This window comes from Trachypithecus francoisi, unplaced genomic scaffold, assembly GCF_009764315.1.
Source record: "Trachypithecus francoisi isolate TF-2019V2 unplaced genomic scaffold, Tfra_2.0 Lachesis_group12, whole genome shotgun sequence".
Lineage (NCBI taxonomy): Eukaryota > Metazoa > Chordata > Mammalia > Primates > Cercopithecidae > Trachypithecus > Trachypithecus francoisi.
The window spans coordinates 108,126,693-108,187,769 of record NW_022681457.1 but is presented as its reverse complement, the minus strand read 5'-3'; the positions used below and the strand labels follow the sequence as shown (position 1 = coordinate 108,187,769).

Genomic DNA, 61,077 nt, shown 5'->3' with positions numbered 1-61,077 from the left:
TGGGCCTGGCACTCTCCTTGGCCTACCTGGCCACTCTGGCTGGAAGGACCCGAGCCAAGCCTGGCAGCAGTGGCCTGTAAGCCAGGCTTGCTCTGGGTTGCCTGTGCCCTGGTAAGCAGTTGGTGGCCACCCCTACTGGTCCCTTCCCCAACTTCCCAACCTCTCCCCAACCTGGGCAGAAGGGGAGCAGGGTCATAGCTGTGGGGCGAGGGGAGGCCAGGCCGTAAAGATGAGCAGGTGAGAAGCCTCCAAACAAGATGGGATGAGGGCATGGGGCACATGGTGCCGAGGTCTCTCCAGCCCGAGTGTACTGCCCACTCCTCAACTTGGGGCAAAGCAGCCAGCCTGGCTCTGGTTGTAGTTGCATTCAGCAAGAGGGACGGGCTGACTTTCCCAGGAAGGCTGGTCCCTGGGTGGTACAGCCTTTCTGTGGCATCAGTTCTAGCTGCCAGCTCCCCACCCACCCCACAGGGACCTATAGGCAGCATTAGAAAATAATCCAATTTATTCTCTCTAGGGAAGAGGCCACCCTTCCCCGTTCCAGGGTGCCATCCATCCTTAAATAAACAGTCAGGAGAAGGGCCGCCAGCTCACTCGGCAGGCGGCGGACATTCAGGAGCTGTAGGGGAGGTCTCTGCCAGTGCGGGCTGGCCTTCAGCCCCATCCCTAGGGCGGAAGACCAGCTCCCCAGCCTGCAGCACCTGCCCGGCAGGCCACGTGCCACCTGGCCCATACTGCTGGTAGAAGTCCGCGTCTGTCTGGAACATGACCAGTGCTTGGGCTGTGTGGATTCGCACGTGCTGAGCCAGGCTGTTGGCATCCAGAAACTTGTCCCCACAGGAGTCACAGGCATAGAGGATGTGAGTGTTGGGGTCTGTGGAGGTGGGACAGCAGTCAGAGTGGGAAGAACCCCGGGCTCTGCCCACATCCACACCCAGGTGCCCCTCACCTTCCTCCTGCACTTGCTTCACAGCTTTGCTGATCTCGGCCTTCAGGACTTCCGTCTCATCGGCTGTTACTGCAGCTCCCACCGGCACCACTGCGGGCAGAGTCGCAGGGCCTAAGGTGAAGGCACGGGCACTGCCCCATCATCGCCACCCTGGCAGCAAGCTGCCTGTGACTTCCCTCTGCTGCCCACAGCCCGCACCTGTGAGCTGAGTGACGGCTGTCGCTGCCAGTGCCTCGGTGGCCAGCGTGACCATGTCATCCACAGTGACCACGCTGACCTCACTGCCCTCCTCGGGCTCCAGGATCTTGATGCCTGCCTTGCCCTGGTGCACCGTCTTCACGTGGGAGCGCAGGTTGTCTACCCGGTTGAAGCCACGCCCGCACTTATCACACAAGTAAGGCTTCTCTCCTGGGGGAGCAAGGTTCTCTCTTGCGTTTGGGGAAGGGGCCACAGGGGTGGGGTGGGAGGCCCTCAATAACTCATTTGCTCAGCAAGCCTGTCTTTTACAGCAGGAGGTGCTCTGGGGCAGCCACCAGAGCTGCACAGGTACCTCTAGTGACACTGGCACCTCTGGAAGCTCTAGGAAAATGGGGTCCTCGTTTGAACGGAATTGCCTTCAAGGCCACCTGCAGCAAGAGCTAGCACCCGAGGCTGGGGTCTGGGGGTCCCTTCCTTCCCCCTGCTCCCCACCTGGCAGCAGGGGCTGGGAAGGAACAGGCATGGCAGAGGCCACAGCTCACCAGTGTGGATGATGATGTGCTTGGACAGGTCCCCCACATTCACGAAGGCCTTGCTGCACACGCTGCACTTGTGTGGACGGATGTTGTCGTGGTGGCGAATATGATTGGCCAGCTGGCTGGACTGGACAAATCTGTGGGGCCACAGGGAGGGACTCGCATGGAACTGCCCCAACCTGGGCCTCCCGCCTCACCCTCTAGACTGAAAAGGACCCCTGGGACCAGAGCCTGGGGCGTGGGCAACAGTTAGCCCAAGTCCCCAGCCAAGCCCCCAGTTTGTCTTCTGAGCCCCCTCACTGTGGGGTGCCTGGGCAATGGGTGTGGGGGAGAGGGGGCAGGACCTCTTGCCGCAGCGCTCGCAGACGTAGGGCTTCTCCCCGGTGTGCTGGCGTACGTGGGCGATGAGGGAGCTGGCCTGGGTGAAGGCCTTACCGCACATCACACACTGGCACGGCTTCTCACCTGGGGACCGGGCAGAAGGTGTTGGTGCCTGCTCCTCCCCGTGACCTCCCAGCCCTGGGCATGGCTGCTCACCACCCACCTGTGTGAATGCGGACATGCCGCTGCAGAGCGCCGGGGTCTGCAAACTGTCGCTGGCAGTGGATACACACATAGGGCTTCTCCCCGCTGTGGATCCGAAGGTGCCGCTTCAGGTTCCCTGTGGCGAGACGGAGGGCGAACCTGGCGTGGGGCACCACCGGTGGCCGAGGAGCAGGGGTGTGAGGGCAGCCAGGGCAGCCCTGGCCCTACCTGAGGTGGTGAACTGCTTCCCACACTCTCGGCACTTGAGGGGCCCGTCAGCGATGTGGATCTTCAGGTGGGCCTTCAGGTTCCCTACCTGTGCCCAGGGAGGGGTCAGGGGGCCACCCCACAGAGCTCGGCCCCGGGCCCCCTCACCTGCCCCTCCCACAAAGGAGCAATCGACTCTCAGTCTTGCCAGGGTCCGTGGAGGGATCCATCTCTCCTGGGTTAGGAGAGGTCCCAGGTCCCAGTGGTGAGAGGTAAGCCGCCCCACCCCATTTTTTCAGAACGAAACCCCGCCCTGACTCGACCTGCCCTCTGCAGAGCAGCCGGGAGCTCCCCCGCGGGAGTGGCTCTCCCTGGGCCTGTTTCCTGGGTGAACAGGCTGATGAGCTCCTGGAGGCGGGACTGTGCTCCCCACCACCGCCCCACCACGTGGCATGCATGCGGCTGCGACCACCGGGGCTCCCAGGCACTGGTTCCGGGAGGGGTCCACACACCTGGTTGAACTTCTTGTCGCAGTGTGGGCACTTGTGCTCCTTGTCCGTGTCGTGGGTCTCCAGGTGGCGCATCTTGGAAGTGGGGTCGGAGAAGGAGCGGCCGCAGTAGTCGCACTGGTAGGGCTTCTCGCCGCTGTGCACCAGCTGGTGGCGCTTGAGGTTGCCCGAGGTGGTGAAGAGCTTGCCGCAGTCCTCGCAGCGGTAGCGCGCCTCGCCCGAGTGCCGCTTCTTGTGCAGGTTGAGCAGGCTGATGAGGCGGTAGCTCTTCCCGCACTCCTCGCAGCCGTAGGGCTTCAGAGGGCTGCAGGGCCAGAAGGCGACAGAAGGCAGGGCTCGCTGGGGCGTGAAAGGCCGGGCCTGGCAGGGGCCTGGTCAGGAGGCCAGCCTGGGGCAGTACCTGTGCGTCTTCTCATGGGCCTTGCAGGCCGCCGGGTCGGAAAAGGCCTTGCTGCACTCACGGCACGAGAAGGGCTTCTCCCCCGTGTGGATGCGGATGTGCCGCTTGAAGTTCCCCGTGTGCGTGAACTCCTTCCCACAGTCCTGCGGGTGCAGCAGGGAAGCGGGGTGTGAGGGGGCAGCCGGTGGGAGGCCGGAGGGGAGGGAGGCTGGCAGGGAGGGCTGGCCACACTCTCCCGCACCTCGCACTTGTGGATGACGGAGCCGTAGGCCTTGGACTCCGTGCGATCACCGTAGGTGCCTGAGCGCAGGCCCCGGGCCTCGGCGCCGAGCTCCTGCCCCGAGTCTGTGCCCGCTGACTCCTCGTTCTCGTTCTCCTCGGGGGCCTCTCCGTTCTCCAGCTGGGGACCCTCCTCCTTGACCTCAGCTGGCCCTGCGCCCTCCTCCTCTTGCTCCTCTTGCTCCTCTTCCCCTTTCCGGGCGGGCTCCACCTCCATTTCTGCGGAGAGAAGGGCAAGCACGGAGGCGCCTCAGAGGGCGCGGGGACCTCGCAGCCAGGCCTGGGTCTGGACCCCACACACAGCCCTCTCTGCCTGAGCGCCTGTCACGGGCACCGGCAACATGTGGAAGGGACAGTAAATGGCCCCAGCACTGGCCAAGGAAAGCCCCCGGGGGGCGTGTGAACTGGGTATTTGCTGCCTGGCGGATGCTGGTAGGGGGCTCAGGCAGCTGGGGTGGGTGCTGTCGGCCAGCAGGCACTGGAGGGTTGCTGTGCGTGGGAAGGCACCCCTGCACGGTGCTCAAAGCTGGGAAGCAGCAGAAGCTCCAGGCCTTTGAAGGACGTGCCTGTGCTCACAGACACACGGCTAGCATGGTCAGCCAAGGAACGACCTCGAGATTCAAGAACATGCGAAGACCAAGGTGTCCCAAAGCTGAAGTGCATGGTGACTCCAAGTGGGACTGGCTGGAGGCAGGAGGAGAGAGGGAGGCCCCAGTGCGCAGTGGAGGCAGGGCCCTGGGAGGATGCACCAGGGAGGGCCTGGTCCTGGCTGGGCGGGGCTACCTTGCTCCGAGCTCTCGGACAAAGCAGCCTCAGCTTCTGCGGCAGCCATGCCACTAGTGGGGTCTGGCTTGAGCTCCACAGGCGGCGGTTCCCGGGGCGCATCGGCTTTCTCTGTCTGCTCTGCACCTGGGTGGGGGAAGCACCGGAGACTGGATTGCTACCCTCTCCCCAGGGGTCGGATACCTTTCCTGGACCAGCCAGCTGGCGGTGGCTGCGTATGGCCCAGGAGGGGAGGCCCCAGCACACCCTTAGCTGAGGCTGTTGTGTCTGCTCTGAAACAGACCCCCTGGGACACACAATAGGTCATTCTGGGTAACACAAGCCCAAGAGGGGCAGGTGGCATGGGCAGCCCTCACTACCCTGTGCCCAGGCCGCTGGGAGGTGACAGGGCAGCCAGCTGGGTCCTTGGCATCTGACTCACCGCTGGCTGTGCTCTGGGCCTGACCGCCACGCTCCTCCTTGAGGTCCCTGCTGGGGCCTGTGGGTGCGCTGCGTCCTGCCTGCTCCAGCCTGCTCAGCATGCTGGTGGCCGCCTTCTCCTCTTTAGCTCTCTTGTCCCCTCCTGGAGATGGTACAGGGCAGACCTGCCGTTTCCCATCAAGTGCCCGCCATTTGGAGGTATGAGGTAGCCCAGAACTTGCTAGGTCTTCCTCGTCCTCCCTAGGGTACCTCTAAGTAGTGGTTTGCTGATTTGTTCATTCACTAAATTATTCACAGGGCACCCACTCCATGCCAGCTGATGGCTGGGCAGTGGGAATACAACAGTGATGGTTCCTGCTTGTGTGGGATATGCAGACCTCATGTGTGCACTAATGGAGCTCATCAGAGGTCAGTACTAGGAAAGCGAGGAATGCGGCCTCTGGAAGTCTACAGCAAGGCACCTGGCCCATAGTGGGCATCTGAGGTCTTTATCTTAGCAGCTAAGGGGAGTGGAAGGAGGGGCTCAGGAGAATAGACCCACAGGAGGGTTTAGGAGCAAACCCTGCCCATGTGCAAAGGCACTGAACCAGGCACGGCTCCCAGGTGCTCTGCAGGGGAACCCATATGCAAAGGCACTGAACCAGGCACGGCTCCCGGGTGCTCTGCAGGGGAAAGGCAGGCAGAGAGGCCACCCTCAGACCTGAGGCAAACTCTCGCCAGCACCCACAACCGAGTCAGGGCCAGATGAGGAAACTGAGACCCAGAAAGTCAGAGGCAGAGCCCACGTCAAGAGCCAAGGTCTCTGGCCATCTGCTTGGGAGCAGCTGCCAATAACCCACCTTCTGTGGCCAAGGCCTCTGCATTTCCCCCAGGGCTGGTAGCTGGCTCGGCAAGTGACTTGAGGGCATGGCAGGCCGTGATGATGTCCTGCATTTGGAGGAAGGTGGCCACGGCCAGCACATCATCCACGTTCTCAGGGCTCAGGCTCAGCTTGGCCGTGTACATAAACTCCAGCACCTGCCCCAGGCCTGCCGAGGACAGGACAGCTGTCAGAGACCCACCTCAAGATCCGGCACCGGCAGCCTGCCCCACCACTCCACCCAGCAGCAGGACGCAGGGACTTAGGAACAGCTGAGTGGCAAGCCTGCATCGCCCCATCTCCTGTGTGGGGAGGAGGCAGGTAACCTGGAGGATCTCAGCACTGCCAATAGCCCTTGAAAAGAAGTGCTCACTGAGGGTCTCAATGCCTGCCCTGCACAGAGGACAGGTGTGAACACTTGCCCTGCACAGAGGACAGGAGGTGTGAATGCCCACACTGCACAGGGAACAGAAGGTGCGACTGTCCACCCTGCATGGAGGAGGATGGGCTGTGAATGCCACCCACGCATGGAGAAAAGGAGGTGTGAATATGCACCCTGCACAGAGGACGGGGGTATAAACGCCCACTCTGCAAGGAGGACAGTGTGAATACCTGCCCTGGACGAGGACAGAGGTGTGAATGCCCACCCCGCATCGGGGAGAGATGGTGCGAACACCTGCCCTCCACACCCTCTACTTGGCCGCTACACTTTACCAGCAGAGGACACTCCAACCTGACTTTCATCAGGGCTCTGCTACCAACTCTGTATCTGACTGACCTCCAGGCCAGTCACTGACCTCTTTGGATCTCAGTTTCCACATCTATAAAATGAGAGAATACCTTCTCATGGCATGTCATGCCAGTCTGGACTGGGAGTCCGAATCCAGGATCAGTTCCTTCCACAACCCCAAGGTCTTCCTGACACTGCTCCCAGCCCCTAGGCCCTCCCCATCACCTCTCCCCACACTTCTAGTTAGCACTGGGGTAGATGCTTCAGGACTGACTCTCCCATGGAAAGGGGCCAGAGGGCATAGAGTCTGCCTGCTCTCTGCCCTTCCCAATGAGGCTTTTCCTGTGTTCACTGCGGCCTAGAGCTCATCATGAGCCTTTCCTGCCAGTTCTCCCCTTACCACTCCACTCCCAATCAAGACATGTCCCCGAAAGGTGGGAGGAACTTAGTACTGACATGCTCATGGCCTGAAGCCTGTGCGGGAGGCCTGTTGCATCCCACAGCCTGCAGGTGCTGCCCCTGGAGGGCCTAGCATGGCACAGGGCCAGCCATAGCTTCTGGCCCTCAGCAAGCTCAGCCCCAGCCCTGAAGGGGTACCTGCCGCGTTACTGATGTCCAGGTGCACCACGTCCTTCTGGTCCACAAAGAGCATTTTGAAGTACTCGCTGCAGGCCGCCAGCACTGCTTTATGAGCCTTAAAGTGAACGCCGTCCACCACAAAGGTGCAGTCACAGAGAAGCCCCAGCTGCCGCTGCTGGTTCAGCTGTTCCAAGACGTGCTGGCTGTGCTGGGGAAAGTCCATGGCTGCAGAAAGCCAAAGGGCGTTGGGGTTAGCATGGAGAAAGGACCTCAGACACACTCAGTCATTCCCAAACTCCCAGGCAAGCGTCATGGAGAAGACAGAATTAAAACAAGTGAGGGCATTTCTGCCACAAAAGGGCAATTCACTCCAGATACCCCCTGCAAACCCAACTCAACCAACTGGTGGTTCCTGGATTCCTGGGTTTACTGGCCAGGAAAAGTGGCCCAAACCAAAAAGCACTGGGGCACCAAGACGAGGCAGCCGCCTCTGTATCCAGCCTGGTAATCACATGAAAAAGTCAAAAAAGGGAACAAACACAGAACACTGAAATGTGTCATCATTTCAAAAATGAAAAGACATGGTCACTTTAACATTTGTTACAAAAAGAAGGCATGACAATCTCAGAATAAAGGACAGATGTTTCAACTGTTTTCTTTAAGAAAACTTTCCTGTCTTGTTATTTTTCTCATTCTCTCATGGACAGGTGAAGACAAGACGGTGTTTCATCAGCCAGCGTTGCAGAACTTGGCCCCTCTCAGGCTCTGCGCATACCTCATCCCCCGCCAAAGCCTAGCTCTCTCCCTCTCTTTCCGACTCATGGGAACTACCTAGAGTTGCAGTCTTCTGACTCTAGAAACCTGTGTCCTGGTGGCCATCCCAGGAGAAATAACTTTGATCCTGACACCAAGAGCTGCTGACCTGGCCACAACTTCTCTGTCAAGGGCCTCACTTAATGCCTGGAAATCCCACAAGTGAAAATGCTCAGGAAAATTCCAAGGCCCGGTGCCGAGCAGTCTTGAACCACACAAGCTGTGACTAAGTAACTATCTAAAACAGCGCTCCCTCCCGTCCCACCACCACCCAGAGTCGGCGTCAACATCAGCAATTGTCTAGGGAAAATAAGCAGGCCCTCTTTTCTAGAAAGAACCCATTTCAGAATGTTTGAAGAGAAAAGTCACCACCCACTGTCTGGGGCCACATTAGACATATTCAACTGAGCACGGCTGTCACGCCCTGGCCCAGGATCTGCTAAGGGGTAGTGAGTTCTCTGCCTACTCCTCTTCTCTGAGGCCTGAGTCGGCACAGGGCTGGATCCCTGCTTCTGGGCAGCTGAGAGGGACACTTCGAGGCTCTCTGCCCCCAGTTTCGGCAGCTCTGCCCCAGCTTGGGCGCTCCCCTGTGACATCAGCATCTTGGGGGTGAATCACCGCGGCAGCTCATGGCTGTTGGGCTGTGATGAGTCGCAGAGGAAGCCACACCTCTCACACCAGCACAGGTCAGCCTTGAAGGGCGCCAAGGCCCCTACCATGTGATGTCTGGAAACTTTTCACAAGTGGGGGTATCTGCTGAGGTGGGGGAAGTGACGCAACAAATAATGGGGTGCATGGCAGTGGCAACAGGCATGAGCCACAGCGCACCAGCCTCCGAGCCACAAGTTTAGCACTGCGGCTGCTGCCGGATACTCAGAAACGGCCGTTCCCTCCCGCTACACATCTCCGCCCCAGCTTCGGCTCTCCCAGTGACATTCCTAAATGGCTGTGGCTAGAGCCCTAAGTGTAAGCACTGGAGAGCCAGGGCCAGCTCCGAAATCAGGAGGTAAGGCCCTGGGGCAGCTGGCCCCGCACCAAAGCCAAGTTGCTGGCAGCAGCCCACGGCCACCTGGAGCACAGCATAGAGGCCTTTCTTTCCTGTCCTCAGTCCCTGGAAGCAGCAGGTTCCCATCTGTGACCTGAAGGAACACAAGGGAGAATTGTGGCTGTGCTGCTCCTATGCACTGGACGTGGGGAGGCACCAATGTCCAGCTTGTGGATCAAGACTTCAAGGGCACAAAGGGCAATGTGGGTGCAGAAGGAACCAAAGGTGGGGGCGAGGTGGGCCAGGCCACGTCAACCCTAGAGCTGTCTTCTCCTGGCTGTGGAAAAGGTCACGCGAGCACACAGGTGTGTGGGTGGCAAGCCCTGGGTCTCAATTGCTAGTCACCCCCTACATACCCAGGAGCCCCAAGTGCAGAAGAGGGGAATACCAGGGCCCACACAGGGCAAAATCCTCAACCGGCTTCAGAAGCAGCCCATCTGGAACTTGCAAGTGAGGCCCAACCCTTCTCTCCTGGCTGTGTGCCCGGCTTCCTCACCTTCCCCAGGAGCCAACCTGAAATTTAAGCCACCCAGGTGCTAAAACAACCTGGGGAGCATCAGCTGAACCCCCAGAGGTACAGACAACCCTCTAGCAGGAAAACCATCTGACCTGCCAGGAAGAGACAAGTGAGAAGACTCCTAGCTAAGGGGAGGGACAGGATCAATCCACCTGTCTGGGCCCAAGTCTGGGATGAGCCTCCCTGTGGCCATGTGCCCTGGGGCTTCCTGGCAAGCACAGCCCCGCCCAGCCATACAGCTGTCCTGGGACTGGATGGATGGATGGATGGATGGATGGATAAGCTCAATAGATTAGATAAGACACATTTGCTAGATAATAAAATAGTAAAGGCCCTGAGGACATACCACCACCGGCCAAGAGAGTAGCTGTGTGCCCATGAGCAACATTCACTTTTCCAATGCGAGATGCCCACCCAGAAGTGGGCTCCTCCCATACATGAGTGTTAGGAGGAGAAACAGAGGCGTCTGTAATCCTCTGAGGCCTCTCCAACAGAGACATGCACCAAAAGGGAAGAGAACAGGAGAAACGATAAGAGGTAGGGAGGAAGAAGTGAAGATGGGCAAAGTAAGGGAAGGAAAGGAGAGGGGAAGGAAGTAAGGGAGAGAGGGAGGGGCCCTGTACCCACAGAGAGATCAGCGGCGGGAGGGAGGGAGGGGCCCTGTACCCACAGAGAGATCAGCGGCAGCTGAAATGCACTTACTACTACGATCTGGGACTGGCCTCCCAGGGGTGCAAGAGCAGCTCGAGGGGGCCAGGAGGGGGGGGACCAAGTGCTAAATGGTGTCACCCGCAGAACTGTGTCACCGTGGACTTTACAACCCGAGCCCCACCCTCATGGGGCAAGTGGAGCTCAGGGTCCCCCAGGCTGTTCCCCAGCCGGGAAGCTCGAACAGCCCCTCTCTCAAGGCCCGTGGTGAGATGGGAGGTATGGCCAGCTGGGTCCTTCCCTCAGAGGGGCTGAGCTAGAACTAGGCAGTCCTCCACCTCCAACCCACGCGAACTGCTCTGGAGGGATCACCAGCCTGTGTCCTAGTTCCTCTCTTATCTGTTCCTCAGCGACAGGAACCCAGCAGGATGGCTAAGCTTGGATGGACACAGGAAGAGGGTCTGGGAGCGAAGGGGCGTGCAGGTCCTAGGAGCATATCGCCTCCCAAGTACACGCTACTAGGACGTGCTGTCTGAGGAGACGTTAACCACAGTAATCAGATTAACAGCCAGCTGCTCCCCATCACCTGTGCGGGCACAGACGGTGAAGAAATACTGTTCCCACCAGGCAGCCTGCCCCCCACCCCACCCTTGGAATACGGTGACCATCACTCAAGCACAAGTGTCAAGGTCTGTGGTCTTTACTTCATCTTGCGTGATGGGCGATAAATACGGGCACTAGTTAAAGCGACTTCTAAGGAAGATCCAAAAACCTTAGACCCACGGAAAACGCCAACAGAACAAGACCACAGCCCAGCAGCCCAGAGTCCTCATTTTAGATGCAGACTGACCTGACCACCCCCTCACAAAGTCTTGGCTGCAATCGGGCACCTTTTCCGAACACCTCCAGTCACTCAGTTTTCCTCCCTGACCTTGGGTGTCAGAGCTGGGAGGCTGTCCTGATGACCAAAAGCTTACCTGGACACAGAGCCCTGGGCTCCCTCACAAGGAATTCACTGAGGAACAAAAAAGTGAGGCACTGAGGACACCTGCAGTGTGAGTCCGGACAAGCACACTGACACAGCGGAACGGACGCAGCGGAACGGACACGGCGGAACAGACGTGGACGATGTAGGGCCCCTCTCAGGATGGCCAGCAATTCTTCCCCTGCCAGGGCCACCACGCCTCCCATGGAGAGACGCTGTCTCTTTCCCTTCCATTGGAATCTGGATGGCCCAGTGATGACTCTGACCATCAGGATGCAGGGACTGTGCCAATTCCAGACCTAAACCTAAAGAAGCCTGGAAGATCCTGCTCTGGCTCCTGCTCCTGGGAACCCAGTCACCAAGCTGGAGGAAAGTCCAGGCTCCCGTGTGAGTGGGAAACACATGGAGGGGCTCTGGGGAGAGGGCACGCGGAGAACAGCAGAGAGGCCTCTGACAGCACCAGCGCTCTGTGGCGAGGGACACACTTCCCTGGACCTCCCAGCCCAGCTGCTCGCTGTTGCACGCAAGGCCTCAGCCAACACCTCGGAGCAAGCGACTGCCCGTTCATCCATAAAACGGTAAGAAATACTGACTCACTGATGACTTATGCCACTGGGTTTTGGGGTGGTGTGCTGTGCAGCAAGAGATAAGAGACAGACGGTAAAACTATAAAGAAAAGGAAGTGATTAAGCCAAAGGTTCAGGATGATGGTTCTCCCTGGACGGGGGAGGGTAAGCAGGGGACTTCTGAGATCCTGGAAGAGTTCTCTTTCTTTACTTGGAGGCCCCTGGATTTATTACTTAAACTAAACGTGTATATTTCATGTACATTTACATAAAAACTATTTCAATTTTTTTAAAAGATTATTATTTTTTTGTAAAGGCAGGGTTTCACTATGTTGCCCAGGCTGGTCTCAAACTCCTGAGCTCAAGCAATCTGCCTACCTTGGCCTTCTAAAGTGCTGGGATTACAGGTGTGAGCCACGGCACCCAGTCATTTTTCAAAAATTTTAGTAAGAAAAAGTGAGATTCAGTTGCCACATTTGATCCAGTCATGGCACGGAGTGTGTAGGCCAAGGCTGGGTTGCTCCCAACCACACTCCTGGCCATGCTCACCAGGGCTGCCTTGAGGCCCAGCATGGCAGCGAGGGTCAGAGGAGCTAAGAGAGCCACCAAGGCTCCTGTGGGTGGGATTCAGAAGGGCTGGCCCCAGAAAGCACAACCCATTGCATCTGTCTTGCAGTTCCAAAGCACCATAGGCTGCTGAGTAAGAAAGGTTTCTGTTTGGGCCATGAAATCCACTCTGGTGCCAAGTTCCACATTGCTGCCTCCACGACACAGGGATTCCAGTGGCAGCTGAGCCCCGTGGAAGCAGCAGAGCCTCCCGGGACAGGCCAAGCAGGATCTGGATCCGGGTTCCACCAGCCACTCGCAGGTGATCTCCAGTAAAGCTTCTCCAATGGCCAATGCGGCTAAGGGTATGACTTCCTTTGTGACAGGATTAAATTAAGTAACATATGTCAAGGCCCGGTACAGTGCCCGGCACATCGTGAGCATGCAGCAAACTACTGTGACCAGGAAGCACAGGTGCACATGATAGTTCTGTTTTTTTAGGCCGAAGACTTTATCAGATGGTTTCTATATACCCCTTTATGCTGGGCACACTGGGTGTGTTTGAAAACTATGTGGTGACTTGACCTTGTTAAGAGGTTGTAATCATAACCCATTACTCCTAAATGCAATCTGGAAAAATCCCAGAGCACAATTAGCATGAAGAGAGGGAGGAAGTGACGGGAGGGGCACTGAGTGGAGAGACATCTAGAGCTATTGTCTCTGCCAGGAGGCACTTTATATTGAACAACTGTTCTGTTAAACTCCAAGGGTGCTCCAAGGCGAAGGCTGGAGTGCAGGCCCAGAGCGCTAAGTGGCCCCAGAGAGCACAGCTCCATCTCAGAGTCAAATGGACACCTGTCAAACATGAAATGTTACCCAGGTTATTAGTGTGCACTAAACTACCTGCAGGGTTTCCACACTGCCTCAAAGGGAAGCCATTAAGCCAGGAAGCAACTGGCCTACCATAGGGAGACACTGATCTTCACAAACAACAGTCCCTGGCTCCCAGAATAAGCTGCACCCAGCTATGAGCCTTGTCATGAGCCATCTCGTGTCCAGGTGCTTGAGGAACCTAAGGGCACGTGAGAAGGATCACCATTTGGCTTCTAGTTGCTCAGCATTCTTGATTTTCTAGAAATACAGGTGGATCAACATAAACTTCCAAAGGAGCCAGGTACAATGGCTCACGCCTGTAATCCCAGCACTTTAGGAGGCCAAGGCAGGAGGACTCTGGGAGGTTTGAAAGCAGCCTAGGCAACATGGTACAACCCTGTCTCTACAAAAGAAATTTAAAAACTACCTGAGTGTGGTGGCACACACCTGTGGTACCAGCTACTCAGGAGGCTGAGAGAGGAAGATAGATTAAGCCTAGGAGGTCGAGGCTGCAGTGAGCTGTGATTGTGCCACTGCACTCCAGCCTGGGCGATGGGGCAAGACCCTGTCTCAAAAAAAAAACAAATAAAAAACTTCTGGCCAGGCGCGGTGGCTCACACCTATAATCCCAGCACTTTGGGAGGCCAAGGCTGGCGGATCACTTGAGGTCAGGAGTTTGAGGCCAGCCTGGCCAACGTGGCAAAACCCCATTTCTACTAAAAATACAAAAATTAGCCAGGTGTGGTGGTGTGCGTCTATAGTCCCAGCTACTCAAAAGGCTGAGGCAGGAGAATCACTTGAACCCGGGAGGCGGAGGTAACAGTGAGCCAAGATCACACCACTGCACTCCAGCCTGGGTGACAGAGTGAGACTCTGTCTCCAAAAACAAACAAACAAACAAATGAAAACTTCCAAGAAAATGGAAGTTCACACCAGGCCAGGCTTGTGAGCATGAAACCTACCTGCCCAACCCCACCAACCACCCCAGTTTGACAACACATCCCTTTGAGTGCAAGGGATGGCAGAAAAGCAAAGATGAACAAAACCAACCCTGCTGGCACTTTCCTCCTCACCCAGCAAACACTCTTCTTGTATTAAGATTGGATTTCTCAAACTTCTAAAATCACTTTCTCCTTTAGATAAACATACAAATCTTGGCCCCTCCTGACAACCCAATTCTGGTATTTCCACTGGAGAGTGCCCATTCCGAGCTTAAGAATCACTGCTATCTCTACACACTCCCAACAGCCAAGGTTCAGTAGCATTTTCAGAAGTTTGTATGTATGATAAAAAAAAAAAAAACAGATTTTTAAAAATCTTAAACATGTGTAAATACAAAATGAAATTACAATGCTGACTTTGCTTTTCAAACTATACAACTACCGCTATCTTTCAGATTTAGGCCAGATGCAATGGCTCACACCTGTAATTCTAGTACTTGGGGAGGTCGAGGCTGGAGGATCACTTGAGGCCAGAAACTTGAGACCAGCCTGGGCAACATAGTGAGACCCCATCTCTACAAAATAAAAATTAAAATATTAGCTGGGCGTGAGCTATGACTGCACCACTGCACTCCAGCCTAGGTGACAGAGGGAGACCCTATCAACATCAACAACAAAAGTTTAGCCACACTTTTGAGGGGGCAGACACCCCCCTGCCTGATCCCTGATGGACCCCACTGCTCTAGGACTATGCACAAAAGGGAAGGCTGGCAGGCCCTGAAAAAGAGCTGTCCAGGATTCCAGCAGCCCAGGCCAGCTTATAATCCATTACGCTGGTATGCGCTCCAGGGACTTGTAAAGTTCAACACGGTAAATTAAGGGGCCTTCCTGCCAAAAAGACAGAATCACGACATGTGGGACCTGGGCAGTACCTGATCATTCCCCAAGGCACATACACCCATTAGCCACAAATACTTCCCGAATGTCAAGCAACAGCACTGACACTGCCTTAAATGATACAATGTGTCACCCCCTCTCTCCTACCAGTTTAATAAACTCACTGCAAGGTGGGGCTACTTATTTCTTCCTTACAGCTGTTTATAGCACGTTACCCAGAACCCTGCTCTCAAGTGGTTACAGATCAAGTAGGGAATAGGCCGGTTGAGAGCAGAGATCCCTGGCCTTTTTGAGAATGACTAACTCAATGTCAAAGTATTTCCTAGACCCTTATGAAATGACAGCTGTACTTCTGGTACAACTTGTTAACTGAGAAAATAGACAAAAGCCACTATGAAAAAGTGAATGCCCATTCTATCAATCACAAAGGCATTTCAGCAACAATTCTATGTACATGGATAAGAAATTTCCCCAATATAGAGAAAATCAGTGGGTGATACAGCTGCTCATCGGCTCATAATTATTGATTGCCCTTTAGGGGTGCTCAGCCTATAACTTAGGAAACAGATACATATAGAGAGAAGACTAATGAATTTCACAAACGTCTAATGAGTCTACCTTGTGTTTGTCCTAGGTACTATGTTAGAGCTTCGAATCGAGTGGGGAAGACAGGTAATAAATGGGTATAATAAACAATGGCAGCTACCAAGTACTGTGGAGAAACTAAAGCAAGCTGAGCAGATCGAGAGGCAGGGGCTGTTTACTATTTAAGAAAGGAGGCGGCCGGGTGCAGTGGCTCACGCCTGTAATCCCAGCACTTTGGGAGGCTGAGGCGGGTGGATCAAGAGGTCAGGAGTTCAAGACCAGCCTGGCCGACATAGTGAAACCCCATCTCTACTAAAAATACAAAAAATTAGCTGGGCATGGTGGTGGGTACCTGTGATCCCAGCTACTCAAGAGGCTGAGGCAGGAGAATTGCTTGAACCTGGGAGGCTGAGGTTGCAGTGAGCTGAGATCGCACCACTGCATTCCAGCCTGGGTGACAGTGAGAGACTCCTTCTCAAAAAAGAAAAAAAAAAAAGAAAGAAAGAAAGAAAAAGAAAGGAGGCAAGGGAGACCTCAGAGGAGGTGGCATTTAAGCAAAAACCTGAATGAGGTGTAAGAGTGAGCCAGGCCACGTATGCCCAGGGACCATTACAGACACGAGGAAGAGCAGATGCAAAATCCCTGAGGCGGGCATGACCTTGGCACAGGGGCCGGTGTGTCTGGAGAGGAGGTGGTGTGTGGCACAGCGGCCGGTGTGTCTGGAGAGGAGGAGGTGTGTGGCACAGCGGCCGGTGTGTCTGGAGAGGAGGAGGTGTGTGGCACAGCGGCCGGTGTGTCTGGAGAGGAGGAGGTGTGTGGCACAGCGGCCGGTGTGTCTGGAGAGGAGGAGGTGTGTGGCACAGGGGCCGGTGTGTCTGGAGAGGAGGAGGTGTGTGGCACAGCGGCCGGTGTGTCTGGAGAGGAGGTGGTGTGTAGCACACGGGCCGGTGTGTCTGGAGAGGAGGTGGTGTGTGGCACAGCGGCGTGTCTGGAGAGGAGGAGGTGTGTGGCACAGGGGCCGGTGTGTCTGGCCGGTGTGTGTGCGCAAGAATGAGAGCAGTGGGGGCTGAGCTCGCCCAGGCTTGCAGGGACACAGCGGACTCTGGATTTCTTCTAAGTGCACTGGGATGCCTTGGGAGTGACGAAGAGTGACAGAAAAGAGCAGAAGAGTGAGGTTCCTAAAAGGCCCCTCTGACTGCAGTGCACAGACAGACGGCAAGAAGGCTTAGTGGGGGCCCCAGTTAGGCTACTACAGTAGTGAAGAGATAGCAGTGGCCTCACCAAGGAGGTAGGAAACAGGTGAGAAGCGGTCAGATTAGGAATATGTTTTGGCAGAGCTGATCAACCAGATGTGTGTTGTGACAGAAGGAAAGGAGTCGAGGATGATACTAAGATCTGTGCCCAGAGACACTGGCCCAGTGGCGGTGCCACTTCCAGACAGGAGGAGGAGTGGCAGGAGGAAATTCCGTGGGGGGAATCGGAGTTCTGTTCTGGCCAATTATAGCTGAGATGTCTTGTAGAGATGGTAATTAAAGCCACAAGGTGGAACAAGATATCCATGGAAGCAGGTATTGGATAAACAAGAGAAGAAACCAATGGACTCAGAATCCCAGCTCCAAACTTAACACAGTGACCTCAGGCAAGCAATCTCTGAGTTTTAAACTGCTCACCTGTAAAACAGGAAAACCACCATAAATACGAGTGTTCAATGAGACAACAAGCAGATAGGAAGTGTTGCCCAAATACTGGCAAAAGTGGAATTAGATATGACTTCTCTAACACAGCTCTGTGACTGATACACAGTTAAAACAAAAGGAAAATGATGAACTAATAAAACAAAAACAAACCCAAGTGGCCTCTCCGTACCAGGGCAGCACAGGGCTCCTGCCAAAGAGGACAGCAGCTGGCCAAAGCCTTGGGAGGGCGGCTGACGGAAGCCAACGGAGCCGCAGCCTGGTCCAGTACGACAAACAAAAGTGCACAGGTGTTGCTTCTCTCTGGCTGCAGGCTTCCACCGTCAGGCCTTTGCTATGGTGCAGCTTAGGGCAGAAGGCCTGGGAACCCAAGTTCAATAGAGAAGGATTCGGGGGTCCAATCTCCATAATTGGTGGGCTGAGGGGATGGTGGAGTGGATGTTTACTTCAAAGTCCACTGCAAAGTGCCCGGGGCCCTGGGGTAAGGCTGGCTGTGAGCCCCAGCCCCTCAACCTTCACTGGGGAAGAAGGACAGTGTGATGAGTGCTGAATGGGTGCTGCCGAGTGCCAGCCTGGGAGGATGTGACCACACCTAAAGACAGACAAAGGCAAGAAAGACATTTGGGCAGGGGACAGCATAAGCAATGACAGCTGAGGGGCCAGGGGGAGAAGGGGGATCATGCCCCAGCACACAAGAGGAAGGAGGGGACAAAGTGATCGGAAACACAGCTGGAGAGCCAGGCTGGGACTAGGCACTTGGGCTGGGACCACACCAGGACTCAGTGACAACCTTGGCAGTCAGGAGCCACACTGCACCTTGAAAGGGGGAGATGAAGTCCCACTGGGCTGGATCCTTGGGATGGGAAAAATGGGATGATATCACCCCCAGGTGGCCCTAGAAGGGTTTAGCTGGTGCCAAGAATCCAACACACACATGATTCTTTCTGGCAGACTGCACAAATGACCCTCCCACTAAATACTGTTAAATCCTCTAAAAGTTTTAAGCACCTGTTCTTGGAGTAGCTCAAAGTCTCTTAAAATTTAGTATCTGACCCTTCCCAGTGGAAGGTGGGCCATGCCATCTGTCCAAAACTATAAGCCCAGGCTAAGAATGTATACATCTTACTTATTTTTAAAAGACAACGTCCACATTTCTGTAGGGTATACATGAAACTGGTAATGAGAAGCCCCTCAGGGGAGCAGGGGAAGTGGGGAAGGAGCTGAACTTTTCACTATATATCCTTTCTGTATTGTTCACCACTTGTAAACACTATCTATTAAAAAATTAAAACCGAGAAAGCTGAAGAAGAATGGAGAGAAAAAGAGGAGGGGAGGAAGGAAAGAATGAAGAGGGAAGGGAAGGAGGGAGGAGAGGGAGAGAGGAGATGGAGGGAAGGAGAGAGGAGATGGAGGGAAGGAGAGAGGAGATGGAGGGAAGGAGGGAAGAGAGGGAGGAGAGGGAGGGAAGGGAGGAAGGGAGGTCCCAGCTATCTGGGAGGCTGAGGTGGGCGGATCGCCTAAGCCCAGGAGTTTTGAGGCTGCCCCGAGCTATGATCATACCACTGCACTCCAGCATAGGCAACAGAGCAAAACTCTGTCAAAAAGTAAAAATAAAAAAGACGGCCGGGCGCGGTGGCTCAAGCCTGTAATCCCAGCACTTTGGGAAGCCGAGACGGGTGGATCACGAGGTCAGGAGATCGAGACCATCCTGGCTAACATGGTGAAACCCCGTCTCTACTAAAAAATACAAAAAAATAGCCGGGCGAGGTGGCGGGCGCCTGTAGTCCCAGCTACTTGGGAGGCTGAGGCAGGAGAATGGCACAAACCCGGGAGGCGGAGCTTGCGGTGAGCTGAGATCCGGCCACTGCACTCCAGCCCGGGCGACAGAGCGAGACTCCGTCTCAAAAAATAAATAAATAAATAAATAAAAAATAAAAAAGACAGGAAAGAAAGAAAATAAAAGGCTGCAAAGTCAGAGACCTAAGTCCTTTACTTCTACCTACCATAAAATCTTTAAGACATTTTCTACAAGATCTGGTGACTGAAAACTTCTCAAAGGAAAAAATTTCTCATGAGGGAAATGGAAAATTGTGGTAATGTGCACAGAGAATCAATGTATTACTCAGGAAAACAATATGAGCAAAAATTCCTTAAGGGGACGCCCCTAGCACAGCAGCTGGGGCTCTCGTGTTCAAATCCAGAGGAAGCCCCCTGACACCGCGATGAAACTGAAGTCCTTCTCCCTGGGACACACCCACACACAATTCAGCATGCAACTGTGCGGGGCTTGCTACTCCCAGGACCCAGTTAAAACACTCCTACCCTGGAATCCAGCCAAAGCTAGTTAAGTGCCTCAGGCAGGAGTACTTGAATCTCTGTACCTCAATTCCTCTTCTGTAAAATAGAGATGATGGCAAAAGTTTCTTCTTCATAAAGCTACTGCTGGCCACCATCATTTTATCATTACACATAAACCCATGCCAGGAAGGCTGATAAATTATAGAAAACATTTGGCTTGAAATTGTTTTTAATTTTTTAAAAAAGAAAAAAATATATATAGAAAAAACACAGCCCAATGCTGTCATCCTTGTCCTATCTTCCAAAAATGGATGTAAAAATCTCATCAGTAATCCAGGCACCCATGAAGTTTCAACCTGAAAAAAGGAAAAGGCCCCACACACTGCAATGCTTACTCCACTTGATAGGAATCAGAATGAAAGGCATAAATGCTTAATACTTGATGGTAACCGCCACCTTCTTTCTACAAAGGACACAAGGACTGCAGAAGCAAAGAGGCTTTCATTGAGGAAGAAGAACATGACAATCACAAGGGAAGGGCTAGATGCCCCATGATACTCTTTAAGATCAAGAATTCAAGCCAAAAGAAAAAAGCAGGTTAAGTATGAACTGGAAATGGATATAGCTGGACTTCCATGTAGTACAGGCTCTTCAAGTGTGACTGACTTTTTCTGGGTTTGTATCCTCGTTAGGATTAGGTAATTGCCAAGGTCCCTTGTAGTGATAAGATGTAATACATGCTTCAGCCTGGGCAACATAGCGAGACCCCATCTCCACAAAAAAATACAAAAACTAGCCAGGTGTGCTGGTGCGTGCCTGTGGTCCCAGCTACTTGGGAGGCTGAGGCGGGAGGATCACCTAAGCCCACAAGGTCGAGGCTGCAGTGAGCAGTGATTGCACCACTGCACTCCAGCCTGGGCAACAGAGTGAGACCCCCCCATCTCGAAAAAAGAAAAAAGATTTAAGAAATACTGCATAAATGAATGAATGATATCATTAATGAGACTGCCATGCATTCGAAGTATAACAGATGCAGTGTGACAATTAAAATGAGGCATTTACCTAGCAGTTAGCAGATTTTTTCCACTTAAAACTTTCCCTACAGTATTATCTTTAAGATTTCCAACTATGAACATGAACTGTACAGGACATGAACACCAACTATGAAATACATATGGTAGAAGCCAACATCAGATTTTATATTTCTTATTCCAAATAGGATTAAGCTAAGATTCTATAAAACTTCACTGGGAAACAACTCAATGAGTAAGAGAATATTTTAGAGGAATATTTTGGGGATCCCAAAGCCTTAAGTTGGGGCTCAATAATCAGTGGTCAAGACTCAATGTCTCAGTTTCCAGTGATGTTGAAAAACTGCTGGGCTTCTCAATCTGGATGCAGAAGTGCTGTCCTACAGCAGAGTTTTTAGAAGCAGCCCAGTAAGGATTAGGAGAGGCTCAGGGGCACAGGGCTCCCCTTCAACAAACAGTGGGGCTGACCTCCAGCCCCTGAAATCCCTACCGTCTGCGGCTGCGATGAATCAGCAAAGCTGCTCCCAGGCCAAGCCTTGAAACGGAAGGCTTGCAACCCTGGCTGGTTTCCCACCAGCCGCTTTGAAGTGCAAACTTCTGAGAGAAACTTGGAGACCACCCCCAAGTGTGGCCTGGCTCCTGGTCCTAATAAGACCAAGGAAGTGAGGGGAATGGGATGGAGAGGGAGGCACAGCTAGTGATGACAGGGGGTGGGGTCCCAGTGGAGAAGTATATTTTACTATGTTAATATATATGCTTTATCAGTAAACCGGGAGAGGTGGCTCATGCCTCTAATCTCAGCACTTTGGGAGACGGAGGCAGGAGGATTGCCTGAGCTCAGGAGTTGAAGACCAGCCTGGGCAACATGGTGAGATCCCATCTCTACAAAAAATCCAAAATAATTTAGCCGGGCATGGTGGCATGTGTCTATGGTCCCAGCTACTTGGGAGGCTGAGGTGGAAGGATCACTTGAGCCTGGGAGGTTGAGGCTGCAGTAAGCTGAGATTGTGGCACTGCCGCTCCAGCTTGGGTGACAGTGCGAGACCTTACCTTGAATAAAATAAAAAATAAAATAAAATGAAATAAAAATTGTGAGTCCTGGTAAGAGACTGCGGGTGGAACTGTGCCGTGTGCAGAGAGGAAACTCAGCCTTGCTAATAACAGCTCCATCTGCCGAGACTCCAGGGGATGTTACTGGCAAGAGAAACTCACGGGGCTGGTTGTTTCCCGTGCAAACAGACCCTAACCCACAGCAGCCATGAAGGGAGTAAGGGCCAGAGCTGCTGTGGTGCCCCACCCACAGTGTTTCACACTTCCATGCGCCTCACCAGTACTCACAGTGATCCTGGGAGGAGGAACTAACACAGCTACCCGCATTGAGCAGATGAGCAAATCACAGTTTAAGAGCTTGTTGCTGACCTAGGTTGCACTGCCCTGCCCACATTCAAGGCCAAGTCCATCATACTCTGAAAACTGTGCCCTTTCCACTACAGAAAAGGACAAAACTTCTGTGGACAAACACAGAATAGCAGGTTCATCAGATTCTGAGCCTGTACCAAACGGATACATTCTCTGTCATCACAGGCACATAACAATCTCTCTTCCTTATACTAATGAGTGCTATAAAACATCGTATAAAACCCAGAAGTAGCTGGCTATGGTGGCACATGCCTGTAGTCCCAGCCACTCGAAAGGCTGAAGCAGGAGGATCACTTGCAGCTGGGAGTTCAAGGCTGTAGTGAGCTTTGACTGCACCGATGAACAACCACTGCACTCCAGTCTGAGCAACACAGTGAGACCCTGTTTCTAAAAAAAATTTAAAAAATAAAAAAAAATCCAAGGCTGGGCACAGTGGCTCACACTTGTGATCCCAACACTTTGGGAGGCCAAGGCAGACAGATTGCTTGAGCCCCGGAATTGGAGACTACCCTGGACAAGATAGTGAGAACCCATTTCTATAAAATATATAAATTAATTTTAAAAAGCTCACACAGGCCGGGCGCAGTGGCTCAAGCCTGTAATCCCAGCACTTTGGGAGGCCGAGACGGGTGGATCACGAGGTCAGGAGATCGAGACCATCCTGGCTAATACGGTGAAACCCTGTCTCTACTTAAAACTACAAAAAACTAGCCGGGCGACAAGGCGGGCGCCTGTAGTCCCAGCTACTCGGGAGGCTGAGGCAGGAGAATGGCGTGAACCCGGGAGGCGGAGCTTGCAGTGAGCTGAGATCCGGCCACTGCACTCCAGCCTGGGTGGCAGAGCAAGACTCCGTCTCAAAAAAAATAAAAAAAATAAAAAAATAAAAAGCTCACACAATCCAGAAGTGAACATTACTAAGCAGTAATATATTCAGAGTTTGCTGCTGCCAGATGAAATGCAAAATTAAAACTAGGAAACAACTCCATTTCTGGCAAAGGTACCCTGGCCAATTCTCCTACTGCCAGCAGTCACAAATGCTGAATAAAAAGTATAAGACATCTTTTAAAATGCATCCAAGATTGGGAATGATAGTAAGAGGAATTAAAAATAAATTAAAATATATCAAAGAACTGACAGGTCAGTAAGTAATACGGAGAGGTCAAAACAGAGAGCAAGTGGGACTTTGAGACCGGGTTTCAAGGAAAGACATTGGCAGAACTGGGCAAGATCGAGCCCCACCCTCCACCCCATTCCCAGGGGGAGGTCCCACGGGACCTCGGTGGAAAGAAGACAATATGGAAACAGCCTATATCAAATCGTGGTGCCCAGCGGGGGAGAGAAACATCTTCCCTGAGAATGTATAATGATTCGCAGTCCCCCAAAAGGACTACAGCCCAAATTTACGCCTTATAAAACCCATATTTCAGACAGATGCAAGTGATCCCAGAAAGAAAGTATTAAACACAAGAAGGAAGGAAGAACAATGCAAATAGTAGATATAAGTGAGCAAACCTAAACAAATGCTGAATAATGATGCTCATAAAAGTTGTAAAAGGACTGGCACAGTGGCTCACACCTCTAATCCTAGCACTTTGGGAGGCCAAGGCAGGAGGTTTGCTTGAGTCCAGGAGTTCAAGACCAGCATGTCTTTACCAAAAGAGACCCTGTATTTACCAAAAAAAAAAAAAAAAAGTGAAAATTAGCAGGGTGTGGTGGCGAGTGCCTGTGGTCCCAGTTACTCGAGAAGCTGAGGCAGGAGGATTGCATAAGCCTAGAAGGTCAAGGCTGCAGTCAGCTGTGATTGTGCCACTGCACTCCAGCCTGGACAACAGAGTGAGACCCTGTCTCTAGAGAGAGAGAGAGAAAAAAAAATGCTTAAAAAGAACTAAAATACACACCTACCGAATAAAAGTGGAAGAGGAAGTGACAGGAATTAAAGTGTTCTCAGATCCTCACTGTTTGAGAGTAAGGTATAAAGACACTGACTACATTTAGACTTTGATAAGTTATATAAATTGAAAGCTATACCACATTTATGGATCAGATGACTCAACATCACAAAAATGTCAACTCTACCCAATTTTATATACTATAAACTCAATGCAATTCTAATAAAACATACCAACAATTGTTACGGCATTTGACACGCATAATCTAACATGACAATGAGGCCAGGCAAGATGGCTCATGCCTGTAATCCCAACATTTTGGGAGGCTGAGGCGGGAGGACTGCTTGAGCCCAGGAATTCAAGACTAGCTTGGGCAACATGGTGAAACTCTGTCTCTACAAAAAAGACAAAAACAGCTGAGCATGCTGGCATATGCCTCTAGTCTCAGCTACTTGGGAGGCTGAGGTGGAAGGATAGCTTAAGCCTGGGAGGTCAAGGCTGTAGTGAGCCAAGATTGTACCACTGCACTACAGCCTGGGTGATAGAGCGAGACCCTGTCTCAGAAAAAAATAAAATGAATATGGAAGAGCAATGGGCCAAGGATTTACTAGACACCAGGTCACCAGTTTTCTAAAATGATGTATTTTACAAGTCAGTGTGGTATTTAAAGAGACAGAACAGGCCGGGCATGGTGGTTCACGCCTGTAATCCCAGCACTTTGGGAGGTTGAGATGGGTGGATCATGAGGTCAGGAGTTCAAGACCAGCCTGGCCAAGATGCTGAAACCCCATCTACTAAAAATAAAAAAAAAATTAGCTAGGTGTGGTGGCACGCATCTGTAATCCCAGCTACTCAGGAAGCTGAGGCAGGAGAATCGCTTGAACCTGAGAGGTAGAACTTGCAGTGAGCCGAGATCGTGCCACTCCAGCCTGGGCAACAGAGCGAGACTCTGTTTCAAAAAAAAAAAAAAAAATTCTGTTCATCAAAAACAGAAAATAAAATCCTACAGTGAAAAGACAAGCCACAAACTGGAAGTGGGTAGTTATAACACATATAACTGACAAAGAATTAGTATCCAAAATAAGAAATAAAAAAAACAAAAAACTAACAAAATGTCTACAAACCAACCAATAGAAAAATGAGCAAGACAATGTTTCCGAGAAGGTGAAATCTGAACGATCAGTAAGCAATGAAAAGATGCCCAACTCAGAACCAGGAAAATGCAAATCAAAACCACATGAGATGTCATTGTACGCCCACCAGATAAGTAAAAATGTTGAAGTCTGAAAATACCATTGTTGAGAGGATATGAGGCAAACGGAATTGTTGAAGGGTAAACTGGGGAAACCGTTTTGGAAACAACTTGGCATTATCTGGTTAAGTTGAAGACGCACATACCCCGTGACTCAACTCCACTCCCAGCTGCAGCCCCTGGAGAGGCTGTGCATGCATGTCCCGGGAATGTGAACAGCGGCGCTGTTTGTCTCAGCAAAATACTGGACACAACCCAAATGTCCCCCAACAATAGAAAGGATAAATAAATTCTCATACAATGGAACATTATTCATCTGTGAAAATGAAATACCACTCTATGCAATGTGGATTAATGTCAAGGCACTGAAGAAAACAGTATGATTATATTAAGTTCAAAAACCTGCAAAATTAAACGGTACATTGTTTAGCAATACAAACACGTGGTAAGACTATAAAGAAAAGTAAAAGAGTGATGAAAGCAAAACTCAGGGATGACTTGGGCCGGGTGAGATCAGGGAGGGGACACAGGGAACTCCAAAGGTAACAGTAAGTTCTTTTTGAAAACTGGGTAATGGATACATGGAAGATGTTTCTTGTATCCTTATTCTTTACACTGAACACGTTCTTTTGTACGGAGTTAACATTTAACAAAAACGATTTACAAAGTTAAACAACTTCTTTCTTACTTTAAACAATGTTGCCAAGCATTAGTTTGGGCTGCTGACTGAGTCACAGTAACTGGGGAAAATCCCTGAGGGGCCCACATGGCCCTGAGACTACAGAAATGAGAAGTGCTTTGCTCTCTGAGCTCTGGTGATACAGCTTCCCATGGGGCAGGTTGGTGAAATTCAAGTGGAGCCTGCCATTCAGGACAGGAAAGTGACTGCTTAGGTTAATAAGTTCCAGTATAGGAAGTGGTGCGGCTGGGGTGGGGAGAACAGATTTTACTGCCAGACCTTTCAAGACCAGAAGCTGAGTAGATTTTTGATGTTACAATGAACCCACCAAGCCTGCTTTCTGGCCTGTTCTCCACTCGCAGCGGGAATTCCCACCTCTGAGCCTCTGTCCACACTGCTGTTTAGACATGAGTGAACAACTCTCAATTCTAACCATGCCCTTTGCTTCCTTCCTTTGAAACCCAGCCCTAAGAACCATCTCTCTTCAATTCATAACAAGCATGTTTGAATCCAAGAGCCTAAGCCCCAGTTTTCTACACGTATTTGTGCTGACTGCGTTACTGAGGTCAACCTTAATCACCCAGGGACTGTCAAGCTATTGATGTCCATAAGGAGTCCCTGTGCTGGCATTCCACACACACGTTTGCAGCAAAGCTCAATCACTCTGAGCCACAGTACTTACTCTCTGACCTCTCTTATTTCAACCATTTAAAAATTGTGGCCACGGGAGGCTGAGGTGGGAGGATCACTTGAGCCCTGGAGGTCGAGGCTGCAGTGAGCTACAATCCCAGCACTGCACTCCAACCTGGGCGACAGAGCGAGACCCTGTCCCAAAAATTAAAAAAATTTAAAAAAACCGCAGCCAGCAAAAGAAGTAGATTATGATCTCCAGGACAATATGTGTTGTACACAAAATGTATTTGGAGTTTTTTGTTTTCATTAAAGCTGAGGTCCCTCCCTACTGTGATGTCAAATGTCAAACCCAACAATGGGTCACCCCACAGGACACCACCCCTGCTCGCACCTCTAATCCCAGTCCTTTGGGATGGCGTGGGTAGGTGGATCACTTGAGCCCAGGAGTTCAAGACCAGCCTGGGCAACATGGCAAAACCCTATCTCTACAAAAAACAGAAAAATTAGCTAGGTGTGGTGGTGTGTGCTAGTAGTCCCAGCTACTTGGGGGCTGAGTCAGGAAGATCGCTTGAGCCAGGGAGGTCGAGGCTGCAGTGCACTATGACAGCTCCACTGCTCTCTAGCCTTGGCCACAGAGCAAGGTCCTAACTTAAAAAAAAAAAAGTTATATGAGGCTGGGTTTGGTGGTTCAAGTCTATAATACCAGCACTTTGGAAGGCTGAGGCAGGAGGATTGCTTGCGCCCAGGAGTTTGGGACCAGCCTGGGTAACACAGTGAGATTCTGTCTCTACCAAAAAAAAAAAAAAGTTTCCTGGGAGGAGAGGGTGGTAACTTACTTTCCACAGGTACACCCTTGAGAACCTTCCCTTGTGCATGCATTCCCATACCAAATGTTGTTTTCTTCCTAAACTCTGCATATTTTCTTCTTTGACCCTCAAGAGTCTTCTTCTATCAAATAACAGTAATTACGGAGCCAGGGACTCCACTAAGCACTTTACATGCATGACCTTACTAATAATTCCACCCAATAAAGTTATATTCAAGGTAACTATCATCCTCATTTTACAACTGAGGAAACTGAGGGTTAGAAAGGTCAAGTACTTGGCCCAAGGGCATACAGCTAGTAATTATAAGAAGCAAACATGAGCCCAGATATGCCTGGCTTAGGATTTTATGTTCCTAACTGCTACCCTATACTGCAGGGGTTTCTTAACTGGGGGTGATTTTGTGCCAGGAGATATTTGGCAATATCAGGAGACATTCTGGAGTGTCACCACTGGAGAAGAGTTACTACTGGCATCTATAGGTGGAGGCCAGAGATGCTACAGGAACCCACCCCCCACAACAAAGACTTATCTGGCCCCAAATGTCAGAAGTGTCAAGGTTGGGAAACCCTGCTATACTGGAACAAGACAAAAAGACAGAGAAACCGTCTTCTGACCAAAACTCTCACAGTTAAGGTCAGAGTTCACCATGTCTAGTTCCCATATGACAGTCAAATGCCCAATAAACAAGCAGCATGCCCAGCCCTCAATCACATGGAGTTTTCTCCAGCCCCAAATGCCATTTCCTCCTCAGCCAATCAAGACTGATCATCCACTCATCCAACATTTGCTGAGCACCAGCTGTGTGCCAGGAAACAAGCTACACAGAGGCAGTACCAGGATAAATAAGACCCTGTCCCTGCATCCAAGATGCTGGCAGTCTCATGGAAAGACAGGCAAGGAAACCTAGGATCATAATTAAGGTGAAAATGTGTCAATAGAGATCAAAAACAGGATGCTAAGAAATCGCAGGGGAGGGGCTCCAAACTCACTCGGGTTGGGGGAAGTGGAAATGGCTCAGAAAAGGCTTCCCAGAAGCATCTGGACTTGAAGGAATTAAACAGGTAGAGAGAATCCTCAAAACACTCCTTACCAGATCTCAGGATGTGGTCTCTGAGTATCCAAGGTTTGATTACTTTAATTAGAAAGCTTGGGGGAACTCTCCCGGAAAACAGGGGGGAGCACAGAGCAGTCCTTGACCCTCCATGCAAAACCTGGATAGCCCCTGCCACAGAGCAGGATGGCAACCTGGCTTCCCCACAGGTTTGGGCCTTCCTCAACTTCAATCCTGACTGGTCTCCAGCTTCCAACTAGCCTGTACCTTGCAGCAGGAGGAAAGTAACATTTCATAAATGTCCACGATACCAGGGGTCCCCAACCCATGGGCCATAGACCACTACTGATCTGTGGCCTGTTAGGAAGTGGGCTGCATGGCAGGTGAGCGGTGGGCGAGTGAGCAGGCAAGTGAGCGAAGCTTCATCTGTATTTACAGCCGCTCCCCATTGCTCGCCATTATCGCCTGAGCTCCGCTTCCTGTCAGACTGGCAGCAGCATTAGATAGTCACAGGAGCTCAGTCCCTATTGTGAACTGCACATGTGAAGGGATCTAGGTTGTGTGCTTCTCATGAGAATCTAATGCCTGATGATCTGTCACTGTCTTCCATCAACCCCAGATGGGATCGTCTAGCTGCAGGAAAAGCAGCTCAGGGCTCCCACTGATTCTACATGATGGTGAATTGTACAATTATTTCATTATAATGTAATAATAATAGAAATAAAGTGTATAGTAAATGTAATGTATTTAAGTCAACCCAAAACCACCTCCCACCCCTACCCCTCAGCCTCCTGTCCATGGAAAAACTGTCTCCTACAAAACTGGTCCCTGGTGCCAAAAAGGTTGGGGGTTATGGGCCGTGCCATGGCTGGTGGTCCCGGGTGCATGGGGGTCAAGGGGCACGAGGCAGCAGTGTGGGGACTCCGGGTCCCAGAGGATGCCCATGGGGTGGGAGGTGTGAGGCCACTGCCTGCCAGGGGCTCGGAGAGCAGGTGGAGCAGGGCGGGGAGATGATAAATTGACCATTATCTCAGGATGTCTCTTTCTGGCTGCCAATATCTTCGCCATCACCAGCATCACTAACCCAGACTGGCTCGACACCAGGGAGTCTGTGGGAGCACTCACTGTGGGCCTCGTGGGACAGCGTCAAACCATCCATGGACGAGAGGGGGTGTGCATCCCTCCCCGGCTTCCCTTGGAGTGGGTCACCACACTGTTTTTTATCATGGGAATCATTTGACTGTCACACGTGGTTTGCTGGTGGCTTCCCCCTGGGGAAGAGAAGCTACAATATATGTTCAACGAATAGCATTCACTGGAATGATGCTTTTCTGTATGGCTGCCCTCATATTTCCAATAGGATTTTACATCAGTGAAGTTGGAGGTCAATCTTATACATTACCCACAACACAGTAGCTGGGTTATCCTATGTACTTATTGTCTTATCAATTTTTTTTTTTTTTTTTTGAGATGGAGTCTCGCTCTGTCGCCCGGACTGGAGTGCAGTGGCCAGATCTCAGCTCACTGCAAGCTCTGCCTCCTGGGTTTACGCCATTCTCCTGCCTCAGCCTCCCGAGTAGCTGGGACTACAGGCGCCAGCCACCTCGCCCGGCTAGTTTTTGTATTTTTAGTAGAGACGGGGTTTCAGCGTATTAGCCAGGATGGTCTCGATCTCCTGACCTCGTGATGCGCCCGTCTCGGCCTCCCAAAGTGCTGGGATTACAGGCTTGAGCCACCGCGCCCGGCCGTCTTATCAATTTTCTTTACAATAGTAGGACTTCTATGTGCTGCAAAGTTTATTTGCCAGGCTGATGAATGTCTAAAGTGCTATTATTTTTTATTTTTGGAGGGTGAGGAGGACAAAGGCGAGACATCTCAGCATCCTCTCATGGGAAGATGCTCAGATGAAACTGATGCTCAGAAGAAAAAACAATGCTTTGATTTGCTCTCACTATGGACTTAAAAAAAGAAAAAAGAGGCCGGGCGCGGTGGCTCAAGCCTGTAATCCCAGCACTTTGGGAGGCCGAGACGGGCGGATCACGAGGTCAGGAGATCGAGACCATCCTGGCTAACACGGTGAAACCCCGTCTCTACTAAAAAATACAAAAAACTAGCCGGGCGAGGTGGCGGGCGCCTGTAGTTCCAGCTACTCGGGAGGCTGAGGCAGGAGAATGGCGTAAACCCAGGAGGCGGAGCTTGCCGTGAGCTGAGATCCGGCCACTGTACTCCAGCCTGGGCGACAGAGCGAGACTCCATCTCAAAAAAAAAAAAAAAAAAAAAGCCTTTTTATTTATTTATTTATTTATTTATTTTGAGACAGAGTCTCACTCTATCGCCCAGGCTAGAGTGCAGTGGTGTGATCTCAGCTCACTGCAACCTCCGCCTCCTGGGTTCAAGCGATTCTCCTGCCTCAGCCTCCCAAGTAGTTGGGACTACAGGCACCTGCCACCACACCTAGCTAATTTTTTTTTTTTTTTTTGAGACGGAGTCTCGCTCTGTCGCCCAGGCTGGAGCACAGTAGCACGATCTTGGCTCACTGCAACCTCCACTTCCCAGGTTCAAGTGATTGTCCTGCCTCAGCCTCCCGAGTAGCTGGGATTACAGGCGTCTGCCACCGTGCCTGGCTAATTTTTGTATTTTTAGTGGAGGCGGGGTTTCACCATGTTAGTCAGGATGGTCTCGATCTCCTGACCTCATGATCCACCCGCCTTGGTCTCCCAAAGTGCTGGGATTACAGGCGTGAGCCACCACATTCGGCCAGGAGAGCCTTTTCCATAACCAAATACAGACAATACTGACTAAATCTCCTGAGCATATTCAGGCAGTCAGGTCTGCACTGTGACAGCAACCTAGAGAAGGAGAATGCTTTCTACTGAAAAGCATGTGGCCCTCTGTGACTCGGTTGTTCCATTTTTAATGTCTAATGATTCATGAGAGGAACAAAAAGAAGTCGAAGTAGTTATGTATCACGTGGACCAGAGGGATGCAAGAGAAGTTCATGTGGGGCTGGCCTCACCTCCTGAGAAATCAGTGTTCACAACTTCCTTGTCATAGTATGAGCCTTTGGCACCATTACTGCACCAAGAAGCCAATAGATCAAAATTTGTTTGCTAACATGTATGTACAAATTCTGAAATTCCCTATTCTCTGTGTATGAAAAAAAAAAATCAAACACTAAGACATGTTTTGGGTAGGTGGGTGGGTGGGGGAAACCTTCTGTCTGTCTCTCTCTATATATATGTATCTATATATATACAATATATATTTTGCCGACAGGAAAAAAAAAAGAAACGAAAAGGTTGGGGAACGCTGCACTATGCAGCAAACCCTGTGAATTACCTGCCTGACCTCAAGTAATTCTCCAAACAATTCTGTGAGGTAGATGTTGTCATCCCTATTTTACAGATGAGGAAACTGAGGCTCAGAGATGAAACTGAGTAAAAGGGCTTGCTGTCTGATGTGTCAGAAGACAATCTTGTGATTAGGAAAATTAATAGTCATTAGGGTTTTTTTTTTTTAACTCCTTGGGACAGTTTCAGAAGGAACTGACTATCAGGACACAGAGCCACTCAACGGGAGGGCAGATTCACACCTGACTCCAGAGTCTTAGCTGCCTCTATCTGTCCAAGGGGAATTTTACAGTGATCAGTCCAAAATGTGCCGTTCGCAGCATCTTCACCCCGCCAAGGAAAGCCTTCCAGCGCCAGTGCAACCTCCCTCTGTGTGCAATACCCTCTACCAGCCCTCCAAAGTATTTCCTGCATTGCATTGTGAGGATACACATGGCTGGGAGCACCTGCTCCCGGGATTCAGTCTTACTCGTGCCAGCATGCCTAGCACCCAGCACAATGCCTGACACATGTTGGACACAGAAACAATGAATGGATAAATAAGCCTGGCCTCCCTGGGCCCAAGCCCTGTAAACCTACCCAAAGCCAGAGCAGCTTGCCTTGGGGACTCAGTGGACCTCCCCTCAGGCGGGGATCACACCCCCAAGACAGTAATCCAGACAGACTGAAAACAGAGAAGGTTCTCTCAGCCAGCTTTTTCTCCAGCACTGAAACAGTCATAATCTGTTCTTTAGCTGTGCACCAGATGCAGGAACTGGCTTATGTCTGGGAACCATGTTATACAAAAATGCCTCCTTAAACATTAGAACCTTAAAAGGAATGAGTGTGTGCTCGCTGCTCTGTTTCCCTTTTTGCCCTAGGGAGATCATACATGATGGCAGGAGTTACAGCAGCCAGCCTGGACCATGAGGTGGAAGCCTAAGTCTGAGTAAGAAAAGCCACATTATCAAAGGAATCCTGCTCCCAGATGATCTCACAGAACACAGCAAGCTGCCCTACCAGCTCTGGACTGCGTACTTTCAGAATGTTGAGGAGCAAGGAATAAGCTTCTCTTTCCGCCACTGTAGATTTCACCTAACTAAAGATGTGAGCATTGCCCGGTGATCACCCACTCTGGCCTCTCTTTGTAGGTAAAACAATAATAGTAATATCAACAATTTCCCAACCAAACTGTAACTGGGATTTTGTCACTACTGTATAATTTTGAAGAAAAGGCTATCAGGAAAGAATCATTTGAATCATGTTGAACCTAGAGAAGAAGGACAAACTGATCTGATTTGTTTCATCCTTGAGTATTACAGACATACCTCAGATTTCCAGATAGCCCAGGCTACTCTTTTCTGACAGTTTGCCTGTGTAAACTCCAGCTTGGCTCCCCTCCTCCGGCTCATTACCTGAATCAATGATATACAAGTGGAAAATCTGATGAGAACCTAAAGGGTACCTGCTCCCTCAGAGCTGCCCTTTCATGCATCCAGCAAACATAGACAAATACAGAGTGCTGAGCACAGAGCCTGGCCCAAGGAAGTGCTGAATAAATAGCCTGCTCTGTGCCGGACAACATGCTGACACTGGGACACAAAGATGCACAGACTCAGCCTCAGGCCCTGCTCTCAGGATCTGCTGCTGAGTGAGAGACAGGACACAATGCTGAGAAGCAACAAATGATGAGGTTTGTACCCAAGCATTATTGCAGCATTGGCGCTGCTCTGGGATATCCTGGACACTTTGTTTCTCATTGCGTACTCTACCCTAGGCGAGCTCATCCCCTCCCATGACTTCAGTGACCTTTGATGGTGACAACTGTTAGATCACCACTGAACAGGTGCACTTGAATGCTTTACAGGCATTCAACTCCAACATGTTCAAAACTAAACATATCTGCCCTCCCCCAAATCTGCTCCCTGTACTGCTCCCTATCACATGGAGCAGCATCCAACACCTATCAGTCAAAAACTGGGGTGATCCTGACTCCCTCCTGCCCCTAACTCTCATCAAACTAATCACCAAATTGTGTCAATTCTATCTCTAAAACCATCTCTCCTCACTCTCTGCCTCTAATTCACATCTTTATTTCTCACTTGGATTATTCTAGCAGGCTCTTAATTAGCCTACAGGCCCACTCCCTTTGATACATTCTTCACTTAGCCAGAGAGAGCTTCCTAATCCACAAATCTGATTCGTGGCCAGGCGTGGTTGCACATGCCTATAATCCCAGTACTTTGGGAGGCTGAGGCGCGAGGATCATTTGAGGCCAAGAGTTCGAGACCAGTCTGGGCAACACAGTGAGAACCCATCTCTACTGAAAATTTAAAATATTAGCCAGGTGTTGTGGTGCACGCCTGTAGTCCCAGCTAGTTGGGAGGCTGAGGCAGGAGGATCGCTTGAGTTCAGGTCGAGGCTGCAGTGAACTATGATTATGCTGCCACTGCACTCCAGCCTGGGTGATAGAGCAAGTCTTAGTCTCAAAAAACAAACAAACAATCTGATTCTTTTATTTCAGGCTGGAAATAAAAGAATCCTCACACCTCAGCTTTCCGAGAAGCTGGGACCACCAGAGGTGTGCTCCACCATGCCCAGCTTTTTTTTCTTTCTTTTCTTTCTTTCTTTCTTTTTTTTTTTATAAGGATGGGGTCTTGCCATGTTGCCCAGGCTTGTCTCAAACTCCTGGGCTCAAGCAATCATCCCACATTGGCCTCCCAAAGTGCCAGAATTACAGAGTAAGCCACCACACCTGGCCACAGATCTGATTCTTAAATGGCTTCCCATTAACCTAAAATGTAAAGTCCTTAACTAGGTTTACAACGTCCCCTAAGACCAGACCACGGCTTGCTGCTGCTGCTTCTTTTTTTTTTTTTTTTGAGACGGAATCTTGCTCCGTGGCCCAGGCTGGAGTACAATGGCGCCATCTGGGCTCACTGCAACCTCTGCCTCCGGAGTTCAAGCGATTCTCATACCTCAGCTTCCCCAGTAGCTGGTACTACAGGCGCTCGCAAGCACGACCGGCTAATTTTTGTATTTTTAGTAGAGACGGGGGTTTCACCATATTGGCCAGGGTGGTCTCGAACTCATGACCTCAAGTGATCTGCCGGCCTGGGTCTCCCAAAGTGCTGAGATTACAAGCGTGAGCCACTGCGCCCGGCCCAGTCTGCTTCTTTATTTAACCTGATCTCTCTTTCTCCTCTCTGCAAAGATGAGTTTTCTCGCAAACTACACCCTCAACTGAGAATACTCGTTTTTCTGCCTCACTCCCCTGAGCTTCCCTTAGATCTTAGTTTTCTGGCGGACAGAAGCCTCCCGGGAGTCCCCCTTGGCTGAGTGATGTGTCTCTGTGCTCCAGATGAAGGAGGGCTTTCTGCCCTCGCAGCAGTATCAGAATTGCTGATTTACCTGTATGTCTCCCACATGGGTCTCTGAGCTCTGGGTGACGATGGGGATACAATTAATAACAGCAACAAACACACAGCATTTGCTTTGTGCCCATAAGTGTTCTAGGAACCTCATTTCCCCTTTATTACAATCTTAGGAGGCAGATTTTATTACCATCTCTGATTAAAGGCTGAGTAAACCCAGGCAGAAAGAAAAAGCCAAAAGTGCTTAAGGTCACAGCAGGGAGTGGGGATTCAAACCCCGCAGCTGGGCTCCACGGTTCAAACTCCTAACCGCTACTGCAGGATCGAATCCGTCCGCATCACTCGCTCTAGCTTCAGCATCTATCAGGTGCTGAACCACCGTCCGTAGGACGAATGAATGAATGAAATGATTTTATACAGGGACAGCGTCGGCCTCCTCTCTTGTCAGCTCCTCCTAGGCCCGGGCAGCCTCGCTCCCTCCCGCCCCGGCCGGCCGACCGGAGCTGCCCCGGCACTGCGCTCCCTCGCGGCCGCAGAACGCCCACCCTCTACAGCGCGCGGGGTCAAGGGGCGGTGACAGCCGGGCGGCGGGGGCGGAGATGCTACCAGCTGGGGTGTCATCCAGCCCGGGAGGTGACACGCGCCCCTTCGCCCGGGCGGTCGCTCTGGCCGCCCACTCCCCGCCAGCACGCCCGGCGACGCCCCCTGCCCCGCCACCCCACAATCTCCCGCCCGGCGGTGTCCCCTCAGCCCCGGTTCGGATCCCATTCCACTTTCCTCCCCTCCCCCACACAACCGTCACCGGCGTCCCACCGCGCCCCATCCTCTGTCGCCTCCACCCCGGCTCCTGGGACTTCCCCAGCCCCGGGCGATTGTTGACCCTCACCTGCCATGTCCCGGACCCCACCGCAGAGGGAGGTGCATCACGGCCGCGAGAAGGCCGGGGACAGCACTACAGAGCAGACAAAGGGCGCCGCCATGTTAGAGTCGGGCGGAACCGACCTCGCAGGCTTCCCGGCTGCAACTTCCGGCGCATGCGCAGCGTCCTCGCTAGGCGAGCGCCCATAGACAGACGCATGCGCCTAGCTGTCCAAAAGTTCCACCTTACAATACTTCTGCGCTGAGTTGTCCTCATTGTACCCCTGCCTTGGTTTCTCTTCCAAATACAACAGTAACATCATGTGTTCAGCTCTTACTGTGTGCCAGGCACTGTGTTAAGCGCTTTACATGCATTATCTCTTTAAATCCTCTCACCAATTATAAGATAGTATTATTCTCCTAATTTTAAAAAAGGGGAAACAGACTCAAAAAGTGTAAATGAATTGTCCAGGGTCACATATTCTTGTAAGTGGTGGACCGGAGATGTGAATCTACTTGCGGCTTCAAAGCTGCAGATCCCAGTTGTGTTTTTCTACCTTCCGAACCGAACATTATCCCCTTCCCTGATTATCTTGGACGTGAATAAAGGTGTCTGAAAACAAAAGTGTCTGCAGATTTGCACGGCCCCTCTGTGGCCCCTCTTCTACCTTTTTGGTAGCTCTAGGCCACTGGCTTCTCCACTTTCTCACAGCCTGAGGGCTTTCTTCTTTATTTACTGCTAGGTCTGATTATTTTCCATAATCTATAATTTTAACAACACTCTTGCCACTACTATAAGGTCTTTGCTCCCTTGTCTTTTTGTCACATGGGTTTGGTAAGAAAACCAACGCTGTGTGAATCCAACTGCACCTTTTCTCTTTGTTTGCTCCCAAACAGCCAAGCACAGCTGAAGAAAGTAGGCAGTGGCGAGACTGTTCCCTAGAGATTCATGTCCACTAGCCTTCAGTGGGACTGCAACATATGCCAATCTGGCAACTCACTCCTGTCTTCACAATGGCTAGAGAAACAAAAAAGCCCAGCAGTCGACCCCTTCTTGTCTTTTTTTTTTTTTTCCTTTTTGAGACGGAGTCTCGCTCTGTCGCCCAGGCTGGAGTGCAGTGGCGCGATCTCGGCTCACTGCAAGCTCCGCCTGCCGGGTTTACGCCATTCTCCTGCCTCAGCCTCCGGAATAACTGGGACTACAGGCGCCCGCCACCTCGCCCGGCTAATTTTTTTTATTTTTAGTAGAGACGGGGTTTCACGGCGTTAGCCAGGATGGTCTCGATCTTCTGACCTCGTGATCTGCCTACCCCGGCCTCCCAAGGTACTGGGATTACAGGCGTGAGCCAGCGCGCCCGGCCGTCTTTTCTTTTCTTTTTCTTTTTCTTTTTTTTAGATGGGGAATCGCTATGCTGCCCAGGCTAGCCTGAAACCCCTAGGCCCAAGCACCCCATTTCAGCCTCCCCAGTAGCTGAGACTACAGGCATGTGCACCCACAACTGGCTAACTTCACCCATTCTTTTTAATCATATTTTTAGTTTTTATTTCAGTAGTTTTGGGGGAACAGGTGGTGTTTGGTTGCGTGGATAAGTTCTTTAGTCATGATTTCTGTGAATTTGGGGGACCCATCACCCAAACAGTGTACATTGTACCCAAGATGTAGTCCTTTATCCCTCACCTCTCCCACCCTTCCCCCTGAGTTCCCAAAGTCCATTGTATCGTTCTTATGCCTTTGCATCCTCATAGCTTAGCTCCCACTTAAAAGTGAGAACATACGATATTTGGTTTTCCATTCCTGAGTGACTTCATTTTGAATAATGGTCTCTAGCTCCATCCAGGTTGCTGCAAATGCCATTATCTCATTCCTTTTTATGGCTGAGTATTATTCCATGTTATATATATACCACATTTTCTTTATCCACTCACGCACTGATGGGCATTTGAGCTGGTTCTATATTTTTGCAATTAGGAATTGTGCTGCTACAAACATGTGTGTGGAAGTGTCTTTTTTGTATAATGACTTATTTTCCTCTGGGTAGATACCCGCTATTGTGATTGCTGGAGCTAATGGCAGATTTACTTTTAGTTCTTTAAGGAATCTCCGTACTGTTTTCCATAGTGATTGTACTAGTTTACATTCCCACTAGCAGTGTAAAAGTGTTCCCTTTTCACCACATCCATGTCAACATCTATTTTTATTTTTTTATTTTTTAATTTTTTTTGGAGACGGAGTCTTACTCTGCCGCCCAGGCTGGAGTGCAGTGGCCGGATCTCAGCTCACTGCAAGCCCCGCCTCCTGGGTTTACGCCATTCTCCTGCCTCAGCCTCCCAAGTAGCTGGGACTACAGGCGCCCGCCACGTCGCCCGGCTAGTTTTTTATATTTTTTATTAGAGACGGGGTTTCACCGTGTTAGCCAGGATGGTCTCGATCTCCTGACCTCGTGATCCGCCCGTCTCGGCCTCCCAAAGTGCTGGGATTACAGGCTTGAGCCACCGCGCCCGGCCTATTTTTTTTTTATTTTTGATTATGGCCATTCACGCAGGAGTAGGTATCGCTTTATGGTTTTGATTTGCATTTCCCTGATAATTAGTGATATTGAGCATTTTTTCACATGTTTGTTGGCCATTTGTGTATCTTCTTTTAAGAATTGTCGGGCAGGGCATGGTGGCTCATGCCTGTAATCCCAGCACTTCGGGAGGTCAAGGAGGGCAGATCACCTGAGGTCAGGAGTTCGAGACCAGCCCGGTCAACATGGCGATATCCCATCTCTACTAAAAAATACAAAAAAACAAAGCCAGCATCATGGTGGGCACCTGTAGTTCCAGCTACTCAGGAGGCTGAGGCAGGGAGAATTGCTTGAGCCCGAGGTTGCAGTGAGCTGAGATTGTGCCACTGCACACTAGCCTGGGTGACAGTGCGAGACTCCATCTCAAAAAAAAAAAAAATTGTCTATTCATGTCCTTAGCATGTGACTTTTTGATAGGATTATTTGCTTTTTTCTTGCTGATTTGTTTGAGTTCCTTGTAGATTCTGGATATTAGTTCTTTGTTGGATGCATAGTTTGTGGAAATTTTCTCCCACTCTATGGGTTGTTTGTTTACTCTGATGATTATTTATTTTGCTGTGCAGAATCTTTTTAGTTTAATTAGGTCCCATTTATTTATTTTCATTTTTGTTGCATTTGCTTTTGGGTTCTTAGTCATAAAGTCTTTGCCTAAGCCAATGTCCATAAGAGTTTTTCCAGTGTTGTCTTCTAGAATTTTTACGGTTTCAGGTCTTAGATTTCAGTCTTTGATCTATCTTGAGTTGATTTTTGTGTAAGGTGAGAGATGAGGATCCAGTTTAATTCTTCTACATGTGGCTTGCCAATTATCACAGTACCATTTATTGAATAGGGTGTCCTATCCCCACTTTACGTTTTTGTTTGCTTTGTTGAAGATCCACTGGATGTAAGTATCTGGCTTTATTTCTGGGTTCTCTTTTCTGTTCCATTGGTCTATGTACCTACTTTATTCCAGTACCATGCTGTTTTGGTGACTATAGCCTTGTAGTATAGTTTGAAGGTGCATAATGTGATGCTTCCAGATTTGTTCTTTTTGCTTAGTCTTGCTTTGGCTATGTAGGCCCCTTTTTGGTTCCATACTTCCCCACTTCTTAAAAAAAATTTTTTTTTTTTTAATCATGGTAAGGAAACATGAGATCTGTCCTCTTAAGAATTTGTTCTTTCTCTTCAACTTTTATTTTAAGTTCAAGGATACATGTGCAGAATGTGCAGGATGTGCAGGTTTGTTACATAGGTGGTAATATATGACCCATGTTTACTTTAGGTTGAACTAATGTTTGGACTTAGCATTTAAATATATTACAGGCCAGGTGTGGTGGCTCATGCCTGTAATCCCAGCACTTTGGGATGCCAATGCAGGAGGATCGCTTGAGACTGGGAATTGGAGACAAGCCTGGGCAACATAGTGAGACTCCCCCCGATCTCTGCTAAAAATAAAAGCTTAGCTGGGCATGGTAATGCATGCCTGTAATCCCAGCTACTTGGGAGGCTGAGAGGAGGATCACTTCAGCCCAGGAGTTCGAGGCTGCAGTGAGCTATGATTGTGCCACTGCATTCCAGCCTGGGTGACAAACCAAGACCCTGTCTCTAAAAAAATCTTTAATAAATGTATTATAATTAGGCCCTATATGTCAAAGGTCTTTTTCAGAGCACAAAAGCATTCAAGTGCACAGCCTCTGTAAACTGGCCAGAACCAGTCAATGAATGGTGGTCTTCTTAGCTGGAGAAAGTTACTGAAATCAACTTCTTTGTCCCAACCTGTAGTTATGGCTGGTGGAACAGGGGTTCCAGTCATCGTCTGTGAGCTGAACGAGTCATAATTGTTTTAATACTGTTTATCTTGAGGCAAGTACTCATTTAGCTGCGACAGAAAATGAAAAACCTTGTGGCAATTGAACATAGTTTATTCTTTAAGGTAGGGGTGCATGGCTTAACCCTTGCCTGGCACAGCCTTGGGTCCTGTCTATAATTTGGGATTTTATTGCCACAGTCTGTTCTGTTAGTCTTATTGTCTCTATTTTAACTTTAATGCTCATCAGTTGTTATGTCTAAAACACAAATAGAGCCAGGTGTAATGTAATCCCAGCACTTTGGGAGGCTGAGGCAGATGGATCACTTGAGGTCAGGAGTTCGAGACCAGCCTGGCCAACATGGTGAAACCTGTCTCTACTAAAAATACAAAAATTAACTGGGCATGGTGGCATGCACATGTAATCCCAGCTACTTGGGAGGCTGAGGCGGGAGAATCTCTTGAACCCAGGAGGCGAAGGTTGCAGTGAGCCAAGATTGCGGCACTGTACTTCAGCCTGGGGGACAGAGCAAGACTGTCTCAAAAAATAAATAAATAAATAAATAACACTAATAGGTATATCAAGGTGTGTTGTATTAATCCATTTTCATGCTGCTAATAGAGACATACCCAAGACTGTGTAATCTGTAAAGGAAAGAGGTTTAGTTGACTCACAGTTCGGCATGACTGGGGAGGCCTCAGGCAACTTCTAATCATGGTGGAAGGGGAAGCAAACACATCCTTCTTCACAAGGCTGTAGCAAGAAGGAGAATTAGCAAAAGGAGGAAAAGCCCTTTATAAAACCATCAGAAAGGCCGGGTGTGGTGGCTCATGCCTGTAATCCCAGAAGTTTGGGAGGCCAAAGCGGGTGGATCACTTGAGGTCAGGAGTTCCAGGCCAACATGTTGAAACTCCATCTCTGCTAAAAATAGCGAGTCTCCATCTAAAACAAAAACAAAGACAAAACAAAACATCGGATGTCCAGAGAACTCACTCTCACTCACTATCCTGAGAACAGCAGCATGGGGGTAATCACCCCCATGATTCAATTACCTCCTACTGGGTCCCTCCCACAACACGTGAGGTTTATGGAAACTACAATTCAAGATGAGATTTGGGTAGGGATACAGCCAAACTATATCACGTGTCTAACGTCCCACCCTGTTGTAGCTGGAAACTCAGTCTCTAAGGTTTTTCTGGGGTCCCCTTAGCCAAAAGGAGGTCCGTTCAGTCGGTGGGGGACTTGGGATTTTATTTTTAGTTTACAGTGGAATCATGCTGGATTTGTCCTTCTGTGACTGGCTTATTTCACATAGCACAATGCCCTTAAGGTTTATCACTGTTGTCAAATGTTGCAGAATTTCTTTTTTAAAGGCTGAATAATATTCTATTTTATGTATATGCCATATTTTGTTTCATCATTCGTCTGTCGATAGACCCTCGGTTGGGCTGCTTCCACATTTTGGCTATTGTGAATAAATGCTACAATGAACAGTGGAGCACAAATATCTCTTCAAGTTCCTGATTTCAGTTCTTTTAGATAAAGACCCATAAGTGGGGTTTCTGGATCCTGTGGTGGTTCTATTTTTATTTTTTTTAGGAATCCCCATATACCGTTCTTCATAGTGGCTGCACCATTTTGTGTTCCCACCAACAGTACACAAAGGTTCCAATTTTTCGACATCCTTACCAACACTTGTATTTCACCTCTTCTTTTACAGGGAGAATAATAGCAAATCTGTTAGGAATCTTCTTGTCTTCCCAATATTAAGCATACAAATCTATCCCTGGGTCTATCTGTGTTAGATGTGATCAACCAGGACTCAGCATCCATTCTTTCCAGAATCTAAAAAGCTAAAAAATTGTATTTCCACTGGGTGTGGTGGTTCACATCTGTAATCTCAGCACTTTGGGAGGCCAACGCAGGTGAATCATCTGAGGTCAGGAGTTTGAGACCAGCCTGACCAACATGGAGAAACACTATCTTTACTAAAAATACAAAATTAGCCAAGTGTGGTGGTGCATGCCTGTAATCCTAGCTTCTCAGGAGGCTGAGGAAGGAGAATCGCTTGAACCCGGAAGGCGGAAGTTGCAGTGAGCCAAGATTGCATCATTGCACTCCAGCCTGGGTAATAAGAGTGAAACTCCATCTCAAAAAAAAAAAAAAATGTATTTCCCAGACTCAGTTGCAATTAGAATCCCAGATATGGATGGGCTCTGCCAGTTAGTGGGATTTGGAAGAAGGAAGTGAGGCTGTAGCCATAGTCCTGCTGCTTTTGGCTGATATCTGCTGGCAAGCAAGGTCATGGCTGTTTATAATTGCACCACAGAGCTTCAAATAAGAAAATATTTGGGGTTTAAATTCTTGGTTCAGGGCAGGGTCAGATAACCTGGTGTCATTCCTGACTACTGCAATAGATGTATCATCTCTTATAGCCACAGGGCTCATGTAGCCAAAAATTGAAGAGAGCTGATCCTATGGGTTGCTGATTTGTAATATAATTGTTATGTATGCTGTATTCACAGCCTGCCCAGGTGCATGAAACAGGAAAAAGTGGCTCTCAGGAACTGAAATAGGGATGTTTGGGTGGATGCTGATGATTTTGTGTTCCCTGACTACCCATATCCAAAGTCCAGTGAGATTCCTTTGCTAATAGAAGCAGCCCCTCCTTCCATCGGACCGGGCTGATTCTGCTTTCTCTGGGAAGTGTGTAATGACCTCACCCAGAGAAGTTATTTTACAAGAGAATTCTAATTCTCATGACCACTCCACTGCCCATTGTTCGTTTCCAGATCTATAATGAAAGTCAGATTCCAGGATGCTCCAGGAGACAGGTACAGAGTCTGACCAAGGAGGATATAGCTTCCACAACAAAATAAAATAATCAAACAAACAAGTCTTAGCTAATTGAGTGAGCTGAAGCCTAGGGAATATGGGTGCTAGGTCAGAGAGGAAAGAAGGTAACATTTGGCTGAATTTGTCAATATAATATACTACAGAGATTTGGGGTTTTAAAATTCCAGCTGGAAATGGTTCTAACAGATCAACTGGTTGATTAAAATCTGGATTGACAATGGCCTTTATAAAACAAAGTTGAGTTGAGATGCCAGAAACTGCTTAGAATATTACAGAAGAAGGAATCCAAGAATTTTCACTTAATGACTGAGACAGGACAGGAGTTAAGTATACATGTGTTGATTGAGTGAGTGAATGATTACAACTTGCCTGGTTTCTCATTAGGTGCCATTGATTCAGTTATATAACTAACCAGGTCCCTCAGCCCCAAGCTTGTCCCCTCCAATATTCTTGCCCCACCCACCCTCAGTCAGCCGCCAAAGTGACACACAGCACCCCTCACCATCTCCAGAGTCTCCAGCCTAAACCTCATCCACTTTCTACTCTAATGCCCTGCCAAAGCTCAGTTACTATTCACATGTAGGAAACCCTGCATTTTCCCTATAAGGATAACTTTTTAGGCAGTTGGTCACCCTGTAGACATAAACTTGAGGAAGTGTAGATAAACCTTGTAGACATAAACTTGAAGAAGTGTAGATAAACCTTGTAGACATAAACTTGAAGAGCTGTAGATAGACGAATAGTTGTTTATACAATTTACCAACTTGATTGCACAAATCTTAAAAATCGCAAATTATGTAACACAGCCACGTATTAATTTATAAATATTGCTTTTCTTCCTGTTTACTTGTCATGAAATGGTTTTCTTAACTCTTCCCAGAAATCCTTGGCATATACTTTTTAGTTCCCGTCCATTTTTGAAAATGTTATAAATTACACAAAAGTGAAAGTAATAAGACATTTTCTGTATTTCCATCATCCAGTTTCAATAGTTAAGTTTTTTTTTTTTTTTTTTTTTGAGACAGAGTCTAGCTCTGTCGCCCAGGCTGGAGTGCAGTGGCGTGATCTCGGCTCACTGCAAGCTCCGCCTCCCGGGTTTACGCCATTCTCCTGCCTCAGCCTCCCGAGTAGCTGGGACTACAGGCGCCCGCCTCGTCACCCGGCTAGTTTTTTGTATTTTTTTAGTAGAGACGGGGTTTCACTGTGTAGACCAGGATGGTCTCGATCTCCTGACCTCGTGATCCACCCGTCTCGGCCTCCCAAAGTGCTGGGATTACAGGCTTGAGCCACCGCGCCCGGCCAAATTTTGCTACATATTCTTAATATATTCTTCCTTTCTTTTTTTTTTTTTTTTTTGAGATGGAGTCTCACTCTGTTGCTCAGGCTGGAGTGCTGTGGTGTGATCTCGGCTCACTGTAACCTCCACCTCCCAGGGTCAAGTGATTCTCCTGCCTCAGCCTCCTGAGTATCTGGGACCTCAGGCATCTGCCACCACACGTGGTTAATTTTTGTATTTTTAGTAGAGATGGGGTTTTGCCATGTTGGCCAGGCTGGTCTTGAACTCTTGACCTCAGGTGATCCGCCCGCTTCGGCCTTCCAAAGTGCTAGGATTACAGGCGTGAGCCACTGCGCCCAGCCTGAAGAAGTATTTTAAAGTAAATCCCAGATCATGTCATTGTGGCATGCATGAAGATGATATTTCCGTGTGCATCTGTTAAAAAAATTCCACAATGCCCTGATCATGCCTAACAACATTCAGAATTATTCTTTGGAATAATTTAATATTCAGTCATAATCAAATTTTGCTAATTGTCTCCAAGCAATCTTTTTATGATTGCTTTGTTCAAATCAGGATCCATACAAAGTCCTCCCACCACAGTCACAATTGTGTGGTGGTGCTTTTAAAATTGTCTTTTGAGTCACTTTTATTCCAAAGTCTTTCATTTCCTTGTTTTTCGTTTGTTCCCTCTTGTTGCCTTGAACCAAAAATAGAGCCTGTTGTCCCATAGCATTCCCACATTCTGGAATTCTCTGTTTGCTTCCTTATACTGTCATTTAACTAGCTTCTCTGTCTCCCTCTTTCCTGTAAATAAGCCCTCAAGGTCTCAGTAGATTCAGGTCTAACGTTTTATTATTTATTTGAGACAGAGTGTCACTCTGTTACCCAGGCCGGAGTGCAGTGGTGCGATCTTCTCTCACTGCAACCTCTGCCTCCCAGGTGCAAGTGATTGTCATGCCCCAGCCTCCCGAGTAGCTGGATTACAGGCACGCGCCACCACGCGCAACTTATTTTTGTATTTTTAGTAGAGGTGGCGCTTCACCATGTTGGCCAGGCTCATCTTGAACTTCTGACCTCAAGTGATCCACCTGCCTTGGGCCTCCCAAAGTGCTTGGATTATGGGCATGAACCACCACACCCAGGCCCGGGTCTAATGTTTAAAAATTTATTATTGTTATTACGTTTTAGAGGCAGGATCTCATTCTGTCACCCAGGCTGGAGTGTGGTGGTGTGATCATGGCTCACTGTGGCCTCAAACTCCTGGGCTCAAGCAATCCTCCTGCCTCAGGCTCCCAAGTAGTTGGAACTACAGGTATGCACCACCATGCCTAGCTAACTTTTTAATTATTATTATTTTTTATAGAGACAGTGTCTTTCTATGTTGCCCAGGCTGAGCACGAACTCAAGCACGGGCTCAAGCAGTCCTTGAACTTTGATCTCCCAAAGTGCTGGGATTCCAGGCATGAGCCACGAGGCCCGGCCCAGATTCAACTTTTTTTGGGAGGAGCATTTCACAGGTTTTGCTGAGTGCTTCTGGGAAGTCACATCATGGGCCCCCTTGGTGGGGGTGCGTGGCAGCAATTAGACTTCGCCTTTGGGAATTTCCCCATCAACCTTCCAAGCAATGGGTTTTTCTTTTGAAGATCTCTGAGTCATTGATTTCATTAGGGGTTGTAAAATAATACATTTTTATCATTCTTTCCACATCTATGAGCTGGAATTCTTCTGTAAACAGGAATTCCCCGCATCAACCAGGGTAACGCAGTTACCTGAAAATATGGTTCATTGAGGAAAGGCAGCATAGAGCTTATTTCCTTCCTTAAAATACAACAACTTTATTGAGATATAATTCACATACATACAATTCATCCTTGTAGAATGTACAGATCAGTAGTTTTTGGTATATTCACAAAGGTGTGCCACCATCACCACTAATTTCAGAACAGTGTCATTATCCCCAGACAAAGCTTCATGCCCATTAACAGACACTTCCCATTCCTTCCTCCCCTCCCAGCTCCTGACAACCACTAATCTGCTTTATCTCTATGGATTTGCCTATTCTGGGCACTTCATATAAACGGAATCATACAACAGGTGGTCTTCTGTGACTCTCCTCGCCTTCTCTCCTCTCCCCTCCCTTCCCTTCCCTTCTCTTTTGAGACAGGGTCTCACTCTGTCACCCAGGCAGGAGTGTCAAGGGCATGATCTCAGCTCACTGCCACCTCTGCCCCCTGGGTTCAAGCAATTCTTGTGCTTCAGCCTCCTGAGTAGCTGAGATTACAGGCACCCACCACCACAGCCCAGCTAACATTTTTATTTTTAGTAGAGACAGGGTTTCTCCATGTTGGTCAGGCTGGTCTGGAATTCCTGACCTCAGGTGATCCACCCGCCTAGGCCTCCCAAAGTGCTGGGATTACAGGCGTGAACCACTGTGCCCAGCCAGGAAATACGTTTTTACATATACAAGTTTATCTATCACGTCGTTCACTTTGCCAGATAAATCATACTATACATTCTGATGTGCACCCTGCTTTTTGTAGTTCATAAAGTATCAAGCAATCTTTCCGTATTAGTAAATAGAAATCTACATCATTCCTTTTAATAGCTGAATAGAATATTAGCTTATAACGATCACAATTTAATAAATTCCCTGCTGATAAACACTTTAGTTTTCTTTTTTGCTATTAAAAATATTGCAATAAGCATTAATATATACAGGCACCTGCCACTACACCAGGATAATTTTTCTATTTTTAGTAGAGGCAGGGATTTGCCATGTTGGCCAGGCTGGTATCAAACTTCTGATCTCAAGTGATCCACCCACCTCGGCCTCCCAAACTACTGAGATTACAGGCGTGAGCCACCGCGCCCTGCCACCCATATACCCTGATGGAAGACAAGTGAATTCAAATTCCAGGAGACATGTGAGTATCCACTACAAAAACTAACTTTCTTTTGAAATCATTTACTTAATCTTAAAAACCCAGGCCGAGCACAGTGGCTCACCCATATAATCCCAGCACTTTGGGAGGCTGAGGTGGGTGGATCACTTGAGGTCAGGAGTTCAAGACCAGCTTGGCCAACATGGTAAAATCCCATCTCTATTAAAAATACAATAATTAACCAGGTGTGGTGGTGCACGCCTGTAATCCCAGGTACTCGGTGATTTGTTTTTCTAAGACCACCAGAGTGGGCACAAAAGAACCAGCGACTAGGCAAGTGTAGGAGTAAAACTGCAAGTTTATTTTGGTCACCTAAGGTGTGGGGAAGAGGTCTGTCGGCCTCCGGCAAAGAAGGCCGACGGAGTTCCCACAGTCCCGACATCCCGACAGGAGTGGGACTGTGAGAAGGCCGCGCGTGGCGTCCCTCCGGAGCGGCTTTTCTAGGAGTGGGAGGGCAATAGGCGGGGCACGGGCGTGTCGGGGGTGGGGGGCGTTCCACAGGTGCGACCAGGTAAATCTTGGTCTCTTTGGATTGACATCACCTGGCACATGCCTAGTTGGTCTGCACCTTCCCGGGTCGCCGGCTGCATTTTCGCGCGCGCGGGAAAAGTTGGGGGAGGGGATGAAGAACCCGGAAGTGCACCATCTTGCCTCCGTTCATCCAAACATTCCAACCTTTTATTAGTAATAGTGATAAGGGGCGCCGTGGTCTGTCTGGCTACTTCCTGCTGTTAAGGGGCGTCGTTAAGGTCGGGGCCCATGGTTGGCATTTGGACGCACGGATGAAAAATAAAATAAGGCACAGTATTAGTATAGGAATGAGGAATAGAAGCATTTGTTGGAATAGGGGCAAAACCCAGAAGGAAGGTCCCAGCAAGGTTGAGGAGTATGAGATAGTTAAGAAAATTTAGTAAGTTTGAGGCGAGTGGGGGAAAGCCAAACTGATGTCCACTGATTGCTTTCGGTAGGGGCCCTTTTTAGCTGAGAATGAGGAACGAGTGCGCAGAGTAGTTGTTGGCCAGGCAGCAATTAAGGAGTGGAGTTTTTGTGGAGTGGATGGCTTTCCGCTTACTCCTACTACAGAGATATTGGATGGAAGGCTAGGTCCAGAGAAGGACGGCAAAACAGAATAGGTAGCCTTGCTGTTGATTAAAAAACTGATTGTCTTACCCGCTACCAGGAGAGTTACCCGCGGCTCTGCGAGGGTGATGGGGGTCCCCGAGTCTCCGCACCTTCAGTTGTCGTCTTCCAGATGTAGGAGCTGGAAGGAGCTCCCAGGATCCTGGGAAAGGGGGTCACGTGGAGACGCAGCACCTGTTCTCAGGGTGGGGCAATCAGACTTCCAGTGTCCTCCCTGCTAGCAAGCAGGGCAGGGGGGTTGCTGGTGGAGGAGGGTTAGGACATTCACTGGCCCAATGTCCTGATGCCTTGCACTTATAGCAAGGCTGCGTTGGGGCTCGGGGACCTTGCGGACACCTGTTGGCATAGTGTCCTGCCTTGCCGCACTTATAGCAGGCTCCTTTCGTAGCCTTGGAGTCTGCGGAGTGTGTACTCTCTGGCCTGGGGTTACGACTGGGCTGTAAAGCCGCTGCTAGGAGCTATAACTTCTGTTTGAGGCGAGCCTGCCGTCTCCTCTCTGGAGTTATAGACCTTAAAGGCTAATTTAACCAGGTCTTGTATTGGTGTCCGAGGACCATCCTCCACCTTTTGAAGTTTTCCACGAATGTCAGGAGCTGATTGAGAAATGAAACAAGACGCCAAAATGGTGGCCCCTGTGGGGGAGGCCGGATCTAACCGGGTATACTGGGTTAGAACCTCAGTCAGTTTAGGGTAGAGGTTAGGATAACCTGGAGGTTATGCCAAGTTAAGTCATAGGCCTGACAAAGGTATCTAAATTCCTTTATGTAGATGGTGGGATTAGCTGAGAAATCACCTAAATGCTTCTCAATTTTGGAAAGATCGGCCAATGAAAAAGGGACATGTACTCTGACTACCCCCTCCGCCCCAGCCACCTCTCGCAAAGGTGCTAACACTGTAGGAGGGTATGGGCAGAGATAGGGGACTCAAGACAGCCAGTTGGGGGCCCCGAAGGAGGCAAGGGACCGAATGGATTACTAGTAGGTAAGGAAGAGGAAAGAGGAGTCTGGATGGGGGGAGGAGGAGGAGTCTGGGCAGGAAGGGAGGGGTTGGAGAGAGCGGGGAGAGAAGGAGGAGTATAGGGCAGGTCGGGACGAGAGCATAAGGCCCAAAAGCCTTGTACGTAATTAATTTCAGACCACTTGCCTAGCCGCTGGCAGAAATTGCTGAGGTCGATCACGCCACAGTGGAAAGGAAAATTAACCACTTCCTCCTAAGGTCTTGTTCAAGCTGTAAGGTTTTTAAACTGGCTAGGAGGCACCCTAAGGGGATGCTCTTTGGAAATTTGGACTGGGGGGTTTCCCGTTTGTTTCCTCTTTACTTACACAATGGACACAATGGACATGGAAGTGGATCTCTGCCTGGCTTCAAAGCGTCCTTTGGAACCAGCAGAGACAGACTGGAGGCTCATGGAGCCAAAGTGGAGATTACCTTCAGGCGGACGTCTCCGTCCTGAACGGGTCTCCCGAGCCACTTGGTGGCTCAAAATGGACCTCGGACCTGCGCAGGATTTTTGGCTGAGGGAGGTAAAGAGGAGACAAGGGCACTTACCCCAGAGAGGCCGTGAGAGTGAGGGAAGCGGGTCTCAGGTCCTGGTCCGTCTGCCGCGTGGGAGCAGGAGGAGGTTCCTCAACCCTTAGAGGCCTGAGGAGGGGTCTCCTCCCGGGTCTTCGGCACCAACTGATTTGTTTTTCTAAGACCACCAGAGCGGGCACAAAAGAACCAGCGACTAGGCAAGTGTAGGAGCAAAACTGCAAGTTTATTTTGGTCACCTAAGGTGTGGGGAAGAGGTCTGTCGGCCTCCGGCAAAGAAGGCCGACGGAGTCCCCCGGTGGGGCTCTCCGACGGAGTTCCCACAGTCCCGACATCCCGACAGGAGTGGGACTGTGAGAAGGCCGCGCGTGGCGTCCCTCCGGAGCGGCTTTTCTAGGAGTGGGAGGGCAATAGGCGGGGCACGGGCGGGTGGGGGGGGGGGGGGGCGGCGTTCCACAGGTGCGACCAGGTAAATCTTGGTCTCTTCGGATTGACATCACCTGGCGCATGCCTAGTTGGTCTGCACCTTCCCGGGTCGCCAGCTGCATTTTCGCGCGCACGGGAAAAGTTGGGGGGGGGATGAAGAACCCGGAAGTGCACCATCTTGCCTCCGTTCATCCAAACACTCGGGAGGCTGAGGCAGGAGAATCACTTGAACCCAGGAGGCGGAGGTTGCAGTGTGCTGAGATCACACCTCTGCACTCCAGCCTGGTCAATGGGGCAAGACTCCATCTCAAAAAGAAAAAAATATTTTTAAAAAACTGTTCATATTTTGTAGTATATCCATGTCTGTTCTTTATTAATCAATGTATTAAAAAATAATAAGTTACTCAACGTTAAAATTTCATCTCTTTAGGAAGATGCACCACATTTATCTGAAGGATCCACACCTTCTGTGCATACCTGTTTTCCCAGGGCTTGGGTACCCCAGCTAAAGGAGTGTGGTTCTGATCTATCTCCTTTATTATAGGTATAATCCAATTACTGAGAATGTGACTGTCAGGAGTGAAGGCGCTATGCAGTTGAATTTCATACTTGTTCGATCCTCAAAAGATTCAAACAATGAATCAAAGAAAGGAAAGGGAGGCCAGGTGCAGTGGTTCATGCTTGTAATCCCAGCACTTTGGGAGGCCGAGGCGGGCGGATCACGAGGTCAGGAGATAGAGACCATCCTTGTTAATATGGTGAAACCCCGTCTCTACTAAAAAAAAATACAAAAAAGTAGCCGGGCGAGGTGGCGGGCGCCTGTAGTCCCAGCTACTCGGGAGGCTGAGGCGGGAGAATGGCATGAACCCGGGAGGCGGAGCTTGCAGTGAGCTGAGATCTGGCCACTGCACTCCAGCCTGGGCGGCAGAGCGAGACTCCGTCTCAAAAAAAAAAAAAAAAAGATTTTATGCTCCACGAGAAGGGGTTCTCAGGGCTCTAAGCAGCAGGCAGAAGACTTTATTGCATGTGTGGTTAGGTGATGGTAACCTACAGTTTTCACTGGGAACTGGCATCAAGAGTGACCTGAACTCCTACTCATGCACCTCTCTCTCCCTGTCTCTCTTTTTGCCTTTTATATCTCTCTCCCTATCTCTCTCCCTCTTCCTCTCAGCTTCCTCTGTCTCTCTCCCCATCTCTCTTCCTCTCTCGATCTCACTCCCTTCTCCCCATCTCTCTTTCCCTCTCCTTCTTCTCCACTTCTCTCTCCCTCCCTGCCAATGTTCAGTCTTCTGGGCCCCCCTGGTGCACACAGGACTCCTAGGCCACCTTTAAGGACACATGCACAGGGCTGCAGAACCTTGGTCCCCCACCTCCCCATGCCCTCAAGGTCAGCGGTGTGGGGCATGCCTGGGCTTTCCTGGGTGGGTGCCCCACGATCCATGAAGCAGAAGCTGTAGGTCACCACTGGCTCGAGTGGTGCACCCGCCGGGCTGCCGGCTTTCTCCTTGTGATCTGCTGAGGCCAGAGGACACCTGCCCAGGACAGACCCTGCACCAGGGTGGGGGTAGGGGTGGGTTTTGGCGTGGGAATGGGGATGGGAGCAACCACTGCAAACCAGTCCCTGGCTGGCTTCCTGCCCTGCACCTTGTCATGCAAGGCCTCCCCTCCCACCCCTACCCCTGCCTCTCACCACCTCCACCCCTAGAAAGCCCCAGGCATAGGCTCCAGAAATCTCCCTGGATCCAGGAACCAAAGGCAACCACTGGGCTCCAAAGCTTGGCAGTGTCGCACACAGAACAGTGTTCTCCAGAGACATTTTGGACACGTTGCTGAACTGCCTGATGGACATGGCTCTTGTCACAAAATGAATTTGCATCCTGAGGAAGCCTCTTCTTCAGAGGAAGTTTCCCCAGTCACCTCTGCTCTCTCCGATGACATGAGTCCTCCCAGGTGACCTCAGCCTTCCCAGGTGACCTCAGCCCTCTCAGGTGACATCTTTCCACCATAACTCTGGCTGTCTCAGGAGGTGGGCTACTGCAGGGACCTGAGCCACGTCACTGCCTTGTTCCTCCTTTATCTGCCTGAGGAGGACATATTCTGGGCACTGGCCCAGCTGCTGGCTGCTGAGAGGCACTCCCCGCAGGGTAGGTGGACAGCTGCCCTCAGGGCCTCACACAGCCAGACCCAGGGGCGGCCACCCTGGGCAGGTGATCTCAACTGTCAGCGAAGGCACCTTCCTTGTGTTGCCAGCTTGTCTGGAGCCTTTAGGATGTCTCTGTTGAGGGTCCCACAGGGGCCCGGAGCTGAACGGGGACCCCCAGATCCTGAGTCAGATGCCTTTCACCCCCATCAGCAGAGGGCATCTCATCATTCCCGTGGCCACCCTCTGTGTCCTGGAGCCACGCCCTCTGGCTCTGATTCTGTGCAACTGACTCTCCCCTCCCTGAGAGTCCTGCCCTCCAGCTGGCCGGGCTCCAGCTGCCCTTGGTACCCAAAGATGGGCTGATAAAACCTTGATGGCAGCATCTCCCCATCCTGTCTCCCCTGGCCTGAACCCACTTCCAGGAGAGCATCACGAAGTCCAGCACCTGCCCTTTGTCATGGCCTCAAAGTCAGGCTTGCCCTCCCAGCACCCTGGTCCAGGAGGCCTCCAGGAGCACCTCCAGCCAGGCGTCAGGGGATATTCCCACCCCTCGTCCCCAGGGCCAAGGCCACATGGCAGGTTAACCAGATGGGAGGGTGGGAGGCCTCGGGGTTCAGGAGCCTCTGCAGCTGTCCAGCTCTTCCAGCTGATGGTTCCACATCTTGGGAGCGGGCTGATTTCATGACAGGCTGGGGGCTTCTCGGGATTCCACAGCCCAAATATCACAAGGGCCCAGGAACTCCAAGACCACCAGGAGCTTGTGGCACCCACGTCATACCACAAAACCATGAGGCACGCAGTGAGTTTATGGTCCCCCCTCAGCTCTTCCCCAGAGGCTCTGCATCCTGTGGGGCCGGAGGAGCCAGGGGCTGGAGACCCTGGTGGGGCTGGTGAGAGGCTGAGTTCCAGCCACGGCCTGACCTGGGACGTGGGGTTCTCCATGGATCTGGAGCTGGGTTTCCTTTCCTGCCCTGGAGGAGACAGAGGCACAGAGACTGGGGCTAGTTCCCGTAGAGCAGGGTTAAGGACAGCGTGTCTGCCAGGAGTGTGGGAAGGGGGAGGTGTAAGGAGCCCTGGACACCGCCCAGTGTTCTGCACTTGGGGAAGGATCTTCAGAGGGCCCTGGAAGAGGGAGGTTTTTAGGGCAACCCAGAGGGACCTGAGCACCTCTGTTCCTCCTATCAGGACAAGGAAGAGCTATGCATTCAGGGTTCCTCATTAGGTTGGTTCTTTGGAGCTTGATCGATGGGGTAAGGGGGCACAGGGAAACTCTGGCTCAGGGACCCTCCTTGCCCTGCAGGGCCCTGCTCCCCCAGCCCAGGGGTCCGGCTCACCCCCAGCCCACAGGAGGCACAGGTAGATATCTGTAGTACACACAAGCAAAGCCCTCTGCCCAAGAGGGGTCATCCCATGGCAGAGGTTGGGGCTCAGGCCCAGCCTCATAGGCAAACTGGGCCAGGACCCACTTGGGAGGGCTCAAGGAAGCCTCAAGTCCTGGGGAAGCCCTCTTTCCAGAAGCCACATCCCCACTGAAATGAGTGCTCCCCCATGAGAAGCTGCAAGACCTTGTCTGACCCAGCCTCCTGAAGGGGTCTGATGACCCTCATGAGAAGGGTCAGTGACTGGGGGACTGAAGCCTCAGTGGGCCCAGCTTGAGTCACCAGCCCCAGTTTGGAAAGGCAAGGTCCTCCCACACCTGGTGTCCCCACAGATCTCTCTTGGGCTCACCCTGAGCCTTTGGGACGTGTATTTGTTAGAAGCGGAACAGGTGTTGATGCCAATGGCACTCACTGTCTTTAAGGTTCAGAGGAGTAAGTCCACGTGTGCCCAGTGGAATCTGGGGAGCACAGGGGTCAGACCCCGACTGGCCCAGTGGCAGCTTTCTCACACTGTCCCCACGATCCTCTGCCCTGGCCCAGAGGGAGGTCTGGCTGGGTGGGCTGGGCAGGGAACAGTGGCATACCCCCTCCTGTAGGAGCCCATCCCCCACATGACCCAGATGAAAGTCAGGAGTGTGGTGAGCACTTCCCTGGGCAGGCTGCCCCCCAGCCACAGCCTCCTGTGCACATCTGGAACCCTGGGGTGGCCACAAAGTGATCTGGCACTCCCCAGTGGGAGGTGGCTGAGGTAGCAACGGGGTATGGGCTCTGACCCCTCCCAGGGAACTCTCCTGGCCTGATGCCCACCCTGTCCTTAAAGCACCTCATGAAGATGTCCAGGGGTGGCCGTGGGCATGTTTTCAGGACCAGTTCTCCCATACCTGGGCCCTGGATGACGATGCAGTTCTCAGACACCCTCGGACCTCCATGAGGAAACTAACAGGGAAGCGTGGGGACCTGCCACCCCCAGATGGGCTGCAGTACCAGGTCCCCTCCCGAGTCACCCTCTGGGGCAGTCAGTAGTCGGGGAGTGCCCGGGACCCCCAACACTACTACCTGGGCCTTTGTCTTCACCTGTTCTCCCTCCTCTTCCTCCTGGACTCTAAGAAAGTACAATAGGCCCCCCGGTCCTCAGGGCAGGCGCTCAGTGCGTGTGTACTGGACGTGCTGTGCAAGCAGGAGTGGGATGTGGGCAAGACTCTCCAACAAGCCCCCTCCCACTTTCCACCATGTCCCACTCTCCCCCTTAAAGGGCCCTCAAGGGCATTGGAGGAGCCAGATTCATTTGTGGGATCCCGCACCCCTACCTGTGAGCACTGACAGCCTCAGAGAGCAGCAGAGGGCCCTCACTCCTGAACACTCCTCCAAGGGTGCCAGGACAAGCCTTGAGCCAGGGAGACAAGGGAATCTGTGTCCCGGACCCCCCCAGAGCGTTTAGGGGGTGGGCACAGGGGGGATCCCTGGACCAGAGCCGGAGCCAAGAGTTTAGCCAGGTATGGAAACAGTCAGTCCTGGCATGGACTGGGCAGCCCAGGAGGGTAGAGGGGGCTCTGTATCTGGGCTGTCTCACCCACCATGGAGACAGGTCCCCATGTGAGGTGGCAAGGGGGCTGAGTGACATCCAGAACTCCCACCTGAGTTCTGACTGGAGGCTGTATCCCAGGCCCAACAGTCTTGGGATGAGGGTGTGGAGCAGGAAATCCCCAGTCAGACTGAACCCTGGGGGAGGGCAGTCCCAGAAGCCACCTGCTGTACCCCGATGGCTTCGCACCACAGGAGGCACAGACCCCTTCCTCTGGGATCAGCAGCCTGCAGGTGTGTCCTCAGTGGCAGACCACAGGGGCCACACAGAGACCCTGAGGACTCCAAAGAGCCCGGCCAAGGAAGGACTGCATAGGCTCACTGGAGATGCTGACCACATCTGTTTTTCTTTCAGCCAAACCCGAGCAAGGGTCCTTGACACCCAGGCCTGTGCTGGCTTCACCTGGCAGGAAGACCCTCTGGCAGGGGGATAGGCAGGCCCCTCCTGGCCCACCAACCTGGTTCCAGTGGCCCATTTGGTCAGCTTCCCCGCCATGGGCGCCTCGTCCTTTCACACTCCATCCTGATGGGACTGTCCATTGAGGCCAAGGCCCAGTGGCATGAGGAGGCGTCCATGGAACCCAGGGCAGCAGGCCATTCTCTGGGGGCACTGGGGACTCAGGATGTGCCCAGTCTGGCCCTGGCTCATGGGGGACCTCAGGTTTCCTGGAGGTTCCTCCACTGGAACTCCATGCCACGGCTTCCTATGAATTTGGATGTGGGGGGCCCTTGTTGCCCCCGTTATGATTTTGAACAGAGCTGCTGGGTCCAAGTCCCTTCCAAATGTGTCCTGGACAGCCCCAGGACCATGGGACAGCCTAGCTCAGGAAGCCCATGGCAACCCCAACACCAGGCCCTGCCCAGGCTCATCAGGGCTAAAAGGGAGGTCGGGATACACCCCCACTGCAGCATGGCACCCGTATCTGGCCCCCTCGGTGGCCAGTGACTGGCATGTCTGGAAGGAGTCAGTGTGGCACCCCGCAAGCTGCACCACAGTCCCAGACACCTCAGAAAATCCTGTTCAATGGGGAAGCTGGTCCCATCAAGGCCACAAGAGAGAAAGGTGAGCATGACGTCCTCACAGTCCCGGCCAGCCAGCAGCATACCTGGGGCCTCTGTCCCCACCTATGGGACAGTGTCCCCCTCCCAGGGCACAATTCCCAAGCCAAGAGGGGTCTGGCCTAGACCCCAGCCCTGGGAAGAGAGGGGCACCAGGGATGTGGTGGGCTCCCAGCTGCAGTCAGAATGACCATTCAGGGGACCCTGGCACTGCAAAGCTCTGCACTGTCACAATTCACCTCGCAGAAGCTGGACGAGATCCCAAAGCCTCAGAGCCAGTGCTGCAGCCGCAGCAGGCGCCCCCACCACGTGCCTTCCAGCTGCCGGTGCAGGCTTTCCTGACAGCCGGGCACCCTGCAGCCCTTGCCTCAGCAGCTCAGACTCGGAAGGTATCTGTGGCTCATGTTCCCAGTGCTCCCACCGAAGAGAATTACTATGGAGGATGCTCTGGGTCCTGAGTTGAGCAAAACGACACGCCCTGTGGATGGAGCCTGCTTCTTTCCTGGCCACCACACCTGCTGGATATGCCCACCGAGCAAGTGGCCTTGAGAAGGTCATGGGGACGGGAGAGGCTCAGCATCCTGCACGTGCCCTTACCAAGGCTCACCAGGCTGACACCACTGCTGAGTGCCCTGTCTGTGGACAAAAGACTCGCACCCAGTCCCTGGATGGCACAGTTTCCCAGGAGGACCAGCTGACCACCTGCTGGCAGGCTGACCACACTGCGGAGGGGGCTGAGATTGGCTTTCACTGCACTGAGCCACAATGTGGACATGGACTTGCCGGCCCTGCAGGGCACACAGCACTGCTTCCGATCAGGGCACCTCATTCACAGTGAGAGACATGCAGCAGTGTGTTCCCACCTCAGGGTCTTGGCTCTGCCACCTCTACTTGGAATGTTCTTGGTTCCCTCCAGGCTTCTAGAAGCATCTAGGCCAGGGCTCATGGCTGGATAAGCACCCGAATCCCCACAACTCAAACAACCTTCTCATCCTCGTTTTATTTGGTGCTAAACTTAAGAAAATTTATTAAGGCCGGGTGTGGTGGCTCACGCCTATAATCCCAGCACTTTGGGAGGCCGAGGCAGATGGATCACAAGGTCAGGAGATTGAGACCATCCTGGCTAACATGGTGAAAACCCGTCTCTACTAAAAATACAAAAAAATTAGCCAGGCGTGGTGGTGGGCGCCTGTGGTCCCAGCTACTCAGGAGGCTGAGGCAGGAGAATGGCGTGAACCCGGGAGGCAGAGCTTGTAGTGAGCCGAGATTGCGCCACTGTACTCCAGCCTGGGCGACAGAGCGAAACTCCGTCTCAAAAAAAAAAAAGAAAGAAAATGTATTAAGACATGACTTACCTCCTGATAAGTGTGTAGCTCAAAAGACATTCACAGATGGAACACACCAGCCCCCAGATCACAAAGCTAACCATGGCCAGCCGCTCCAGCGCCCCTGGGCCCGCAACCAGTGTTCTGACTTCTGATGACATCGTGAGCCTGTATTTTGTACTTTACACTCATGGAAGGATAACCACCTTCATGTTTTAAAATAAATGTTTACTTTTCAAATGATTTTAGATACACAGAAAAATTGAAAAGGCACTATAGTGTACTCTATACCTTATACCCAGTTGCCCCTAGTAATGACACTTTGCATTACCATGGCACATTTGTCCAAACTAAGACATTTAGGCTGGCTGTGGTGGCTCACACCTGTAATCCCAGCAATTTGAGAGGTCGAGGCAGGAGGTTCAGGTTCACTTGAGCCCAGGAGTTTGAGACCAGCCTGGGCAACACAGGTAGACCCTGTCTCTAGAGAAAAGTGAAAAAAATTAGCCAGGCATGGTGGCGGGTGCCTATAGTCCCACCTAATCAGGAGATTGAGGCAGGAGGATTGCTTGAGCCCAAGAGTTCCAGGAAGCAGTGAGCTATGATCGCACCACTGCATTCCAGCCTAGGTGACAGAGTGAGAATTCACCTCTTTAAAAAAATTAATTTAACATGGGTACACTCCTGTTAACTAAATAATAATGTTAGCTATTATCTAAGGTTATTAATGCAGTAATTACATTAACACAGTGAAATTTATTCATATTTCATCCGCTTTTGCCTAATTCTTGTACCTGTCCTGGGATCCCACCTCAGACTCACCCTCTGCCTTTGGGTCACTGCTCCTTAGCTTCCTCCAGAGGCTACAGCCAAACACACACATGGGCTGAATAGCAGAGCTGATTGCTGATGGGCTCCAAACCTCTACAGCATGTTACCATACTGAGTACCGTAGGCAATGGTAACACAATGGTGGCTATTTGTGGGCTGGGCGTGATGGCTCACGCCTGTAGTCCCAGCACTTTGGGAGGCCAAGGGGGCTGGATTACCCGGGATCAAGAGTTTGAGACCAGCCTGGCCAGCATGATGAAACCCCATCTCTATAAAAATACAAAAAATTAGCCAGGCATGGTGGCGGGCACCTGTAATCCCAAATACTCGGGAGGCTGAGGCAGGAGAATCTCTTGAACCTGGGAGGCAGAGGTTGCAGTGAGCCAAGATCGCACCATTGCATTCCAATCTGGGCAACAAGAGTGCAACTCTGTCTCAAACAAACAAACAAAAACAATGGTGGCTATTTGTGTATTTAAACACAGAAAAGGATCATAAAAATACAGTATAAATGATAAAAAATTGTACACCTGGCCAGGTGTGGTGGCTCATACTGACAATCCCAGCACTTTAGGAGGCCATGCTGGGAGGATCACCTGAACCCAGGACTTCTAGACTAGTCTAGGCAACATAAAAAGACCCCATCTCTTTTGAGATATCAATTTTTAGTGATGTGCACCGGCATAGGGCAGTTCCATTATAATCTTATGGGAGAACCATCGTATGTGCATTCTGGCATGGACTGAAATATCGTTACCTGACATGTGATTGCATAAGTCATCTAGAGATAATTTAAAGTCTACGGGAAGATGTACTTAGGCTGTATGCAAATCCTGCACCATTTTGTATCAGGACTTGAGCATCTGTGGATTTTGGTATTTGTGGGAAGTGGTGAAACTGATTCCCCTACACACACCGAGGGACAACTATAAATCTTTCAGGCCCCATACAAGGCTCAATTCCTTACATCCCCACTCCCAAAGCATTCTAAAGTGTTTCACTTTACCTGCTCCTCCGTTAGCCAGAGGGTTCCATCAACAGCTTGGGCTGTCTCAGAAAGACCTGGGTTCAGGCTGGGTGCGGTGGCTCACGCCTGTAATCCCAGCACTTTGGGAGGCCGAGAGGGGCAGATCACCAGGTCAAGAGATCGAGACCATCCTGGCCAACATGGTGAAATCCCATCTTTACTAAAAATACAAAAATTAGCCAGGTGTAGTGGCGCACACCTGTAGTCCCAGCTACTCGGGAGCCTGAGGCAGGAGAATTGCTTGAATCCGGGAGGCGGATGTTGCAGCAAGCCGAGATCATGCCACTGCACTCCAGCCTGCCAACAGAGCGAGACTCCGTCTCAAAAAAAAAAAAGACCTGGGTTCAATCCCATTCAGCCACCTAGTGTGTCACTTTGGGCAAACCATGTAACTTATCTGAGCCTCAGTGTCTTCATCTGTAAATTGGGCCAATCGTGGTCCTTACCTCGCAGGGCGACTGTGAGGACTAAGTGAGATGAAAGCTGACACCCCGAGTAACACCACTTCTCTCTCCCTCAGACTCAACAGGAAGACGCCTTCGCTGCCCAATGTGAAGGTTATGGGGAGGACGCGAGGCCCCAGGGTTCCCCTGTCCCAAGAGTATAAACCCTGGATTTTTGCTTCCAGAAACAACCACCTCTAGGATGAGGATGGCTCTCAACTCCCCAAAACCTGTGCTCCCACCCCACAAAGGTGGTGTCTTCAGCAGTGGGGAAGGGGCTGCACTGTGCCAGCCTCACCCTGGCCACTGTCTGCCCTAGTGACTTAGAGCCCAGGTAGGTCCCCAAGCAAAGCAGTGCAGAGTCCAGCCCCAGTACTGGGCTCCAGGCATCCCGGCCACCCCTGCCTGCCCCCACCAGTTGCCTCCCTCCCTCAGCCCCTGCTTCCCTCCTTCCCAGCTCAGGATGTCTTAGCTCCTTACATGACCCCATCATCTGTCTCATCAAGGGGAGTGCAGCACAAGGGCAGGGAACTCGGTCAGTCTATGGATGTAGCTCCAGTGTCTGTATGCATTTCACCGAACAAGACAGCTTTGGAAATGAGAAGAGACCCTCCTGAGGCAGCAGTCCTTAGCTGCCATTTCCCAAGTATTCTTGGCGTGCCGGGCACTAAGCTGGATCACGGACACGCGAGCTCTGGAACCCGTGGGGTGCTGTCACTCATGCACAGGTGGGTTGGCCCAGCCGGAGATGAAATTGGAACCCATTCAGTTTGGCTCTTGCACTGCTCAATGGCTCCCCAGCTCCTCTGAGCGAGAGCTAAAGCTTTGCAATGCCCTCAGGTCATTGAACCTGGGACTTTTCTCCCTGAGCTGCCTGTCGTTCTCCCCTGCTCACACCAGGTCGGATGCAGACCTCCCCTCTGGGCCTGAAGCATACCAATCACGCTCCTGCCTCAGGGCCTTTGCACGAGCCATTCCCACTGCCCGGAATGCTCTCTGCCCAGATATCTGCTTGGCTGACCCATCACCTCCTACAAA

At 50.9% G+C, this 61,077-nt stretch overlaps 1 protein-coding gene, 1 long non-coding RNA gene and 1 pseudogene across 5 annotated transcripts; 2 read left to right on the top strand and 1 right to left on the bottom strand.

The window, feature by feature from the left end:
* Window positions 1-487: 487 nt before the first annotated feature.
* ZBTB17 (zinc finger and BTB domain containing 17) lies at window positions 488-35,902 on the bottom strand. Of its 4 annotated transcripts, none has more exons than XM_033228170.1 (16): window positions 35,753-35,902; window positions 32,821-32,907; window positions 6,993-7,199; window positions 5,646-5,834; window positions 4,808-4,948; window positions 4,387-4,512; window positions 3,566-3,822; window positions 3,325-3,467; window positions 2,928-3,228; window positions 2,437-2,524; window positions 2,228-2,344; window positions 2,028-2,148; window positions 1,690-1,820; window positions 1,148-1,357; window positions 950-1,060; window positions 488-874 (listed from the first exon to the last, which is right to left on the bottom strand). In XM_033228170.1, the coding sequence occupies exons 3-16, from the start codon at window positions 7,195-7,197 to the stop codon at window positions 591-593; spliced, it is 2,424 nt and encodes an 807-aa protein (XP_033084061.1). In that variant the 5' UTR covers window positions 7,198-7,199; window positions 32,821-32,907; window positions 35,753-35,902; the 3' UTR covers window positions 488-590. The 4 variants fall into 4 exon arrangements, with proteins under 4 accessions (XP_033084061.1, XP_033084063.1, XP_033084060.1 ...); XM_033228172.1 differs by having other exon boundaries at window positions 950-1,039; XM_033228169.1 differs by lacking the exon at window positions 32,821-32,907 and having other exon boundaries at window positions 35,753-35,879.
* LOC117093244 lies at window positions 15,835-17,199 on the top strand. Its single transcript, XR_004441074.1, has 2 exons — window positions 15,835-16,081; window positions 16,390-17,199. It is a non-coding gene; the product is annotated as an uncharacterized LOC117093244 (long non-coding RNA).
* A 15,788-nt stretch (window positions 35,903-51,690) lies between the features above and the next one.
* The window catches only part of LOC117093581, a 9,903-nt pseudogene continuing 516 nt past the window's right edge, over window positions 51,691-61,077 (top strand).

Bases quoted from the DNA above. Each gene is read 5' to 3' on its own strand.
- ZBTB17 (XM_033228169.1), bottom strand. The intron at 2,525-2,927 runs GTGTGTGGACCC...CCCTGGGCACAG, and splicing joins GCGACAAGAAGTTCAACCAG to GTAGGGAACCTGAAGGCCCA. The intron at 1,061-1,147 runs GTGCGGGCTGTG...CCTTCACCTTAG, and splicing joins AGCCGTCACTCAGCTCACAG to GCCCTGCGACTCTGCCCGCA.